The sequence below is a fragment of the Nicotiana tomentosiformis genome, chromosome 11, assembly GCF_000390325.3.
Source record: "Nicotiana tomentosiformis chromosome 11, ASM39032v3, whole genome shotgun sequence".
Taxonomy (NCBI): Eukaryota; Viridiplantae; Streptophyta; class Magnoliopsida; order Solanales; family Solanaceae; genus Nicotiana; species Nicotiana tomentosiformis.
In genome coordinates this window covers 68,500,368-68,572,456 of record NC_090822.1, presented here as the reverse complement: position 1 = coordinate 68,572,456, position 72,089 = coordinate 68,500,368, and the positions used below count along the sequence as shown (strand labels likewise).

The window sequence follows — 72,089 nt, the reverse complement described above, 5'->3', positions numbered from 1 at the left end:
ATGCCTTTAATGTCAGACATCGTCCACCTAGTTACTCGCTTGTGCTCATGTAGCACTCTCAACAGCTTTTCTTCCTGCAATTTAGACAAGTCAAAAGAAACAATAACAGGTAAAGTGTCAGAACTACCCAAATAAGCATATTGAAGGTGAGGGGGTAGGGGTTTAAGCTCCAATTTTGGAGCTTCTTCAATTGACGGCTTTGGAGGAGACCCACTTGGCCTATTCAGGGGCTCAAACGGGTGTATTCCCTGCATGTAAGCATATGATGCATCTAGGATATGCATCATCTCCTCAACCTCATCATCAATCTCCAAGCTATCGAACAACATGAGTGATTTTTCTAGAGAATCGTCTAGATATACACTCGTGTCAAGAGGTTGCTCATTCACCTCCATAACAGATATGATAGAGAGCTCCTCATAGTGGCGGGGAAGTTGGATCGCTTTGTATACATTAAAAACTGCTTCCTCATTGTCTACCCTCATAATGATTTTTCCCTCTCTCACTTTAATTATTGCATCACCAATATCCAAGAGAGGTCGTCCCAATATGATTAGAACTTGTTCATCAGCCTCAAAATCTAGAATAATGAAGTCAGCTGGGAAGATAAATTTCCCAATTTGCAGCAACACATCTTCCATCACTCCTTCAGGGTAAGCTATGGACCTATCAGCTAATTGCAACATCACAGTGGTTGGTCTTGGAGCTCCCAGACCTAATTGCTAAAACAAGGACAAGGGCATTAGATTTATGCTCACCCCCAAATCACAAAGAGCACGACCCACGTCAATATTATCAATTCGCACAGGGATGGTGAAGCTTCCAGGATCCTTAAGCTTTTGAGGAAGCTTGTTTTGGACCCATGAAGTTCACTCCTCAGTAAGTGCAACTATCTCGAACTCAATTAATATCCTTTTGTGGGCAACTATATATTTTATGTACTTAGCATACTTTGGAAAATTTCACGAAGTACATCCACCAATGGAATATTCAATTGAACCTGGCTCAACATAGAGAGAAATTTGTTGAACTTGCGATCATCATTCTTTTTCTGCAATCTCTGGGGAAAGGTGGTGGTGTCCTTGCAGCCTCTACTGGCTTTGAACCTGCATCATTTTTTTTTGACTCGTGTACTGCCTTAGGGATCAGCTCCCCCCAGGTATAGGCTTGTCCTTTCTCTTCTTTGGCACTTCCTCTAGTACCCTCCCGTTTTTTAGTGTAACTGCATTAACTTGAGAGCTCTTCTCTGTATCACTGGGAAAAGCGCCTGCAGGTCTAGTGTTTTGATTTGCTGCTAACTGTCTTATTTTCCTCTCAAGATTTCTGAAATCGGTCCTGAGCTGTTGATTATCAAGTAACAACTTCTTCAGCAAGTCATTCGTACTCTCTTCTGTTTGTAGGGGTGATTTCAGAGGTTGATTGAAATTTGCTTGGGGCCTATACTGATTCTGATTCTATTGATTCCGCCCCCACGAGAAGTTAGGATGATTCCTCCAATTTGGATTGTATGTATTCCCATATTGTACATACTGATTCATTGGACCTATGCTCTATTGCCCCACATAGTATATAGATTCAGGATTCGTGGGGCACATGTCACTCATATGACTGTCACCGCATAGTTTGCAGTAAATAGACATCTGTTGTACATGTTGCATCTGTTATGTTTGTTGCATTGCCATTCTATTCATCTGATTTGCCAATTTTGCTATATCGGCTCTCATGGCTGAGAAGTCATCAAGCTCAATCAATCCGGCTGCCTTCTGTTTAATTGCTCTTCGTGAGTCCCCATCTCCTTGCCAATTATGGTCATTAGTAGTGAAGTTATTTAGCAAGAGTTGTATTTCACTATAAGGCCTCGCCATGCAACTACCCCCACAAGCTGAATCAAGATTCATCTTTGATGCCTCGTCTAGCCCATCAACAAAAGTGTGACCCAATACCTCATCAGCCTGACAATGATATCAGAAATCTCTGAGTAGCTTCTTGTATCTTTCCTAAGCTTGACACAGTGTCTCGTCATCCCGTTTTTGGAACCCAAGAATCTGGCTCCTCAGGGACTTTGTCTTTTTAGTGGGGAAAAACTTGATTAAATATTTCCTTGCTAAATCATCTCAAGTGTGGATTGAGTTCGCGGGTTCCTTTTGCAACCATTCCTTAGCTTTCCCCAGCAGTGAAAAGAGAAATAGTGTCAGTATCACATAGTCCTTAGAAACGTTCGGATAATTATAGGTGTCCATAATTTCTAGGAAATTCCGAATGTGCCTCTACGGGTCTTCATGAGATAGACCCATATATTGCCCTGTGAACTGAATCAGTTGTACCATGTATTGTTTGAGTTCAAAATGCCTTGTGATATCAGGCTTCACAATAGCCTGAGTTATATTAGCAAGATTGGGCCTTGCGGCTTCTATCACCGCACGCTCTTCATTACATGGCATCTCTGTTGGTTGTGGTTGAACTATGATGTCCAACTCTCCTTCTATTCTAGTTCTTACTTCGACTACGCTCCTCACTCTGCGAAGTGTTCGTTCAATTTCAGGATCAAGAGGAAGGAGATTGTTTGCTCTTCTACTCCTCCGCATTCAAGAGAAGAGCCTGCGTTAACACAAATAAGGTAAACTGAAAATTAGAGCTTGAACAAATAACTAATAAAAGCTTAACTCAGTCAAGTAGCTAATTTCTAAGTCTCAGGCAACGGTGCCAAAAACTTGTTGCGACCAAACACACTCACGCAAGTATACATGATCGTCAAGTAATAGAGTAGTGAGTAGAGTATCGTTCCCACGAAAATTTATGATTAACTTTTAACTAATTCAAATTCCAATAACTTATCGATTCAAGCGATTTCTCATAAAATAGATAATTTTCTAATTTACTACCTAAAAACTATCAAGTAATGAAATACTAGAAATCAACCACAATACTTAAACAATTTCAAATAACAAGCAATAGGAGATAATATTCCAGGGTCACGGGTTAACTAACAATCGTGTTGCGTTCTTGGTTTAAAATGACTAATTGATTTATCTAAGTTGTTGATTGACATGGTTGATATTACTCATAAGAATCTGTCGAGTTTTTACTCGCATATTCAAGCTTACATAATGCCTATATGTCTATGGATTTAAGATTAACAAGAATTCATTTACACTTCCTGTATTTCAACCAAGCAAGGCAATTAGGTATATGTCTATCTTAATTGCGAATCTGTTCCCCGATGCCTGGGTTCAAGAACCTGCTCTATTTAATTCTATATGCAATCTAGAATTTTCACTTTCAAGCTCAACTCTAGATTTGTAGATAGTATTTTACTGTTAGTTACTCAGCAAAATAATTAAGAACAGAATTAAATAAATAACCCAATATGATAAAATCAACTTCGTCAAATTAAACTTCAAACATCAACATTCATGTATCACCCATGACCCTAGAACAATAGGGTTTTTAGCCACTCATGTTCATACAATCATCAAAAATAAAGTTTTCAAATATAAAATCAATGAGTACTAGGAAAGGGATGGAAGAATTGATCAAATCCTTGCTCCCGAGTGTTTGGCGCCTCCCTTCTTCTCTCTAAGTCACGTTTTTCTTTCTCAAAAATAGATTTAGGTTGGCTTTTATATGAGTTGGGGGCATCTAGGGGTCGAAATTACCGAGTCCTAGTCGAAAAAGGCTACTTTCCCGTCTTGAGCGTCCAGGGCAGCGTGGGGTGCTGGCTCTGGCGCTCACAAATTTTAGCTGCTGTAAATAGCGCCACAGCCAGTGCCCCACGCTGGTTGTGGCCCTCAAATTTTACTTTTTGGCATTTTTGTCCCGATTTAGCTCCAATTCATGCCCTTTCGTCCCAAATTGCATCCAAATAATCCCTACACATAGAAAAATCAAAATTTAGCACAAATAATCATATTAAAAATCTCAAATCGCCGAGACATGAGCAAAATGTGAAGCTATATATATATATCAAAATATGCATACATTAAGTCGATTATTACGCCACGTGTGCAAGTGACACATTCTGGCCAATTAAATGTGGCCATGTCACACTTCAATTTGATTGGTCGGAAAGAGTTTGTTCTTATCATAATTCTTCTATTCTACAACTATAAATAGGGGTTTTATAACCCAGAAAAGGACCAGAAGTGATAACAAGAAGCAAGAATGAGATCGTGGATCAAATGCTGTAAATTTCTCTACATGTTTCAAGATTCAAGCAATCAAGTCCAAGTTCAAGGAATCAAGTTCAAGCTCAAGAACGAAGAACAAATCAAGTTCAAGCTCAAGAACAAAGAACAAATCAAGATCAAACTCAAAGGCCCTTGAATTTATATTGGAAAAGTAGAATCAGAGGATCCATAGAGATTGTACACTTATATCATTTGAAATCAGATACTACAATTGTTTCAATATTTTCGGTCTTGATTTTATTTTCTCAACGCAATTTATTGTCTACACTTTGATCTAATTATCTTGTTGCATTGTTTAATTGTAGATTTATTATCGACTATTGTCGCATGCATGAAATAGTAGTCATGTTAGAGGTAATTTAATTTTATTAATCACATAAATTCTCCTTAAAGATTAATTCCATGTGTGTGTCTCTATGGAGAAAAAACAACATGCAAGTATGTACAGTATTCTTTGTACAATTTAAATTATTCTTACAATATTAATGTACAAAAAGGTACGTAAGAATCATAATTAAAGAACTTGAATTAGAATGAGTTTGGTGAAATAGAATTTTGTTGAACATAATCACACGCTTTAATTTCTATTTAAAAAGAAAGATTATAATCCATGAACATCTTATTTGCCGGAAATAATTCATGAAATATGGTCAAAGTAGATAATTAGATTTATTACCTAATAGCTTATGGGTGACACCACCTTGATGTTATCAATGAAAAAACATTAACAAAATATACCCAAAATAGAAAGAAATTAAAAAAGATACGACTAATAACATGTTTGTACTTTATGATGACTATACGATAATATGTAGAAACTTCAAAATATAATGAGTGGTTTACATAATCAGATATGTGTCCCCAAGTGCGATTTTCAACCTGATCAGGCATTCTACGTTTCAAGCTGACATTTGTTTGAAGATGCCTTTTCTCGTGACACCTCAATGTACATAAGGACACGATTAATGTCAGGAATCAAAATCCATTAAAGGTCATGATAACGTCGGACATCGTTGTCAGGCAAGCCAAAAATAAATACTTAATTAGGTTCTCATTTTAATATTTTTGAAATCTTATTTTCTTCAATTAAATAGTAAAAGATAGAATTTACAGAATAAATAATAATATTTTTAACAATTTCAATACAGGACAACCCAAATCACCAAACCCGGTGTCACAAGTGCATGAGCCTCAACTAGGAATGTAAAATAAAATACATCATCTGTCAGGAATACAAATTCGGACAGGAGAAATATAAATACTTTGAAGGAGACTCTGCTGGCTGTGGACTCGTAACGTGGAATGTAACTCACCTAAGTCCCCGCAATAACAGCGCCTCTGCGCCCACAAGGCCACTATACATATATGCACCTGCACAAAAATGTGCAACAAGTGTAGTATGAATATGTAAATCAACGCGTACCTAATAAGTATCCCGCCTAACCTCGAAGAAGTAGTGACGAGGGGTCGACTTCGACACTTACTATGGGCTATAAATAAAATATAAATGATATAATTAAGCATGGATTATATAAAATAGTTGCAAGCTCAATATTTTTAAATAAGTAAGCAGTTCTTTTATAATTAAGAAATCTCCAAATTTATTTCTCACTATTTAACATTTTATCTCAAGCCAAGGAGGCAATATCATTTATTGTAAATTCCAAAGCAATTAATTCAATCATGCGCAACCATGTCGATGTCGTATGGACCGCTTCAACATAAATATTTATGCCCTGTGCACTACCGAGGGTCGAACGGCGCGAACCATAGATGCATCTATTAAATATGCCGAGGCGTTCGGCCCGCTCCACAAAAGGATAAACGCATTCAAACAACCAAGTCAAGAATTTATTAAGGGGCAATTATTCAAGAAAATGCCAAATTTTTATTTAACGGTCAAGAGAACGAGTTTTTATCCTTTTAAAATTCCGTCACCAAGTTCAATGAGATCTAAGCAAATCAAATTAACAAGAAGGTTGCAACATCGCAAGTATAGCATGATTTGGATCGTAGACTACCCGGACTTAAGTATAATAGTAGGTACGCACAGATTCTCGTCACCTCGTGCGTACATAGCCCCTACAAATAGGAGCACATATTGAATTATTTTACCTGTGGGGTCAATTCCCTCTTACAAGGTTAGAAAGGAGATTTACCTCGCTATGAAATTCCATAACCAGCTCCCAAGCCCTTCCAACAACTCAAAACATATGCCCAACGCTCCAAAACTAGTCAATAAATGAGCAAACTCATAAATATATACTCTAATACTCATTATAATTCAATTTAAACAAATTTCCAACTCCGCTCGAAATGTTGATAAAATCACCCTCGGGCCCATGTGCCCGGATTCCGAAAATATTCGAAGATAAACTTTACCCATAACCTCACGAACTCAAATATATAATTTATTCTCAATTCAATGTCCAAATTCGTGGTCAAAATCCAAAAATATCAAATTCTAGATTTTCTACCAAAAATCCCACAATTTCGACTAATTTCCATGTTTAAATCCTTATACAAATCATGTATTTAATCTATAATAAGTGGGAATCACTTACCTTGTATTTCTTGATGAAAATTCTCCTTCGAAGCTCTCTAAAAATTGCCCAAACCAAGAGAAATTGAAAGACAATGGGTCAAATCCCGTTCTTAAAGAACCCTTCTGCCCAGCGACTTCTCGCACATGCGGTGACTTGACCGCTTCTGCGGTTCCGCAGGTGCGGAAAATACTCCGCTTCTGCGGAGATACCCCTAGCTACCTGCTTCCGCTTCTGCGCCTTCCCTTCTGCAAGTGCGGTCTCACTTCTACGGCGAGATGACCGCATCTGCGGTCTCAGCACTGCCCAACAAAAATCACATCCGCGCCCTTTTAGCTGCTTCTGCGGCTCGGCACCTGCTACGCAGGTGCGGTTACATCAGGAGGCAGCTGCTCCAGCACTTCTTCCAAGTCCAAACTCGATCTGTCGATTATCTGGAATCTACCCGAGGCCCTCGGGACCTCAATCAAATATACCAACACGTCCCAAAACACATTACAAACTTAGTCGAGGCCTCAAATCATGCCAAACAACATCAAAACTACGAATCACCCTCTAATTCAAACCTAATGAACTTTAGAACTTCAAACTTCTACAATTGATACCGAAACACATCAAATCACATCTCATTGACCTCATATTTTGCACACAAGTCATAATTGACATTACGGACCTACTCCAACTTAAGAAATCGAAATCCGACCCCGATATAAAAAAGTCCACTCTCGGTTAAACTTTTCAAAAACTTTCAAATTTCTAACTTTCCACATATGACCCCAAAATGACCTACGAACCTCCAAATCCACATCCGGATACGGTCCCAATCCCTGAATCGCCTTATGGAGCTATTCCCAGACTCGAAAATCCCAAACGGACATCAATAACATTGAAATGCACTTCAACTCAAATTTAGGAAATTCTTCCAAAAATGCCAAATTCCATAATAGGCGCCGAAACGCTCCCGAGTCATCCAAAACCCGATCCGAATATACGCCCAAGTCTAAAATCATCATACGAACCTGTTGGAACCTTCAAATCCCAATTCCGAGTTAGTTTACCTAAAAATCATACCTTAATAAATGCTTCCAACTTAAGGCTTCCGAAATGAGAGTTTTCTTTCCAAATCAACTCCGAACTTCCCGAAATTCAATTTCGATCACACGTACAAGTCATAATACCTTAAGTGAAGTTGCTCAGGGTCTCAAATCGCTGAACAACATGCTAGGGCTCAAAACGACCGGTCGGGTCGTTACATTCTCTCCCACTTAAATATACGTTCGTCCTCGAACGTGCTAAGAACTGCTTTGGAGTTGTCTGAAATCACTGTTTAACACCCCGTGCACCTACCCGTGCTACCACAACTTAGTTGAGCACATTTGCTCGAGCAAATCTGAAGATTCTCCTATTTATTTAGGCAAATAAGCCCTAGAGCCAAATTCCAACATCCGAAATTCTCTACTAGGCTTGCTTCCAACATACGAACACTGTTTCAAACACTACACGATGTACCAATAGATGATTGCATACTCTCACTAAATTCACGCCATGCGCTGCATTATTCACATGCCCATAATAATATCCACTGACAACAATAGCCGAAATCCCATGAATCTTATGCTCACGACACACCTCATGACAACTATAAGTCTTGTTCCAACCCTTGAAATGCCACGACAGAGAAGATGTGTAGAACTCATAGCCACCTGCCGAATTATAATTTATGGAGTCTCTCCTCCTGACAAGTACCATTACCTCATTCTAGACCGAGTAACAATATCTACTCTTTAATATGCTTCATATAAATCTGATCGCACTGATCCTAGGTCTAATAATCTCTCCTCACCCAGTACAAGCTGCTTAGGCAATAAGCCACCTCAGACATTGCCAAAAATATCATATGATGCCACAATGTGCCCACAAACTACAAACTCAAATGTGATACATAAGGAAACGAACCCTGGAAGGATCTACTCAACCCACGTAACTAATTTAAACAACCGAAAAGATGTTATGAACCTTTCTCAGAAAACGAGAAGAAAAACACCCAATAATATATGTGGGAAACTTTATGCAATAACATACTGTTGCGGCGTGCAACCCGACCCACACATGATACCGTTGCGGCGTGCAACCCGATCCAACCATGATACCCATGGCGGCGTGCCACCCGATCCAACCATGATACCCGTGACGGCGTGCCACCCGATCCAACCATACACCTATGGCGGCGTGCCACCAGATCCACACATGGAAATAAATAGGGAAGTACCCATCAAACCAAAATGCGTATACCTACGAAATACCCAAATGTCAACCATAAGCACTTAATCCTTGGGAGACGGGTAGCGCCATAAGCTACAAAACTCAAGCATGACTAAGGTGCAATAAATGACCTGCATCTCGAGAGCCATCCTGCTCATATAACACCACAAACTACACGGTATCTCAATACGAGTGAGAATAATCAAATCGCCTCACAACCCACATGGCACAATAGAGACTACATGGAAGGGCCGACAACAGAAATAACATCCAAGGCCCGAAGAACCCTTCGAAAACAATGCTATGCTGAAATGAACACACCCGGCTTGATATAGAGTCCACATTCACATTTAGATCCATTCACGAACCTCAAGCCGATTCTGATCGTACCGCACTGGGCTAATAACCTTTCAAGGATCCATAATAACCCATGACATACAAGAACAGCTGTCAAATCCGGAACAAACTTCCACAGTCCACAACCAAATGAACCGAGCGCCTTTCAGGCATAAATTCTCGCATTAGCGATAGTACCACGATCTCCATACTTGGTTTCAATCAAGCAAGTGACTACATGTCACACTTATATAATCTTCCCGTGGGACACGCTCCCACGACCTTTCGCACTAGATAACAAGTCTACACATCCATACCACCGGCCATACTAATGTTGTAAAGCAAATCAAGAATCCACAATCAGTACGCAAAGCCTCCTACACGGGACACCGATCTCAGGTGATGCTAAAGACAATACCAGCTTACTCTAACCATCTGAATTCCTTTTCCTGCTCATTCGAGTTTGTGGCATTCTTGTCAACACCGAACCACAACCTTGATCCTCAACTTCCAATTCCCATGCTACTCACTGCACCTAATCATGTCAATATGCAAGAGTACAAAAATTTCATCATAATTCCTGAACCACTAATAGAATACACACTTCATCATATAGGAACCTCTCACTTGACTCATTTCAGGAGAACCATTGCAACACGTGAATGAATTCTCATAACCGCAGAAAATACAACCCCAAGTAGTGGTCTAATCCACCATGTCCCTTTCGGGATCCATTTTTCACACAACAGGCCATACGAATCGAATACCGCCCAAATCAACCAAGTTGTGGAAGCGCTTAAGCCCAAGTGTACAACCACAAACCACATGTGTAACTTCATGCTGGAGAAACTGGTCATTGCTATAACCGTGTTGATTCAACCATTACCAACCGAGACACTTCTTCTAATTTACTCCGGACTTGCCTTAGGAATAATAATGATTCCATTCAAAACATAACGAACCCAAATCCGCATTTATCCTGAGTGACCTAATTCCACGAGACCACATTATCTCAAAACCTACGAACTATCTCATACCCTCCTTGTGTGCATAGTCACATCTTCAACTGGTACACTCATTCTAATAATCCCTCTATGAATCTGAAGTTACTTTCCCCCATTCCACCAATGCTACACCGTAGACCGAAGAAAATGTAGAACACTCTCGTCCCCTTTCATAATCCACTGCAAAAGTTTGATACTTAACCATATTACGGACTCGAAATCCTGAGGCACCACACTTTAACTTTTGAATCCACTAGGATCATTGTTGAGAGTCACCCACTATGGCTTAGTCCCGAATATAACCAACTCTAAGGCCTTGCTAGCACATGAACACTCTCTAAAATAAGCACCCGGCTAGATCACTTTCCTTGTACTTCACATCTACATGAAGCATAAAGTCTAAGTCTTCCCAAAGTCGGAACATGAATCGATAAGGCCAACTACAGCACACATTCCTCAAATTCTTTGCTCAAATTACCACTGATGTTCTCTTTCTTTAGTCGTAATAACCCACCAATATGCCGATAACCAGAAACCTCTCATGTAGACAACTATGCAATCCAATCATAGGCGGTGGGGCTCTCCCACTTAAGCTTGAAGCTACCATTACATGACCCTGGAACCTACCAACATTCCTTATCCCCCGTTGACATAATTTTGCACAATCAACCCGCCAAATTCCTCGAAATCCTTATGTTAAACATTTCATGAACATTCTGAATCACTGGCCACATTCACATATTCGACCTCTTACTGGATAGGCAGTAAAATCCTTCATAGAGGCTTCGTCAACACCACATGGCTGCTAACTTCCTCACAGGAGATAACCCACTTGTGGAAGTTACATGCCGACATCTTCCAACAGTGTTGCACCTAGTACAATTACTACGAAATCAATAAACCACCCTGAGCATGTGCTTATTCACTAGCTGTACAAGTCCGTTCACTTCTCATGGACATCAATTAAAAGTGCAACAATACATCCCAATCCAAATTCCTGTTGTATCCTTCTTCATATCAAGCAGCTCATTTCTGTTGTATCCAACCTTCCTCCGTATAGCAACCAATATTCCAAATTAAGCCCGTAGACCGAGTCACTGTCCACCATGAATCCCAAATCACTCTAAACTTTCTCAAGGCATGTAGCTATCCTACCACAGAACCCATATGCTACTCTGCCACTCTCCCACTTTGGTCAAACTCTCTCCTTTAAGCAACTACCCGACTTTTGTTTCTCACACTTGGCCTTCTAGAAATTTAACCACCGTAAGACACCTCCCACATGTCCTTCCTCATCCTTCGTTGCCCAGTTGTTGCCTTAAATCAAAATCTATGTCTGTATCACTTGAACCAATAGATCGCTACCAACTTTAAACTTCCCTGAAGATCATCTTCCTTGAGCCCTTAACACCCGGATCACCGATTAAGTCCCGAACCACCACACACTGCGATCTCTGACAGCCGCTTCCCCGACACTATTTGATGAAGACCATAATACCGGCGAACTTAACACATTCAATTCAGGGCGACGATACCACATCATAGATGAAAATTCCACCATGCTCGAAATACCAAGTCTTGTTACTCCGTCAACCCAAACCTGAACATTCATAGTCTGATTGTCTTTCCTTTACTGGAAATAAAATACTGGATCTCTGAATCACGCATTGAGAAAAAACCTCCTTTCAATTCATTCACTTCCCCTACACGTAGACAAGTATCCTACCATTACCTTAATATTGTGCGATAACAACTCATGAACATTATAGCAATTGGTGCATAGCCCAAAATCATCAAAAATACAGCTATTGGGCTGAGATGACAGAACATCCTTCCACAAGGCAACGACATTAGCCCAATCGAATACGCAGGGAGAAACATCCTGCTCTACATCAGTAGTGCTATTAAAATTCCTCGATTCTAAATTATAACAAGCGCTTCACGTCGCACAAGATTGAATAAGAAGGAAATGAAGGCATAAGCCTCAAAGGAATCAAATCGCACGATGAGGAATCAAGAAGGGAAGTGCTCCTAACAGTCCTATAGCCTCTCGAAGATAAGTACAGACGTCTCTGTACCGATCCGCAAGACTCTACTAGACTCGCTCATGACTCATGAGACCTAAGTGAACCTAGTGCTCTGATACCATGTTGTCACGACCCAAAATTCATTAAAGGTCGTGATGGCGTCGGACACCGCTGTCAGGCAAGCCAAAAATAAATACTTAATTAGGTTCTTATTTTTAATATTTTTGAAATCATATTTCCTTCAATTAAATAGTAAAAGATGAAATTTAAATATCATGGAAGATAGAGTGGCCAACGCATCTGCGAACTCATTCTGGATTCTCGGAACATGTTTGAATTCTATTTTTGTGAACCTCTTCATCAACTCTTGTATATAGTATAAATATGGCAATATTTTGGTATTCTTTGTAGCCCATTCTCCTAAAACCTGATGTACCAAAAGGTCTGAATCTCCAATTACCAGCAATTCCTGAACGTTCATGTCAATGGCCAACTTGAGCCCCAAGAGGCAAGCCTCGTATTCTACCATATTATTGTTACACGGAAATCGAAGTTTTGTGGATACCGGATAGTGTTGACCCGTCTTTGATACCAAAACTACTCCAATACCTACTCCTTTGAAGTTTCAGCTCCCGTCATAGGTTTTGGTGATATCTTCTCCTATGAATGATACCTTTTCATCGGGAAAATACGTTTTCAGTGGTTCGTATTCTCCGCCCACAGGATTTTCTGCCAGATGATCCGCCAACGCTTCTCCCTTGACCGCTTTCTGAGTTACATAGATGATGTCGAACTCACTCAGTAGTATCTGCCATTTTGCCACTTTTCCCGTAGGCATGGGTTTCTGGAAGATGTATTTTAACGGATCCATTCTTGATATGAGATATGTGGTGTAGGCACAAAAGTAGTGCCTCAACTTCTGAGCTATCCACGTTAAAGCATAGCAGGTGCGCTCCAGCAAAGAGTATCGTGCTTCGTAGGGCGTGAACTTCTTACTTAGATAGTATGGCTTGTTCCTTTCTTCCCATCTTGTCGTGTTATCCCAAGACACAGCCGAAAACCCCATCCAGTACAGATAAATAGAGTAGCAGAGGTCTCCCAGGTTCTGGTGGGACCAAAACAGGTGGTTTGGATAAATATTCCTTGATCTTGTCAAAGGATTTCTGGCATTCTTCAGTCCAACTTGTTGCAGCGTCTTTCTTTAACATTTTGAAAATCTGTTCACAAATCACAGTTGATTGTGCTATGAAACGGCTGATGTAATTGAGACGCCCCAAGAAACTTATCACATCTTTCTTGTTCTTTGGAGGTGGCAAATCTTGGATAGCCTTGATGTTTGACGGGTCTAGCTCAATTCCTCGACGGCTGACGAAGAACCCTAGCAGCTTTCCGGCGGAGACCCCGAAGGCACATTTGCGGGGTTCAGTTTCAGGTTATACCTTCGAAGTCGATCAAAGAATTTCCTCAAATCTGCTATATGATCTGTGGTTCTTTTGGATTTAATGATGACGTCATCCACGTACACCTCTATCTCCTTGTGTATCATGTGATGGAAAATGGTTGTCATGGCCCTCATATAAGTAGCTCTATCATTCTTTAGGCCAAACGGCATCATTTTGTAGCAATACACTCCCCATGGTGTAATAAAGGCTATCTTTTCGGCATCCTCTTCACCCATCCAGATCTGATAATATCCCGCGAAGCAATCCACAAAGGATTGGAGTTCATGCTTGGCAAAGTTGTCGATCAGTATGTGTATATTGGGCAATGGGAAATCATCTTTGGGATTTGCTCTATTTAAGTCCCGATAGTCGACACACACTCTGACCTTCCCATCTTTCTTTGGAACTGGCACAATGTTAGCCAACCAGGTCGAATATTCAACCACTCTGAGAACCTTGGCTTTGATCTGCTTGGTGACTTCCTCCTTTATTTTTAGACTCATATATGGCTTGAATTTTCTGAGCTTCTGCTTTACAGGCGGACATATAGGGTTGGTAGGTAGTTTATGAGCCACTATGGACGTGCTCAAACCGATCATATCATCATAGGACCATGCAAAGATATCCTCATACTCCTTCAAGAACCGGACATACTCTGCCTTCTCTGATGGTGATAGGTGAATGCTTACACATTTTTCCTTGACTGTTTCGGAGTCTCCCAAATTAACTGTTTCAGTCTCATCCAAATTGGACTTAGGCTTGTTTTCAAAGTTTTCCACTTCTCTGACAATTTTCTCGGGTATTATATCCTCTTCCAGATCCTCTGAATCATTATCCTTATGTTGCGTTATTTTATTACATGTCACAGTCGTAAGTTCATCGGGATAGGTAATAATAATATTGTAGAGAAAAACGTAAAGAATAATAATAAATACTAAAAATAACAATGCATTAGATAAATCTTAAAAACGTCAAACAAGTACGGCTCGATGACCCAAGCAATTATTTCAAATAAAACATGCTTATAACAAAATACTGAAAATGTCTTAAATGCTCATAAAATTGCTTTTAAAATAAATGATGCTAATTCCCAGGCTACCCAGGAACTCGACGGGCCCTTGATGGTGCAGCAGTCCAGTTCTTGAGAATAGCTCCCTTCTCCATGGTCTGAATAATGAGGCCTTCATCCTCCTCCTCATCAACTATTGCATTGCAATCCATGTCTTCATCATCCAGAAACAGATTCCTTATACCAGCTAGAACTTCATCTTCTTCGGACTCCCACATCATGTCAGCTTGATGAAATAGCTGACTCAAATGTGGTACTGGTTGCTCTAGAGGGTAATAAGGACCACGCCATGGTGGCGACCAATTCTGATACTTGTGCCAGGTGTATTCATACCCAAGCCCAAAAGTTGTGCCGTGATGCTTTAGATGTATCGGTTTGGTGATCCCCTGGAGATTCTTACCGAGTCCTTTGCCAGGTTCATACCTTGTCTATGCCAATATGCCTTCTATCTTACTGCTCCACCATTTGTCATTTTCAATTGTGTTGATGTGCTCGATGCGATGGTATGTTTCTCCCCCCCCCCCCCCAACTTCCTGCTATTCTCAATGACCGGAACAGTTTGATTGGTGTAAATAGGATTACTCCCGTCCCCATGGATGATCACTTCCTGATGGTTCCACTCAAACTTCACGACCTGATGTAGAGTTGAAGCTACGGCTCCAGCGGCGTGTATCCAAGGTCATCCCAACAATAGGTTGTAGGTAGCAGATATGTCCAACACTTGAAACTCAACATCAAACTAGGTTAGGCCCATTTATAGGCTGAGGTTGGACTCCCCAATTGTGGCCCTTTGAGACCCATCAAATGCTTTCACATTCATACTTCCTGCTCGTATCTCGTGCAGACGTTTAGACAACCTTTTCAAAGTAGTTAGTGGACAGATGTTGAGATTCGAACCCCCATCTATCAGGACTTTGGCAATGAACTTGTCTTCAAACTGCACTGTGATATACAGTGCCCTGTTGTGACTTAATCCTTCTGGTGGCAGCTCGTCTTCATAAAAAGTGATCTTGTGGCTTTCCAACACTTGCCCTACCATGTTGGCCATCTCTCCATTGGTGATGTTGTTGGGTACATAGGCTTCGTTCAACACCTTCATCAGGGCACTCCTATGTACCTCGGAGTTTTGCAGCAGTGATAAAATGAATATTTGAGCAGGGGTTTTGTTCAGATGATCAACCACAGAATATTCCCTTGCTTGCACCTTTCTCCAAAGGTCATCCGGGCCAGTCTCAATGACAGGTGATTTAGATCCAATTTCTTTTCTCATTCCTCCTAAATGCTCAGGTGTATAAACCCTACCGGTTCTGGTCATGCCTTGCGTTGCACCTGTTTCTTCCATTTTTGCTTTTCCTTTTTTTCTTTCTTCCGCAATATAATCCCATGGTATAGCATTAGACTTATAAGACTATGTTGGTGCTACCATCACGGTGAAGGGCGTTGTTACTTTAACCTCAAACGGAGTTGGTATAGCTACTTCAACTTCAATTGGTGCCTGAGTGTGTACCATGATAGGTGTGAGAGTGATTGGAGATGTTTCATAATTATCCCCTTCCCGAATGAGTCCAATTGACCCCTTTGAGTCCCATTGTTCATCGGTCTTTATCACATTTACTCCTCCACCTCTGTGATCTGGGAGAGGATTGTTACGGACATTGGGTGCAGCCTCTTTTGCCTGTACGACTTTGGTGTCAATTAATGTCTGAATCTTATCCTTCAAAGTACGACACTCATCAATAGCATAACCTTTCATGCTTGAGTGATAGGCACATGTCTTGTTTGGATTAATCCACTGGGAAGCATTTTCCATAGCAACAGCGGGAATGGGAGTGATATAACCGGCAACCTTCAAACTCTCGTACAATTGGTCTATAGGTTCAAAAATTGGGGTGTATTGTCTGGGTGGTCTGCGGTCGAAATTTGGTATAGGTTTTTGGTAGTTTTAGCGGGCTGGTGGTGAGTGGTAGTATGCAGGTTGGGTGTTATAGGTATGGTAAGTGGTGGCAGGTTGTAGGTATCTGGGAGGTGAAGGCTGATATGTGGGTAGAGGTGTTTGGTATATGAGAGGAGACTTCGGAACTTGGGCTACCATTACTGCACTTACTTCTTTCTTCTTGGAGATACCTCCTGACTGCAGGGCCTTATTTGTGGCTTGGAGTGCTTCAAAATTTGTCACCATTCCGCTTTTGATCCCTTCTTCTATTCTCTCTCTCAACTTGATGATATCAGAAAATTTATGGTTTTCAATAACCATCAATCTTTCATAGTATTGCGGATCCTGAGTTCTGATGAAGAACTTATTCATATGTTCTTCTTCCGGTGCTGGCCTTACTTTTGCAGCTTCAGACCTCTACCGAGTAGCATATTCGCAGAAAGTTTCTGTTGGCTTCTTCTTGAGATTTTGAATGTAGAAAACATCTGGTGCATTTTCTGTGTTAAACCTGAACCGATCCATGAAATCTGATGCCATTCTCACCCAATTAACCCATTATAATATTTTTAACAATCTCAATACAGGACAACCCAAATCACTCCAAAATCCGGTGTCACAAGTGCATGAGCCTCAACTAATGTAAAATAAAATACATCATCTGTCCGGAATACAAATTCGGACAGGAGAAATATAAATACTCTGAAGGAGACTCTACTTGTTGCGGACTCGTAACGTGGAATGCAGCTCACCTAAGTCCCCGCAATAACCGCGCCTCTGCGCCCATAAGGCCACTAATACATATATGCACCTGTACAAAAATGTGCAACAAGTGTAGTATGAGTACGTAAATCAACGCGTACCTAGTAAGTATCCTGCCTAACCTCGAAGAAGTAGTGACAAGGGGTCGACTTCAACACTTACTATGGGCTATAAATAAAATATCAATGATATAATTCAGCATGGATTATATAAAACGGTTGCAAGCTCAATATTTTTAAGTAAGTAAGCAGTTCTTCTATAATTAAGAAATCTCCAAATTTATTTCCCATTATTTAACAATTTATCTCAAGCCAAGGAGGCAATATCATTTATTGTAAATTTCAAAGCAATTAATTCAATCATGCGCAATCATGACGAGGTCGTATGGCCCGCTCCAACATAAATATTTAAAATAAGCACTGTCGAGGGTCGAACGACGCGAACCATAGATGCATCTATTAAATCTACCGAGACGTTCGGCCCGCTCCACAAAATGATAAACACATTCAAACAACCAAGTCAAGAATTTATTAAGGGGAAATTATTCAAGGAAATGCCAAATTCTCATTTAACGGTCAAGAAAATGAGTTTTTATCCTTTTAAAATTCCTTTACCAAGTTCAATGTTATCTAAGCAAATCAATTAACAAGAAGGTTGCAACATCGCAAGTATAGCATTATTTGGATCCTAGACTACCCGGACTTAAGTATAATTGTAACTACGCACGGACTCTCGTCACCTCATGCGTACGTAGCCCCCACAAATAGGAGCACATATTGAATCATTTTACCTATGGGGTTAATTCCTTCTTACAAGGTTAGAAAGGAGACTTACCTCGCTCTAAAATTCCATAACCGACTCCTAAGCCCTTCTAACAATTCAAACATATGCCCAACGCTCCAAAACAAAACAATAAATGTACAATCCCATAAATATATACTCTAATACTCATTATAATTCAATTTAAACAAATTTTCAACTACGCTCGAAAAGTTGATAAAATAACCCTCGGGCCCACGTGCTCGGATTCCGAAAATTTTCGAAGATAAAGTTTACTCATAACCTCACGAACTCAAATATATAATTTATTCTCAATTCAATGCCCAAATTCGTGGTCAAAATCCAAAAATACTAAATTCTAGGTTTTCTACCAAAACTCTCACAATTTCTACTAATTTCCATGTTTAAATCCTTATACAAACCATGTATTTAACCTATAATAAGTGGGAATCACTTACCTTGTGTTGCTTGATAAAAATTCCCCTTTGAAACTCTCCAAAAATCGCCCAAACCAAGAGAAATTGAAAGAAAATGGGCCAAATCCCGTTTTTAAAGAACCCTTCTGCCCAGCGACTTCTCGCACCTGCGGTCACTTGACCGCTTCTGCGGTTCCGCAGGTGCAGCAAATATTTCGATTCTGTGGAGATACCCCCAGCTGCGTGCTTCCGCTTCTGCGCCTTCCCATCCGCAGGTGCGGTCTCGCTTCTGCGGCGAGATGATCGCATCTGGGGTCTCAGCACTGCCCCACAAAAATCGCATCTGCGCCCTTTTGCCTGCTTCAGCGGCTCCGCACCTGCGGCCAAAACCTCGCAGGTGCGGTTACACCAGGAGGCAGCTGCTCTAGCACTTCTTCCAAGAGCAAACTCAATCTGTCGATCATCCCGAATCCACCTGAGTCCCTCGGGACCTTAACCAAATATACCAACACGTCCCAAAACACATTACGAACTTAGTCGGGACCTCAAATCACGCCAAACAATATCAAAACTACGAATCACCCTCCAATTCAAACCTAATGAACTTTAGAACTTCAAACTTCTACAATCGATGCTGAAACCCATCAAATCACGTCCGATTGACCTCAAATTTTTGCACACAAGTCATAATTGATATTACGGGCCTACTCCAACTTTCGGAATTAGAATCTTACCCCGATATCAAAAAGTCCACTCCCGATCAAACTTCTCAAAAACCTTCAAATTTCTAACTTTCGCCAAATGACCCCAAAATGACCTACGGACCTCCAAATTCACATCCGGATGCGGTTCCAATACCAGAATCGCCTTACGGAGATATTTCCAAACTCGAAAATCCCAAACGGACATCAATAATATTGAAATGCACTTCAACCCAAATTTAGAAAATTCTTTCAAAAATGCCAACTTCCATAATAGGCGCTGAAAGCTCCCGGGTCATCCAAAACCCGATCCGGACATACGTCCAAGTCCAAATTCATGATACGAACCTGTTGGAACCTTCAAATCCTGATTCCGAGGTCGTTTACTCAAAAATCACATCTTAGTAAATTCTTCCAACTTAAGGCTTCCGAAATGAGAGTTTTCTTTCTAAATCAACTCCGAACTTCCCGAAATTCAATTCCGACCACACGTACAAGTCATAATACCTGAAGTGAAGCTGTTCAGGGCCTCAAACTGCTGAACGACACGCTAGAGCTCAAAACGAATGGTCGGGTCTTTACAATTAAAATGGACTTCATTATTTCAATGATCGATGAAAGACTCACAACCGCAATCATTGACAAATTTATAAAGTGTAACGTGGGTTCATACATGATCCCAATAGGTGAAAGGAACACCTTTCATCTTTTGCTAGGGCTGTTCTCCTCTAGAGATTAAAATATCTAAATCTAGTATATTAAACTATTGAACTATTAAAAGTGCTTGCTTATTCAAGGGAACCCAAAAAAGAACTAGCAAAAGGAAAACAACAACTTAACTTAATAGCTCCACATTTCTTGTCCTTGAGAGGAAGGTACACTGATGCATTGCTAGTTCTTAAACATCCTTACGGCTAGAGATAATGAGTCGATTAGCTGTTAGATACTTAAATCATATATATATATATATTAATGTAAGTGAACTATTTATTTAATGACACACTAAAAACTCGCAGCCATGCCAACTTAGAGTGCTGGCGGTAGGCAATAATGATTGCAAAGTGGTAACTGGAGGAGGTTGCCAATGGTAGTTTGGCAGTAGCAGTTTCTTAGTCGTGGAAGCTACTGACTGTGGGGTGAGAATTGTGTAGGAAAAGATGGTGGTAGAAGTAAATGGTAGTGGCTATCACTGGAGGTGGTGGTGATTGGTGGCGGTGGTTGGCTGTGATGTTTGGGCGATTGAGGTCACTGGAGTTGGTTGTGCTGTGATAATGGATAGAATACTGACCAAAATTCATATTCACATGAATCTTTAAATAAAGATAAAATTACTTTGATTATCAGTTGGGGCAACAATGCTATCAAAACTGGCCTATGCATGTTCTACCTTCTTACCAGTTTGACCCAATTTTTTTTTTCACAGCATTAGAGACCTATTTCTCACTTTTTATTTTCTTTTCCCATTGCTTGTTTTTTCCTTTTTCCCTTCTGCTCGGCTTCTTTTCCTTCTTCTCCTTCGTTCTTTCTTTGTTTATATTCAAAGTGATGGAGATCTTTATAAAGTCTTTATATCCCCTTTCTTTTTATCTAAATGTTTATGGTCTTCATCCATGGTATGTTGAGTTTTAATGTATTGAAAAAAAATTGTGTTTACCCTAAAAAATGGATAACAATTGAATTTATATGTGGTTTTAAGGATATGTGAATTAATTCAATACAAGTGATTAATAATGACGTTAGATTAAGCAAATGAAATACGTAATAAATGGTCAAACCAATGATAAGGGTGATTCCGAACTCGGTTAATGGCTCAATGAGGAAACTGCCCTCGATTCCAAACTTGCACTTATGAAGAACTTAAGAACAAACATAAGGACTTTGAACAACAAAGAGAATTGAAATAAATTTTTTTGGTATGCGTTTTACAATGTCTCTCATGAATAATAAGTTTCTCCCTTTATAAAGTAGGGGAGTTTTACCCTAAGTACAATTCTAAGAAAGGTAAAAATCTTTTATTTCGCTAATCATATTTTCTGCCGATACGGACCGAGATTCATGCCGTGATATCCGGTTGGGCATGGACATCACGGCCCCGAGGGCAGGTGTTTTGCCCGAGCCCCGATACGAGGGGATCCGCGCTCTGACTCCGATCATTACGGTCACGTTCTTGCTCTGATTGCCTCACCGAAAAATTGGGGTGTTCAGTGGGCTCATTTTACCCGTATACAAATAGTTCACTCGTTTCTCAAAGAGTAGGCTTGCCGAAACGATGGAAAATAACAGATGACTCTGGTTCCTTCCTTCGAACGTTACGATGAGGGAGACGAAACGTCCCATCGGTCGTGTCGATCTGACTTCGAACACGTGTCGCTCACCGGCAAGTTGCCCCCCAATGCGAAGCGTCGGCCATTTCCCTATAAAAGCTGCCCCTTTTGTCCTTTTTCAACTTTTCGGCTAAATCACTACCTTCGAACTTTTCAGCCATCATCAAATCTTCTTCAAACCTTCATATCTTCATCCTTGTTCTTCAATCTCCATAATAATCTCCAAATTTTTGCACAACTTTTCTTCAAATACTCTGTTTTTCATCTCCAAAACCCATTTTTCCAAAATATTGCGTTCTTTCCTCAAATTTTCAAACACTCCCCCAGATGACAATGGCCAAAACATCAAAAACCACTCCTCAACAAGTTGCCTCTGAGGTGATTGCCCTCGAAACAGCTTCCCCCGTTGTGGCTGCTAACGAACCGGTCGCCGAGCCTCCCTTTGTCAGCGTTCATTCCCGGGGGATGCTCAATTGCAGATGACTGTAAAGTCGAGAAGTCCTCGTGCAAATAGGATAGGTGTGAAGGATTCTCGAGGTACATATGTTCTGTGACACAAGATGTTCTTCCCATAGTTCGTAAGGACTGCAATTGGGAAGGCAAGAACGTAGTAGTCCCCAGGCCCGAGGACGTCGTTACTACCCACGTGGAGGGGAACTTAAGTGTTTACACTTATCCGATTGTGTAAGCTATTTGCTAGACTTTTGCAAGAGGTATGAGACGTCGTTAGTCCCCAGGCCCGATTGTTCTAGACTTTTGCAAGAGGTATGAGGTGTCCTTCGAGCAAATCCATCCATCGTTGTGGAGGATCGTGACCCTCCTCCGCTACTTCGTGAACAAAACCGAATCTCATCGGTTCACGATCGACCACCTGCTTCGATTATACAGTCCCTGGATATTCTAAGAGGGGCTGATCAAGCTTACTCATCGGGCTAGCAAGGCCCCCATTTCGAGTATCGACGAAGACCAAGATCGGGGCTGGAAAGGACGCTTTGTCTGAGTGAAAACTGAGGATTTGATCCCCCCGGAATACATGTTATTCCCTGAGAAGTGGAATGCGTCTCGTAAGTGCAATTCTCTCTTTAAACATCAAAATTCTTTTTCTTCAATTTCTATCTTCTCATTCATGCGTGTGGTTGTGCAGCTGTCGCCCGAGTTCCGAATGCGGTTCCCCGGTTAAAGGAGTGGATCGAGGGCATATGTACTTAGATGTCGTACTTAGATCTCGAAGGGTCGATAGGAGGCCCATTCTCATGGTAAGGCCTCTTTCTGAGTAGCAAATACTATGTTTCTACCTTTTATTATACTAACTCCTCTTCCCTTTTTGTTATTGCAGGTTTGCCTAAGACCACCGAACTTAGGACTTCGGGAGGAGATGAGTATGTTCCCCAGTCCGTTGATCCCTCTGTTACTTCCACAGAGGGAAAAAAGAAGAGAAAGAGAAAACCCTCGGGCTCGCAGGGCTCCGAGATGAAGAAACCAAAAAAATGGGTGCTCTGCAAGCCCGAGAGGGGGCTCCAGTTCCCGGGTGCCGGACTCCGACTCCCTCCTCTGGCTTAGGGATGAGCTGGAGGATGAATCTATTTTTGTAACCTACGGGACGACCTATCCCGGGGACTGGGATGCATCCGAGGGGGAGACTCATAGGATCGATCCCCCTCAAACTCAAAAGACCGGTGTGGATACCCGGGGTGAATCTTCCCAGGATGTCGGTTCCCCTCCAAAGGAAGCGCCCAGCGTAATTGAGATCTCAGTCATGCCCTCCTACACTGAGTCTATGCTCGAGGAGTCCCAAACGAGAAAGGAGAAATCCAACGAGGGGGGCCAGGGTGCGGAAGATACCCTTCACTCCTTTTTCGATAGTGTGGACTCGTCCGCTTTGGAAGACTTCTCCGAGATGGGCGACCTAGAAGTTCTGAAGAAAGACACTTCCTCGGAAGCTGGCGGACCGAGCTCAAGCCCGAAATTGGTCAATCAGTTCACCACACCGAGTGTGAACCTCTGTCACAAGATATCAATTATATTGACCGTCCCGGAGGATGCCCGAGTTTTGTTCACTCCTGTGGGGATAGCTATCTACCTCCAATGCCCGGTGACCGAGGAGGACCAGGCAAAAATGAATGTAGTGAATGTTCCATGCCTTTTCAAAGAGGTAAGGCAACATTCCCTTCCATCTATCTATTGTTATCTGTGTTTGATGTTTTTCACTTTTTTTGCCTTTTGCAGACCTCGGTACTTCACCACAAGAGTTTTCTTCGGTACCGGGTTGAGGTCAATCAACTCGAGCTCGAGATCAAGGAGCTTGCCCAAAAAAGGGACATGTACAAGCTTCTTAGCGAGCAGCAAGAGGGGGTTGCCAAAAACCTCCAGGCCGAGCTGGATACATCTCAGAAAGAAACATCAGACTTAAGGAAGAAACACGTCGACTTGGTAGAAAAGGTAAAGGTTTTTGAAGTTAGAAAAAAATGTCTGGTCGTAGAGGATAACAACAATACTTCGCAGGTCCAGCAGAAGATGACCAGACCGACCAACTCCGCAAGGAGATGGACGAGATCCAAGTAATGACTAACGGGTGGAAAAACAAGATGGACCTGCTGATCTCAGAAAAGGAGACCGCTCAGGCCAAGTTGTCTTCGGTGAAAGTTCAGCTTCGAGTGGCAAAAGAGAAGGCCGATGCACAGGCTCAACAAAATGAGGACCTCCAAGCACAACTGGGCTCGGCCATCGCTGAACGAGATGCCCTTGGCCAGGATCTCAAAATTACTAGGTCCGGGTTGGAAGTAACTTCGGCTGATGCTGACGAGATAGTGGCCTAATACAAGGCCGATGTTGAAGCAGCCGAGGCCCGTCTAAAGACTACTGTTGTGTACGTGAGGTGGTTATCCCGAAGGGAGACCCTCAAAGAGATCCATGCTCGATGCTTCGACCTATCTACAGAGATCGAGGAGGCAAAAAGACTTGAGGTTAAGGCCAAGAAGCTAGCCGAACCCCAAAGTGAAGAGGGCTCCGAGGGATCTGAAGAATCCGAAGGCCGCTACGGTTCTGGTGACGAGTCGAGTTCTGGTGAAGATCAGGCGTAAATACCTTAGGATTTTTTTTGTTTTTGTATCATGTACATATATTTTATCGAGGCCATTTTTGTTGGGCCTTTGTAAAAGTATTCCGGAATATATAAATATTTTCCCTTTTGGCAATTTTCAAGTCTATTATCTTAGCATCCTTTTACAATTGCAAATATTTTTTATGCCTTAGCACATAATCAAACGTAGTAATAAGTCATTTTTCGGAGGTCCGAACAAAACCTGTCCTCGGTGGAACTTTTGCTTGAAACTTGTGAAAATTCGGAGTGATCGAAATTTCCCCAAGATGCTTGCTTAAATGATTTTAGACTATGCCTTTGCCGAGGGTAACATTTGAATAGTTTTAGAATTTTGTTGAAGGCCTTATGTTTTGATTACGGGCTTCGGACGTCTCCAAACCATTTTTAGTATGGCCGTAGCCTTTTAGGTTTAGGCACTACCTAATAGGTTTTGTGCCTCCTGGTTTCAATAACCCGAGCCACCCGAACTTGTCATGGATGGCAGTCCTCGAGTGGGGGTAGCCCTTTGGGCTCGGATAAGGGTGGACCTTGGGCTCGATAGTCCCCAGGTAGGAATAGCCCTTAGACTCGATACTTTTAAAAAGCAAAAGTATGTATTAGCAAGGCAGAAACTTTCTTTCATTTCTATGTGTAACGCACAAGATTGTAAGCGTGTAAAAACTCGTATTATGGCTAAGGTGGCCTACGCGGGCACGGTTCACTTGACCTATTGCCCCTTATACTAAATCTTATCCACCGAGCCTATACTTTTCAAGCACAAAGTTTCCTTCCTTGCTAAAAATCTTGACCCGAGAGTGATGGCCCCTAGTATTCGAGGTCGATCTAGAGAGGGCTCGGATGCTGCTGATTCGACCATTGACTCCAATTTAAAATCGTTCTTCGATTCTAAGTTAGCATGATTTACTGTTGCCTCATTAAAAACCTTGCCGGAAAAACCATTTGGGACAAAACCGGTTCAAGGGAAAAAGAGTGCAACACGTGCTTTCAGACCTAGCAGCCACATTCTTCTTTGGTTGTTGCCTGTAAGCGTTAGTCTGTTTCGTAATATCAAAAAAAGTGAATGAGATCGTACCTTAGAAGTAGTTCCATTTTAAGTGTTTCACGTTCCAGTTGTCTGGTGGTTGTGCACCATTTCCTGCTTCGAGTTTATATGAACCTTTACCGGTAATCCCGATGACTCGATATGGTCCTTCACAATTCGGTCACATCTTCCCTTTGTTCGGGTTCCGGGTGTTCAGTGTTACTTTTCTTAACACCATGTCCCCAATATTAAAGTGTCAGAGATTGGTTCTTCGATTGTATTATATTTCTATCCGATGTTTCTGGGTTACCAACCGGACTAGGACAACCTCGCGCCTCTCATATAATAGTTCCAGGCTCGTGCTCATGGCCTCACCATTTGATTCTTCGATTGCATATCAGATTCTGAGACTCGGTTCTCCCATCTCAACCTGTATTAGTGCTTGGCACCATAGACCAACAAAAATGGAGTGGCCCCAGTACTAGATTTTGAGGTCGTACGGTATGCCCACAAGACTTCGGGCAGAATTTCCTTCCATTTTCCTTTGGCATCGGTCAACCTTTTCTTACGGTTTTGAAGTATGGTCTTGTTCATAGACTCTGCATGTCTGTTCCCACTAGGGTGATAGGGTGTTGACAAGATTTTTTGATCTTATAGTCCTCGAAAAATTTGCTTACCTTGCTACCGATGAACTGCTTCCCATTATCACACACTATCTCGGCCGGTATACCGAACCGACATATTATGTGGTCCCAAATGAAGTCGATAACTTCTTTTTCCCGAAACTTCTCGAATTCTTGAGCTTCAACCCACTTAGAGAAATAGTCAGTTATAAATAGTATAAATTGAGTCTTACCGGGTGCCCATGGAAGGAGACCGACAATGTCCATTCCCTATTTCATGAACGGCCAAGGCGACAGGACCGAATGTAGTAACTCCCCAGGTTGATGGATCATTGGTTCATGCCTCTAATAACCGTCGCATCTCCGTACAAAGTCCTTCGCATATTTCTTCATGTCGATCCAGTAGTAGCCGGCTCTGATTATCTTATGAACCAAAGATTCTACTCCCGAATGGTCTCCGCAGGTGCCTTCGTGAACTTCCCTCAAAATATATTTGGTGTCTCTCGGGCCCAAGCATATGGCGAATGGTCCATCGAACATTCTTCCAAACAGGGTACCTTCGGATAGGCTAAACCTATCCACCTTCGTGCACAGAGCTCTCGATTCTTTAGGATCCGAGGGTAGCTTCCCGGTCTTCAGGTAATCTATATACTTGTTTCTCCAGTCCCAAGTTAAACTTGTTGAGTTTATTTCAGCACGGCCTTCTTCCACTACCGATTTCATGAGTTGTACGACTGTTCCTGAGCCGAATTCATCGTCATCAACCGATGACCCCAAGTTAGCCAGAGCATCGGCTTCGCTATTTTGATCTCGGGGTACGTGTTGTAGGGTTCATTCCTTGAATCAATGCAGTGTTACCTGTAATTTATCCAAGTATCTTCTCATTCGTTTCTCTTTCACTTCGAATGTCCCATTGACTTGATTTACCACAAGAAAAGAATCGCATTTAGCGTCGACCACTTCGCCCCCCCAGGATTTTAGCCAATTCAAGACATGTAATCATGGCCTCATACTCGGCCTCATAGTTAGTCAATTTCACAATTCTAATAGATTGCCTGATTACGTTACCCGTAGGTAGCTTCAACATAATGCTGAGTCAGAACCCTTTTACATTCGAGGCACCGTCCATAAAGAGGGTTCAGATTCCCGAGAAAGTCCCCGAGGTTAACAACAATTCCCGTTCGACTTCGGGTATTAAGGCTGGCGTGAAGTCGGCCACGAAGTCTGCCAAAATTTGAGACTTGATGGCAGTCCGAGGTCGATATTCGGTATCCTATCCGCTAATTTCGACGGCCCATTTGGCCAATCAGCCCGAGAGCTCGGGTTTGTGCATTATGTTCCTCAGTGGGTAAGACGTTAAGACACATATGGGATGACATTAAAAATATGGCTTTAACTTTCTAGAGGCGCTTAGCAAAGCAAGCACCAATTTCTCTAGGTGAGGGTACCTTGTTTCGGCCTCGCCTAGATTCCTACTAACATAATAGATAGGAAATTACGTACCTTCCTCTTCCCGGACTAAGACTCCACTTACTGCTATCTCAAATACCGCTAAGTACAGGTACAACTGCTCGTCTGCCTTCGGAGTATGAAGCAAGGGTGGACTCAAAAAGTACTGTTTGAGTTCTTCCAAAGCTTGTTGGCACTCTGGGGTCCACAAAGAGTTATTCTTCTTCTTCAATAATGAGAAGAACCGATGGCTCTTATCGGAGGACTTTGATATTAACCGACCTAGGGAGGCTATGTGCCCGGTTAGCCTCTGAACGGCCTTGACATTGTACACTACGGTGATGTCTTCTATAGCTTTGATTTTGTCGGGATTGATCTCGATCCCTCGGTTGGACACCATGAATCCAAGGAACTTCCCGGACCCCACCTTGAATGTGCGTTTCTCCGGATTCAGCTTCATATTATATTTCTTCAGTATGTTGAAGGTTTCCTGTAAATGTTCCAAATGGTCCTCTACTTGCAAGGACTTAACTAACATGTCGTCAATGTAAACCTCCATTGATTTTCCTATTTGTTCTTCAAACATCCGGTTTACTAGGCATTGATAAGTGGCACCAGCATTTTTTAGTCCGAACGGCATTATGTTATAACAATAGGTGCCGAATTTAGTGATGAAGGAAGTTTTTTCTTGATCGCCTGGGTCCATCCGAATTTGGCTGTACCCGGAATAGGCTTCGAGAAAGTTGAGTATCTCATGCCCGGTCGTTGCATCGATCATGCGATCGATATTAGGCAAAGGAAAAGAATCCTTGGGGTATGCCTTGTTCAAGTCTTTGTAATCTATGCACATTCTTAATTTATTTCCTTTTCTAGGCACTACCACTACGTTAGCCAACCAATCCGGGTACTTAACTTCCCGAATGGAACCTATTCTAAGGAGTTTGGATACCTCGTCTTTGATGAACTCATGCTTGAGTTCCGACTAAGGCCTCATTTTCTATTTAATCGGGTGGAACTTCGAGTCCAAGCTTAGCTTATGAGTGGTTACTTCTGGTGGGATCCATGTCATATCTAGATGGGACCAAGCAAAACAATCCACATTAGCTATAAGCAATTTAATGAGTTTTTTCCTGAGCTCGGGAGTCAACCCCGTGACCAGGTATACCTTCCAATCGGGCAAGTGTTCGATCAATATGACTTGATCCAACTCCTCGACCGTCGACTTGGTGGCATCGGAATTATCAGGGGAGATGAACGGCCTAGGAACTCCATAATCATCATCCTCGTCTGCCTCTTGCTTCTCTGGTTCGGTTGGGGCCGGTGTCAGTGATTGCCATTTAGTTTCTTCCTTCCCAACTGACTCTGGGTTCTTTGATGTCGAGAGTGCGAACATTGGGATCACCTCATCGACCGCGAATATTTCTTTTGCGGCCAGCTGTTCTCCGTAAACTATCTTGATCCCTACCGATGTGGGGAACTTCAATGTCTAGTGTAGTGTCAAGGGTATTGCCCTCATGTTGTTAATCCATGGCCTTCCGAATAGAGCATTATACCTCTTATCCCCTTCGATGACGTAGAACTTTGTTTCTTGAATGGTTCCGCCAGTGTTCACTGGCAGAGTTATCTCCCCTTTAGTAGTTTCACATACCATGTTGAATCCTTTTAAGACCCGGACTGCATGCACTATTTGTCCTTGTAGACCCAGCTGCTCTACGACCCTCGATTTGATGATATTGGCTGAGCTACATGGATCAATCAACATAAGGTTAACTCGAGATTTTTTTATGAGTACAGAAATTACTAGTGCATCGTTATGCGGTTGCACGATGCCTTCAGCGTCTTCATAGTTGAAAGAGATGGTCCCCTCCAACGTGTAATCTCGAGTTCACTTTTCCCTTGTAATGGACACCTTAGTGCGCTTCAGCATTGGCCCTAGGGGTATGTCGACTCCACCAATGATCATGTTGATGACGTGTTGAGGTTCCTCTTCCTTGGTCTACTTATTGGAGTCCCTATTCCTGAAGTGATTGTTGGCTCGATCACTCAAAAATTCCCGGAGGTGTTCGTTATTGAATAATCGGACCACTTCTTCTCTTAGTTGTCGGAAATCTCCGATCTTGTGGCCGTGAGTGCCATGATACTTACACATCATCTTGGGGTCTCTTTGGGCAGGATCAAACTGCAATGGCCGAGGCCACTTGGTATCTTTGATGCGTCTGATGGCTGATACGATGCCGGCAGCATAGACGCTGAAGTTGTATTCCGATAACCTCGGTGTCTCCCTGGCCCCGATTGGCCTGTTGAAACCGTTTTTGCTCATGAGTCCCCAGCTATTATGACCTCGATCGCTTTTTTTTTCACTCCTCGCAGGGTTACATCCGGATTCGTTGCCCCTTCGATCTCCGCTATACGGTTGATACTGATCTCTGCTTGGTCTTGGTTCATGATCGACGACTCTTTTAGACATGTCATTAGTTCCGATGGGATACACGGACCCAGAGGGGGCTCCGAGCTGATCATCCTTGACTCTGAATTTTTATTGGTACCTATTATGGACGTTAGCCCAAGTTACCGCCGGGTACTCTATCAAATTCTGTTTCAACTGATGTGAAGCCAAGGAGCTTTGGGGGTTGTGTTCTTGAGTGAATGCTTGAACGGCCCAATCGTCCACAACCGGGGGCAGGTCCATCCTTTCCATTTGAAACATCGATACAAATTCCTTGAGCATTTTGTTATCCCTTTGTTTCACTTTAAAGAGGTCTAATTTTCTGGTCTCGACTTTGATGGCCCCGGCATGAGCTTTTAAGAAGGAATCTATAAGCATAGCAAACGAATCAATGGAATTAGGGGGCAGGTTGTGATACAATATCATTGCTCCTTTAGACAGGGTTTCTCCGAACCTTTTTAGCAGAACCGACTCGATTTCGTCATCTTCTAATTTATTTCCCTTGATGGCACACGTGTAGGAGGTCACGTGTTCATTTGGATCTATGGTCCTGTTATACTTTGGAATTTCGGGCATACAGAACTTCTTTGGGATCGGTTTCGGAGCTACGCATGGAGGGAAAGGTTTTTGGACAAATATTTTGGAATCTAGGCCTTTCAATATCGGGAGTGCTCCTGGGATTTGATCAACCGTAGAGTTATAGGTCTCCATTGTTTTGTCGTTGGCTTCGATTTTCTTTTCTCCTGATTCCACCCGCATTGTCAGTTCCTCAAGCACCTTTATTATCTCAGGGTTGGTCCTGGGTTCAACTTCACCCGACCTTTCTGTGGCTGGTTCATTTCTGCGGGTATTTTCCTGGGATAGTTCGGGCTCAACTCTGTTGGGGGTTAATCACTGATTTTCTGCCGATACAGGCCAAGATTCAAGCTGTGATATCCGGTTGGGTACGGATATCATGGCCCTTTGTTAGTCGTGTGCAATTATTTGATAATGCTCTCCGAAGTCTTGATCCTCGAACCGGACCCGGAGGACATGGTCCCGATACCCCCCGAGGACAGGTGTTTTGCCCTAGCCCTGATACAAGGCGCTCCTCGCTCTGACTCTGATTCATTACGGTCATGTTCCTGCTCCGTTTGCCTCATCGGGAAATTGGAGTATTCAGTAGGCTAGGTTTTACTCGTATACAAATTCATTGTGCACAAGTTTCTTTCACCGCAAACTGGCTATGTCAAAAACTTTTACTTGCATCACGTCTCACAAGAGTGGGACTTTCACATACCACAAATTGATTGAACTGTTAAAAGATGAAAAAAGACATGAAGGGATTTCAATTTCTTGTGATAAAAACATCAACATATGGTTTGAAAAGGTGGGTCATTCGTGTTTATAGATTGAATCGAGACATGGTTGTAGTAATAAAATTGAAGAATAAAAGTCCACCATTGAAGGCCGTTCAAAGCTACGCTTTCGAAAATAGGATTTTTCGAGTTTGTTGGTTGTTTGGATTGGGTGTTGTTCCAATTGATTGTAAACATCAAGAGGAGTTCAAAAATTAAATTTGAAGTGATTTGAGCAAGATTTGAGTTAAATTTCAAAAAGACGCAAGGAAGAAGACGAAGTCAGTTTTTGTATAATAATGTATAATATTATATATGGGTGTATAAACACCTCTTATACACTATTATATAGCTTTATACAAGCATCTGTAGATGAACTTCTTTCATGATTTTTAGTTGCAATTCTTGTTCAAAACCAGTCCAAAACTCTATTAAATGACTTCAAATTTTGTATGCAATCTCCTTATACTATTTCTGACAAGTCTAAAGAACATCCACTCCAAATTTCTCATAAAACCATATTCGAAATTTAAACCCACTTATTTAGCCTTGTTAAACAATAGTGGATTATCTTAAAAATCTAATTTTTACCGCCCAAATAGATTTGGTTTGTTGAACTAATATTTGAGCCACAGTACTAATTCGAAGATTAGATTAAAAGCTTGAGCACTTTTTTTTTTAAAAAAATTTAATAGTAATTTTGTGAACTTATTTGGAGTTGGATGTTGAATCTTAGCCTATTATTTTTGGGCTATAGCTTTGCAAAATTAAATATAGGCCACTTGGTTGCAATGTATGTGTGTGGGTTATATTTATGTGTAATTCCCCCTTAAATAAACGAAAAAGGGCTAGAAATGCCCTTAACGTATTATAAATGGCTCAAAAATGCCTTTCTTCCACCTATGGGCTCAAATTTGCCTTTAATGTAACGTTAAGGGCCAGAAATGCCCTTAACGTATTAGAAATGGCTAAAAAATACCCTTCTTCCACCTATGGGTTCAAATTTGCCCTTAATGTTATTTTTAAGCTTAAAAATATCCCTCTCTTAACGAAAAGATGACATGGCATTGATGAGCATTTTAATTGAACATATGGTATTTATTTAGTGGTCCACATAGATTTTTTCTAACCCAACCCAAAAGATTCGACTCATCTTCTAATAACCCGATGGGTCGGATCAATGTCATATTTTTACTTTCTCCTTTTGCAATAATCCATGAAAATTTTTCACATGCACAATAAAAATATCTTTTCAGGCCGCAACAATGAGTAGATGAACATTCATCTTGTTTTCACCAGCAAAAAATTCGGTATCCCAACCCAGCATCTCTTGTTTCAAATAAGGTTCTTACTTTGCTTTTCTTTCTTCCTTCATTTTCCATCAGCATAATAGAACACAAATTAGTCTATCAATTTTCCATACATTAAACACAAATTAACCAACACAACAACTACTATAATTAAGCAACATTAATATTAGAACTAAAAAAGAAAATTATAAGAATTGAAATCAGAAAATTAACTTAAATCAGAGAATTAAAAGAACTAAGATAAAGAATTAGTATCAAAACATTAGAACTAAAATATATAAAAACTGAACTCAAAAAGCATATGGACAAAAAAGAAAGGGAGAAGAAGAGGAAAAAACTCTACTTGGAACAAAAGAGACAAATGCCAATGAGTTTCCAGAAACTTGAGTTATTTTTAAAAAAAATCGGGTTATTAGAAGATGGATCGAATCTTTTGGGTTGAGTTAGAAAAAATCTATGTGGACCATTAAATAAATGCCACATAATCAATTAAAATGCTCATCAATGCCATGTCATCTTTCCGTTAAGAGGGGGACATTTTAAACCTAAAAATAACATTAAAAATAAATTTGAACCCATAGGTGGAAGGAGGACATTTTTGAACCATTTCTAATACGTTAAGGGCATTTCTGGCCCTTAACGGTACATTAAGGACAAATTTGAACCCATATGTGGAAGGAGAGCATTTTTGAGCCATTTCTAATACGTTAAGGGCATTTCTGGCCCTTTTCCGTTAAATAAATAACACCTTATATAATTTTAGAACTCCCTACAAGATATAAGAAATCAGAGCTTTCATAAATAGCAGTAAAGGAAAAATACAAATGAACTTAATGGGCTAAAATTTGAATGATTGAGATTCAAACCTTCAATTAAACAAAAATAAAAGAAACCTTAGTAAATCATACAGGTTCTGAAATGGAATAGAAGCGTATCCATCAATGAAGATTTTAGAGCCAACAAAAAAAGAGAACAGAAGACGTAAGCAACACAGCTGGAAACAGTCGAATAGAACTGAAAAGTTACTTCGCTTAATATATTCTTGAAACATTTGAAATGGCCAACAAGACATTTCTCAAAATGACTTGCTAGCTAAGAACTATGAAGGAACCCGATTACCATTAGAACAGACAACTACGCCTGCAGATTGAGGTAAGTCTCACGTGCTTACAAATGGATGAAATAAAAGACAACCTGCACTTACTTCATCCTACGTTCAGTTAGTAAATTCATAGTTGAGAGCTGTATGGATACATATCTGAGTCTAGTTAAAAATACACACTAGTTTTTACAAGGGGACACGAATAGGCACAGAACTTTCTTGACAAGAGGTCAAGAATGTGCCAAGACAATCCACAGCTAGATTCCACTCCCTATGATAGATCGAGGGCGCATTGCAAGGGTCAGAACAATAACCTGTAGTCCTCAATGATGCTTCCCCTCAGAGGATTTGCAGTCACCATGATCCACGAGAGAGTGTTACAGAGTCAATATCTGCATTTTCCTTGGCAAATCTGAGCACATCATTGAAGGCAACAAGCTCGGCATCAAGAATGACAGTTCTGGATATGTTCAAATACTCCAGACAAGGCGGTGAATCAACATACCATCATCCAATGGCTTCAAAGGCTAAAAAATGTTAATGTCAAACCACAATCTTTTCCATGTTAAGTTCGCAACCACGGGATGAGTGTTTCAGCTAACACAACGGGAAGCCATGGGTATAGTGGATACAAATGGTATTGATACATTAGTCAATACTGGCAAATTACAACATCCATAGGTTGCGCACCAAGATACTACACAAACTACAAACTTGCATATACCGGACATAAAAATGGACTCAGCCCAATGAATATGAACATAAACCTTACCATTAGTTATTAGTTCGTAATTACATTGGTTACAAAGAATTAAGATATAAGAGAGTTCTTTTAGAAGTACATACTCATTTACATACAGAGAACAATAAAGTACAATTTGATGTATTGACATGCCAAGAGGAAGTGTTTCTGCCGCTTCTTCACCACATTCAACACTTGTAACCTCTGTCGTGACTACTTACAAGTCCCAAATAGAGACTTCAAAGAAAGTAATCAATTGCTATCTCCATTTGAGAATATTTGTTCTCCTACACGAAGCCATGCATCCGACTTGGTTTTCGTATTATTCTCATATCTTAGTAGTATGCCAAACAATATTTTCCCCTGTTTGCAAGGAATACATGGTAAGAAGTAATTAACTCAATTAAATAAACATGCTGCATTTCTTTTGGTTTTTCTTCGTTTTAGGTGGGTTCTAACCTTTGCTCTCCTGTAGCCTGCTAAAGTTGCCAAAGGTTCACTCAACCTCTGCACCTCCCCAGCCTCTGGATTTATATTGATCATCTGACAACGGTTGCAACCACCCAATGACTGCACTTAACAAAATCAGTGGGTGCCAACAATTGCGTATTTACACAAGTATCTACTGATGTATCTAGGCATGTGAACACATGAAAAACTTTTATTTTTTAATAAAACTAAAAGAAGAAAGATAAAGAAAGAGGTGCAAACTGAGAGCTGCATAGCCCTGGAAGTGTTGAGAAAATTATGATCATTGACTACTTAGTGACAAGCTTTCTTTCCTCACCACAGTTTCTTTAGAAGTAGAGGAATTGTCTCTAGACATGTAAGAACATCAACATCAGATGCTGAATGGTTTGTCACAAGATTATTTTGTCACAATGTTAGGACAGAAATGTCTATAGTCACTGCATGTTTTCAAATCTTGATTTTATGAGAGCTAGAACTCACCGTAAAATATTTGCCCCCAATATTTAGATGCCTCCACCGATCTTCTGCATATGGTTCACCACCAGATGCTACAAGATTGGGCCGAAATCTCATTGCACCAACTTGAACTGCTTGTCCACCAGTGCTCTTTCGTCCATCTAAACCCAAAAAACAAAGGTTGAATTAAGTTTTTGATAGACCTATTTGCTTCATACATTCACCTCTCTTAATCTCCATCCTTGTAAAATCACTAACCACCACCAGAGGAATTATGCGACACGAGTGACTTATCTAGAAACAAATTCACGTATTGTGGACTATAAAAGGTACTGAACGGACAGCAAATCCAATTAGAAGCCATGCTACTAGAGGTAAACGTTTCGAATACTAGTCTCCTCTAAAGAGAGAAAACACCACCTCGTCTAACTTAATTTCAAGTAAGGCAAACCAGCAGTATCCAGTGAACAGAAGTTATTCCACTTATCATTGTATAGACATGGTTTAAAAGTTATTATGCATTCAGCTTACAGGAACATCCTCAAATGGACTAATTGTATTGGGTGCAATCTCTAATTTCCATATAGTCCTATTCCAGAAGAGTTTAATACCATACAGAAAGATTGCTCTCTATTAAGAAAGGGAGAAGATGAGAAAGACATACTTGATTTCAGCCTAGAGTTGAGGTCAGCTATGCTTTCTTCAGATACCAGCAGAAACTGGGCTTCATTGACGAAATTCAATCTAGCACCAACATCCCTGCACATGCCAGGACTCCCATTCTTATTTATGCATGAGTAACTTTGGGAACCTGAACTCCTTAACAGAGTGCAAGGTCGACCAATTGCATTGCTGAACCAGATATCAACCTCATTGTTATAACTTTGGACTTCATATCTACTTAAATCAAAAAGACATGAAAAACAATTGAGTGTTACTATAATGCTGCTGATTCAAAAGCACCACTAACGTAATTATAATTCATGAACCACAATCTTCTTGTCGATTTTTATGTGGTGAACACTAAACAGAGAGCAGCGCTTACATAGCTATAATACTGCTAATTCATTTCCACCAGAACTACAATAGCAGTTAGCTATTTTTGGAACATGCCAGACTAAAACAATGGACATCCTTTTCAAAACATTGTTCGCTCTAATTTTAGTTTCTTTTTCTCTTGATATTGTCTTTTGGCGAGTATAATAAAGCAAATGATGGAATCACAATTTAAAGTGATAAGCAATAACGGATACAATCTACTTTGGAACCAATAAATTGAAGTTTGAAGCTCGACAATCAGCAATAGGTTTAAAAACAGTTAGTTCCCATAAACAATATCTTTGCTTAGATAAAGAAATATACCAACTTTGTTTTAATTAGACGCCTATGCCAAAGAACATAACCATAGTCTCCGATTACAAGGAAACAATGAGATAAGCTTTGAAAGGAAAACACACTCAAGGGTGTGGCCTCGTCGTCAATGAAGTGGGTTTCTTGGAGATGAGGATTCAAATCTCAGCAGAGACAAAAAACATAAATTGATTTCTTCTTATCTGCCTACGCCCTATTGGACAGAGTTACCCAATATACCTGTGCTGGTGGGAGATAGCTACTACCCAGTGGAATAGTAGAGGTGCACGCAAGCTGGCCCATACACCACCATTAAAAAATTATTTTTGAAAGGCACAAAATGCAGTTAATATTTATAAGCTTCACATGCTTCACTAAGGCAACTGGACTGGTCTTTCACCAGCAGAACTTACACAAGTATGATGCATATACACAACCATCTTTGGCACCACAAAATCTAAGTGTGTGGGTGACGCTCGCATGCACACCCATCAACAAAGTTTTTCACAAATTTTAGAGCAAAATTAAGGAGCACTACTTTTTCTAACTTTTTCTACTGTACATATACCGTGCTATCTTAATGAAACTTTTCCTTTCTAATTAAAAAACAAGTAAATGTGAAAGAACCAATTACTTATTGCACACCCAAGATGAAACTGCGAGACAGTGTTGTTTAAGTCAGATAAGATAGACAGTCACATAGTTTAACACAAAGAAGATCAACAACTTAAGTTTCGAGCTACAAATTTTAGTGTTGTGGGAACAATTCAAAACTCAAGAAAGAAAGATAATTGGACCTTATACATATGACCTTGTATGATAGTCTGAGAAAACATAGCTGCTCCTACAAGTTAGTAAGATCTAGCTACAATATAAGAGTGTATCTACACCCAAGAGTGTGGCCTAGTGGTCACTGAAGTGGGTTGAGAACCATAAGGCCTCAGGTTCAAATCCCAGCATAGACAAAAACACTAGGTGATTTCTTCCCTTCTATCAACGCCTTGGTGGACAGAGTTACGAGTCCGGAACCAAAATAGGGTCGAAAATTTGCAAAAGAACTGAAATAGAGTGTCAGAAAAAGGAACTGAACTAGGTATAGCGCATGATATGCATGCACTGTTGTGTTTGAGCTAACGTCCTGGGTTAATGGCCATCACCTTTTTTTGGCTGAAGTTATATAGCGCGTTAGGAACATGCGATATACAAATATGCATTACGAGCAATGAACGAGTTGACACTTGAGGATACATTGGCTTCTTGTAAGTGATAGCAATTGACAAATAACATCACTAGCTTGTCGACTCATATGTTGTTTCTTTTCACAATAAAAGCACATTGAAGAGTATGCTGACCACTCCTAATAATATTTTAACTATTTATCTTACAAAATGCATATAAATAAGATGGCTTTAAAATAGTTTTTCAAAAATCTAACAATTTGATGTTAATTCTTTTGGAAATCCATCCAAATCAATATCCATTTGGGAGAACGAGAACAAAAGACCGAGCACGTTTTGATAAAGACCTAAGACAAGTTTTCGATTTCAATTCTTTCCTAGAACTAAAAATATTTATACTTTGTCCTGTATTAACCAACATGCTTTAATTAAATGTTACTTGCACTTAAACTACACCATAGACAACATCAAAGTTTCTTTCGGTGGTGTTAGAGCATATTAAAATACAGGAAATACTTTTTATTTATTTATTCTTGTTGAAATTCACTCCAGTTACATCTTTCAAATGTGACAAAACTGAAGCTTTCTGTATGTGGAACACTAGGATACCAAAAGGGAAAACATTCATCGGTCTATTCTTATTGTAATTCCAATAATTTCACTCAAATATGATGTCTTATGTTCCTTTTATCCAAGTAGATAGGACAAAAAATACTTTTTTTCTTAATTAATTTAATTAAATAAAATCAACATCATGTACAACATATAGAGGGTGTTTGGATTGGCTTTTAAAAAGTAGCTTATAAGCTAAAAGAAAAGCCATAAGTTGGGATAATGTGTTGTAAACTTCATAGACACGGACAGGTGTATGGAAGGTAATGCTTCCAGACACGGATCCCGGGATCTTTCTCTCTCCTACTTTCTAGGACTGTAGAACAACCTTTTCCGGTGGACTCTTTCGCCGGAAATTAACCTTTTCTTCTTAAAATTCTTCCTATATTAGTTTTCACCCACTGTGAAGACTACTACTTCAACACCCTTTATTGTTCTTATAGCAGGAAACAAAACTTGTAATGGGGGAAGGCAGAATCTATTTTAATGCTGGTTTCAAATCCTTTGACATTACCAGATGGTATCCAACAAAGACACATCACAAGGTTTGACTGGGTGGAGAAAAGTTGAAACATGATGAGACGATCAACAATGAGCAAAAAGATTATGGAATGGATCTGTTTTGTACTCAAAGAGGCCTCGAAAGACCAAAAGAATATGTTAAGGAGATGGAAAACAAAAGACAAGATTTCAGAATACTTCTGTACCAGGAAGTACAATGAACACGGAAGGTATATGAGTATCTTGTCACTACAGGGGGTAGCTAGATCAGTTATTACCATACCTGAGTCAGTCATAAATGCAGGATGGAAGGATGTAGCATTCAAGATAGAAAGTTTTATTAAATGCGACTCTCAATTGAATATCCCAGTACCACCCAGAGTTACTGAAGCGAACTACCCATATGCCAAAGCAGTCCAAGAGAGTAAATGGCAATCCAACTCTCCATGTGGAGTAAATGGTAACTCATTAAATGGAGATATAAAGATTGCGGAACTACGGACACTAGACTTTTGAAAAGATGCATCATTGGATATTTTGGGAAGGAAGTAAATCAGGAGATGGGTCTCTGCCTCATGGAGCAAAGTATTTGGGGGTGAATATGTACGACATGACTGGAAATTTGTATCTTTTCGAATTCCCAAACAGGAACATGGCTGAGCAGATCATCCAAGGAGAATGGAGATGGAAGAAACATGGTTTTTACCTGGAATGGTGGAATCCCATTGCTGGATGTATACCCAACTCCGTTTCAGTCAAGACCACCTGGATCAGAGCCATGGCAGTGCCTTTGCATAGAAATTGGAGATTTATGCGGTGGGTGGATAGCTACCGAGGAAGAGACGGAATTTAGGAATCATCTGAAATGGGCTAGGATTGAAATAGCAAGTGATGGACGGAATATACCCTCTGAGTTTACCATTGAGAGAAACGGGGTAAAAACTTTTATCCCAATCTGGGCGGAAAAACAGACTCGTTTTGAATTAGGGACGCCGGAGAAGTCGGAGATGATGAAGACCAACGGAGAATACAATGGGTCGAAGCTTCTGAAAAACCATAGGCAAAGACTCCCTACGTAGTAGGGGAGCAGGACAGTCAGACAGTTGTGGACCACGTGGGGCGTAATGACACTCGTTTTAAAATAAATGAGAAAGCACGTGCTAGGCATGCAGATGGATTGGGGGAAGGGAAATTATTGGGCTCATCTAGTGAACCCAACACTGGCTCTGTAATTCCAATTGGGCCAGATTTTTCGGGGCCTAAGTCATTTTTAATGACTTTCAACTAAGACCCACAAAAGATAAAAGGATCGACTCCTGTTTAGAAGAACCGGGGGAAACTACTTACTCGAACCAGAAGGAATATCTAAGCAGTCAACCACTAAACTTCGAGACAATCGAAAGAATTAGTAGTTACGCTCTGAATTCGATAATCTGCATGCGGGCAGAAGAAGAAATTGGGGCAGGGATGCAGGAAGAAAAGGTAGAAGATGCTATGGCCATAATCAAAGTGGGGGAAGACCAGCCAAGGGACGAACCTGGGCAACAACAACAATTGAGCCAATTCAACACAGAGATTAATGGTGAAGATTGGGGAGTCGAAGATGTTATTCCTATCTCAGTTCAGCATCACAATTCACTCCCAGAAAAAGAGATGAATGCAACACGTAGGGTGCACCAGAATTTACTCAGGTTGAGTAAGATGTTTGGGGTGGATTTTCGAGGGTCACGAAGAAGAAGAAGCTTTGGAGCTTCTTTTGCAAATCGATAGCTGCAGACAAATTAGAATGATGGAACCGGAATCAAAAGTCAAAAAGATTAGATTCAAAGGTAAGAAAGAGTTGAAAGATTTAGTTTCTTTTGATGTCAAGTTCAACAGTAATGGAAAAAGAAGTAGGGGGAACCACCTGCCAGCTATTGAATTATGATGATCAATTGAGTATCATGGAATATTAGGGGTTTGAACGATTTGGCTAAAAGGAGAATTATAAAAAGTTTAGTATTGGAGTGGAAGGCAGATATTATTCGCTTTCAGGAAACAAAATTAGAGGGGGATATAAAGGAGGTTATTAGTCAGATTTGGGGAGGGAGATGGGTGAGGTATGCATGCCTCGAAGCTAGTGGTACCAGAGGGGGTATTGCAATGCTATGGGATTGTAGAGTTTGGAGAGGAGAGGTGCTATAGATTGGAGCCTACACTCTGACATGTAAATTCAAGGCTCTTTTGCAGAATTTCACATGTCATGTCACAGGAGTATATGCTCCTAATTGCAACATTGAAAGGAGAGCTGTTTAGGAGGAAATAGGAGCAGTAAGAGGATTGATGGAAGGGCCTTGGGCTGTGTGTAGTGATTTCAATGTCACTAGATTTCCTTCTGAAAAAAAGGAATTGTAATAAAAGATCTAGAGCTATGGTGGAGTTCTCAGATTTTATAGAAGACATGGAGCTTATTGATCTCCAATTAGAAGGGGGAGCTTATTGATCTCCAATTAGAAGGGGGAACCTTTACTTGGTTCAAAGGAGACAACCAGGTCATTGCATCCAGAATTGATAGAATCCAATTTTCAGAAGATTCGGATGACAGATTCAGGAACATAAAACAGGTTCTCCTCCAAAGACTGATATCAGACCATGTTCCAGTCTCATTACAATGTGGTTCTTGAGAGCAAACCAAATCCTACTTTAAGTTTGATAATTAGTGGCTGAACACCGAAGGGTTTGTAGACAGGATCAGAGAATGGTGGACATCATTTGAATTCTATGGGAGGCCAGACTATATATTAGCATGCAAATTTAAAGCTCTAAAGGGCAAGCTCAAAGAATGGAGCTGATGTAGCCAGGGAAATTTGGGGGTACAAAGATCCAACCTACTAAAACAACTGACAGTCTTTGATTCTATACAAGAAACAAGAGTATTAACAGAGGAGGAATCTGTGAGGAAGGCATCTATCCTCATGGAATATGAGGAACACCTGAAAAATGAAGAAATTGCATGGAGGCAAAGATCCACGGCTCTTCGGCTTAAGTAAGGAAACAAAAACACTAAATTCTTTCACCAAACTGCTAATGCACATAAGAGATGCAACAACATTGATCAACTAGTGGTGAATGATGAAACAATTAAGGAACCAGGGAAAATCAAGTCTGAGATCATTGAATTCTACAAGAATCTTTATACAGAGGCTATGGAATGAAGACCTGAACTTAACTTTGATAACTGTCCCACAATATCAGAAGAAGAAAAGGAGCTTTTACAAAGCAACTTTGAGGAACAAGAAGTTTTGACATGTCTGAAGCTATGTGCAGTAGATAAGGCTCCAGGGCCTGATGGCTACACAATGGGTTTCTTTATCAAATGTTGGTATGTTCTAAAGCAAGATATTATGGAGGCTTTTCATAATTTCCACTCTCAATAATTGGTTGAAAGGAGTTTCAATGCAACATACATTGCCTTGATTCCTAAGAAGACTGGAGCCAAGGAATTAAGGGATTTTAGGCCTATAAGTTTAATAGACAGCTTTTATACGCTGCTTTCAAAGGCTCTAACAGAGAGACTCAAAAGGGTGATAGATAAACTGGTGGATGCATAACAGATGGCTTTTATCAAAGGAAGACAAATGATGGATGTTGTTCTAATAGCTAATAAAGCAGTAGATTCAAGAACCAAACAAAAAAAGCCAAGAATTATGTGTAAATTAGACGAGAAAGCATACGATCATGTCAATTGGAGATTCTTGCCGAAAATGTTGGAACTAATGGGTTTTGGGAAGAAATGGATCAACTTGGCGAGTGCTTGTATTTCTTCAGAAAAATTCTCTATTCTTATTAATGGGTCCCCTGAAGGCTTCTTCCCTTCGCACAGAGGTTTAAGACAAGGAGATCCCCTATCTCTTTTTCTTTTCATAATAATTATGGAGGGTCTGAACAATATGGTCAAAACTGCAAAAATCAATGGATGAATGGCTTTGAGGTAGAAGGATTGGAAACAACAACCTGGAGATTACACATCTTCATGACACCCTAATTTTTTGTGATGCAAAAGAGGAGCAATTGAGGTATTTGAGAATTATCCTGGTTTTGTTTGAAGGTATCTCGGGACCCCACATCAATTGGAAAAAGAGCCACCTTTCCCCAATTAATGTAGTACCTGAGATGGAGCAACTGTCACTAATTCTGGGAGGTGCAGTAGGATCTCTTCCTGCTATCTATCTTGGCATGCCTTTAGGTGCTAAGTCTATGGAACACAGTTATTGAAAAATGTGAGAAGAAGTTATCCAGATGGAAAGCACAGTATCTATCTATGGGAGAAAGACTGATTCTGATCACTTCAGTACTTGACTCACTTCCTACTTATATGATGTCACTCTTTCCCATCCCTAAAGTGTCATTCAGAGATTGGATAGGCTCAGAAGATCTTTCTTTTGGCAAGGAAACAAAGAAAAAAGGGGGTTTCACTTAGTGAAATAGAAATCTCTCATTATTGGCAAAGACAAAGGTGGGCTAGGCATCAGAAATTTGAAGAATCAAAGCAAGGCCCTTAAGATGAAGTGGTTATGGAGATTCTCTCAAGAACCTCAAACCTTATGGAGTAATGTCATTAAAGCTGAGTATGGAGAAGAAAACAACTGGGTTTCAAAGGAAGTCAACACTACATATGGGGTTAGCTTATGGAGATATATCATAACACTTTGGCCTACAGTGAAGAGCCAATCATACATCAAAGTGGAAAATGGCACCAAAACTTCCTTCTGGAAGGATAATTGGTTGGGATCTGGAAGTTTGTTGGAACTCTTCCCTGATATGTATGGCTTAGCTCAACACCAACAAAAGACAATAGCTAAAATGTGGACTCCTCAAGGTTGGGATCTGATACTTAGAAGAATGCTGAATGATTGGGAACTGACTAGATTGACTGAGTTGTACAAGCAACTGGAAGTCTTCAAAGGCCTTCAGAATGGAAGGGATTCACTATGGCGGAAGGGCCACAACAGAGGCAAGGGATTCACTATGGTGGAAGGGCCACAACAGAGGCATCTATAAGGTGAATGCTGCAAACAAGATGCTTAATCACAAACAAGATGCTTAATCACACTAACCTACAGATTACTAATTGGCCATGGAAGCATATCTGGAAAGTAAAGATACCTTACAAGGTATCTTGTTTCACTTGGTTACTAGCAAAGGAGGCAGTTCTGACCCAGGATAATCTCATAAAGAGAGGGATCCCACTGTGCTCTAGGTGCTTTCTATGTGGGGAAACAGCTGAGACAGTTAGCCATCTATTTTTACACTACAGGATTACAATCAACTATGGAAGATATTCATTAATCTCAGAGGTATCTAATGGACAATGCCCTCTAAGATTACTGAAGTGCTTACTAATTGGGATAAAGCTGGAACTGGAGCTGGAAGCACAGATAGATGGAGGACTGTTCCTACATGTATATGGTGGACAATCTGGAAGGAGAGGAACTCTAGATGTTTTTAGGACAGTAACAATTCAGTGCAGAAGATCAAAATGAATTGAGTTCTTTTTTATTTTTGGTGTAAACAGAAGTGGCCAGAAGATACTGTATCAATCCTAGAAGTTTTAGAATACTGCTAGGACTGTAGTTCAGTAGTCTTTCCTTTTGTTCTCTTGTAAATATAGTTTCAGTACAACCTATGTACTGTTATATATTAATACACACAAATGTTACCTTCTCAAAAAAAAAAAGCCATAAGTTGGTAATACCCAACTTTTGGCTTTTGGCTTTTGGCTTTTGGCTTATTTTTGTACTTTTCATGTCTAAAAGTAAGTACTTTTAAACATTTTTTATCATTGTCAAATACCACAAAAACTATAAAAAAAAAATAAGTCAATCCAAACACCCTCATAGTCTGCATAGCCACCTTGGTGACCGTAAAAGAAAAAAATTATATATTACAGAGATTATCGGAATAAAAATGATTAAATTAACTGCTGACAATTGATTAATTTGTGGAAATAATGGGTCCCTTCTCCATGGGGAATGTTATATTAGATATTGGTTTATATTTTTTTTTCTTTAATGATTTTATTCTGATTACTCTCTTTTAAAGATCTAGACAATGAAGACAAAGTTTGTTCCCTTAGAATCACTTTGTACAGAATTATAAGCATTATACCTATTGCTTATAATTAATACACACAGATGTTACCTTTTCAAAAAAAAAAGCCATAAGTTGGTAATACCCAACTTTTGGCTTTTGGTTTATTTTTGTACTTTTCAAGTCTAAAAGTAAATACTATTAAGCATTTTTTATCATTGTCAAATACCACAAAAACTAAAAAAAAAAAATAAGTCAATCCAAACACCCTCATAGTCTGCATAGCCACCTTGGTGACCGTAAAAGAAAAAAATTTATATATTACAGAGATTATCGGAATAAGAATGATTAAATTAACTGCTGACAATTGATTAATTTGTGGAAATAATGGGTCCCTTCTCCATGGGGAATGTTATATTAAATATTGGTTTATTTTTGTTTTTCTTTAATGATTTTATTCTGATTACTCTCTTTTAAAGATCTAGACAATGAAGACAAAGTTTGTTCCCTTAGATTCACTTTGTACAGAATTATAAGCATTATACCTATTGTGAGATGCTCTTTTAATTCTTTTGTAGAGGTTCTATTCAATACCTTACTAGCCATTATCATTTATAAGCCAATGTATCCTCCAGATATCAACCTGGCCACTGCCCGTAATGCATATTTGTATAGCGCATGTTCCTAATGCGCTATATAATAATTTTTTAAAAACAATCGGGCCGCGGCCACCATTAACTCGGGACATTAGCACAAACACATATAGCGCATGCATACCATGCGCTATACCTAATTTGGTTCCTTTTTATTTTTTACACTCTATTTCGGTTCTTTTGCAAATTTTCGATGACCTTATTTTGGTCCAGACTTTCAGAGTTACCCAATACCTATGCGGGTAGGAAGCACTTGTGCTAGTGGGAGGTAGCAGGTACCCGTAGAATTAGTCGAGGTACGCGCAAGCTGGCTCGAACACCACGATTATTTAAAAAAAACATAAGATTGTATCTATGTCGTTGTATACCTACGTACATAAGGCTTGTTGAAATTTCTTTGACTGCTATATAGGAATCTCTCTGTTGAGTTATAAAGCTCTAAAAACTGATTCATGTGATTTCTGTCTTAACTACTTAAATGATACCAAGAGGTAGCAAGCTTGTTTATCAAGCCTTAAATAACATAAGGCAAAAGTGAAGATGGAGCTCAAACCTATGACTCTGGATATCCATTTCATCTCTTCCAGTGGCAAGTGAGTTGGATTTGAGTTCAATCTGCAATTTCTCCTTGCAACGAGGTGACTCTACAAACAGTTTTCCCAAATTGAGATCAATCAGCGTGGTAATATAGCACATTTCTGGAACCTAGAATGCAAATACACCTGTCTTAGATGTTGATGCAGAAGAAATCAACCCTGTATCAGGGATAATAGTTAAGATGCAATAGCCAGTAAACATTGACTAATCGTTCATTATCTTTGATTCTAGTATACAAGCTTACAGTAGTTACTTGCTTCTCTTACAAAATAAAGTGTCTAAATATTAAAGTAGAGATCATAGCACAATCGAGAGCATGGACACTTGCAAATTATTCAAGTTGAATACAGATTGCTAAAAAGTAAAGATAAATTATATTTTGAAATGTTTTTAAGAAAAATAAAACAAGATAACAAATTAGAGATGACTGGCTAAAAAATGGATGAAGGAGAGCCCCGGAGCAATGGTAAAGTTGTCTCCATATGACCTATAGGTTCACGGGTTCGAGCCGTGGAATCGGACATTGATGCTTGCATCAGGGTAGGCTGCCTACATCACCCTTGGGGCGCGGCACTTTTCCCGACCCTGCGTGAACGCGGGATGCTTCGTGCACCGGGCTGCCTTTTTTTTGGCTAAAAGATGGAGTGGAGAAATCAAGACGGATAAAAGTTAGTAGTGAAACATGGGAGCAAATAGGATTTTGACATTCAGAGAGAACAAGCAGTTATTCAAGGGAGTTGACACTTTATGAACTGTGAATAAATCAAATTAGAAGAAAATAGACAAAATAAACAAATTCAATAGGGAGGTTCGGAAAAAACCGACAGGCCATCCACACCCTGTCAATTCTAATGCACGCAACCCAAGTTAAGAAGTTACATAGTACTTTGTGAAAAAGAGTCATTATTTGTCAGGCTTGTCTAGAGGATTAACAAGGTTAAGACCACGACATTTCGAAGGATGGGTAAATCAAATGATAGGCAACAATTCCACTTTCCTAAATCCAGTTATAATAGGTGGAAGAGGGTATTTTCACCATGGTTTTGCACATGGATAACAGGCATCAATACACATGCTGTGACTTATAAAGTATTCTACCTTCTTTTGGGTAAGAATTTCACCAGTTGTGCTCTTGAGAATCCATTCACGGTCATACAATAACCCTGCATTTCATAGTGAAAGAAACAAGGATAACTATGTAATAATGACACCATGAAATTCAAAATTACTTATATTCTAAAGAAAATGTGGAGGAGCACATTTCCTATGTGCAATTAATACGGACAATATCTAACTTTGACAAATCCATATGTAATGGCATGATTATTAACCAACTCAATTATCCAATGAGATACAGTAGAATAGCTACCAGTAGATGTTAGAGGCCACTGATTCACACTAAATCCCGCGCAGGACTTTATTGGATAGACAGTAATAGATGTGAGGAAATGCCGTGCAGCGGCTTTTCCAATTCCTGCAATTGGTCAATGACATGGATAGGTTCACAAAACAAGTCCAAACACTATCTTTTATGATATTAAAATGACAAACTATCACACTTAAATCAACTTCTGGTCTACAAAAAGCCAAATCAACATGTATATTTAATGCATGCCGAATAGTAGAAGGGTGAAAAAAATTAACCTTCAACTGGTGGAGAGATGGAGCTTGGATGAAACGCAGACCAATTAGATGATAATATTACAAAATTATTTTCCACGAAGTTGACAAACTTCTGCAAAGACAAGTGCAAGAAAATGAGGGAGGGGAAAGGACTAACTTCCAAAGGAACATCCAGAGCAGAGAGTAGTTCCTCAATCAACCATTGAGGCAATAACCAGAAACTTCATAGAAATTGAAACTTCTACCTAGCAATATCTAGAACAAAACAACAGAACAGGGAATTGTAAATTAAAAAAAAACACAACCATTTTCCGTTTTTCAACAATTTAGCTTTTTCTTGACCATACTTCGTGGTGATGGGAACCATGGGTTTGGAGTACAACAATATAGTCAAGCTATCCGAATGATTGCTCTAGTTCTTGACCAGAAGTTGCTCTTTCAGACAGAAACTTGAAGAACAAAAAAGTTCATCTTGTTGTAGTCCTTTATTCCTTTCGATTTTCTGCTTGCCCGTCTAATAGCTTAATGAAAATAAAAATCCGGAAGTTGTCCCTTGTTCTTTGTGACCATTAAGCTATTTCTTAGCCTTACTCTCTCTCTCTTGAGGAAACGGATGTTGGGCCTAACTCAATTAGCTTACGAAGTAAGGATTGCCCACAACCATACAAGAAGACGAGCACATTTCCTCAACTAATGTGGGACCTTTTTTTTTTGGGTTAAGTAACCAATGTAGGACATCCCAACACCCTTGCCCTCCCCTTACCTGCATGCCCAGGACGGACAGTTGGAGCATGTAGAATATAACAGTGGGTTGGGCAAACCAAGAATAGGGATTGTCGGGCTTTGATGTCATGTTCAAATAGGAAAAACTTCTCATTGACTTGACTAAGTGATGTTTGGCTAAAAATCCATGTTTTTGCATGTAATTTGCCTTGCAATATGTCTCGATACTGTTAACTTTAGTGTGAATATTTGCGACTAGAGCTTAATAATGATGTTTATATGTGTAGGGGTCAACCAAGAGTAGGGATTGTCTGGCTTTGATGTCATGTTCAAATAGGAAAAACTTCTCATTGACTTGACTAAGCAACAATATACAAGATATGCTCCTTATATAGGAGATCTTACATTACGTACAATTAGATAGGTACACTGTTTTAAAAGGCGTGGGCGTAAGGCGAGGCGTTTTACATATGCCTCAGCGAAGCGTAAGCCCCGAGGCACAGGGCGTAAGCCCTATGGGTATTCAATTTTTAATATTTCATAAAATAATATAATTACAGTAAATATTGATAAATAGGTAAAATTGCATAAAAATTGAAGAAAACTATAAATATGTGAAAAATAATATATAGGTGTGTTTCATCCCCACAAAAAATTAGTCAAAACAATCCATTATACGCTACTTACAGGCACAAGTAACTTGAGTTGAAAGAATAAAGTTTTCTACATGGAGGAACAAAAAGATGACTAACCTGCAATTTGAACTTTGAACTTGCTAATATGAAGGAGAATGGGGTTTTCTTTGTATTTGTAAAAAAAATAAAAGTTGAGCATTCGTTGCTTTTGGGAGATAGTAGCAGACTAGCGAACAAGATAAAGAATTGGGAAAGACCATAAATTAGGGGTTCTATTAATAAAAAAACTTTTAAATTTAATATTTCAGTTCCTTTTTAAAACTTTTGAGTAATTATAAGCTGACTTTTGAGAATTTGGGTAATATATGAAGGACTTATTCAGCCAATTTTATTTTAATTTTTCTCTGGGGCTTACGCCTCACTACAAAAACGCGCCTCAAAGCCCGAGTGTACGCCCCGAATTGCTGGGCGTACGCCTCTCGAGATTTTCGCCCCACACAATCGTCTCGGGGCATTTTTGGTGCGCCTCGCCCCAGGGCTCGCCACGGGGTTCGCCCCGAAAACGCCTTTTAAAACACTGGATAGGTAATCTATTTTTATGCTAATAAGGTAAGAAACTATTTCATAACTAAATATATTATATTTCAAAGTATCCTATAAGAATATTTTACAAGATTTTTCTTATTCAAATCTTCTAAGTACAATAAGTCTGACATGTATGTATCTAGACACATCTAAGAAAGCACCTTCAACTCAAAGTAGTAAAACCAACTTGAGTTTACTTATGTTGTAACATAAAAGTTGACGTCGAAATCTCGCTGGAATAGTGCACAATCAATAAAAGGAAAAGCGGTATTTGAAATCTTCCCCACAAAACGTCGTGAATAACTGCACAGGAAAAGAAGGTGTTTCTTGCACTACACGGATAAAAATCTATTCTCAATCACCGAAAAGAGATGCGGTATTGCATATCTCTAAGACACTATCAGCGTAACCTGAATTGGTAGAACAATGACAAGAAATTCATAAAAGAGGGCACCACTAGATGTAGAAAATAGCAGCGCTGGTTGCAGGAGAGATAGTGGCACCAGAACAGCCAAAGAGAGAAGTGGCACAGACACCGAAAGGAAGAAGAAAAAAGCTGGCACTACTCTCCAGTGGAGGAAGCTATTTGAGTCTACCAAAATCTTAGAGGCTTCGATACCATGTTCAGAAAATAGATCTTAGGCCTAACTCAACCTTCAAATCTAGCTCGTGAAGTGAGCACTACCCAAGACCATACAAGGAGACAACATCGTACTGCAAAAAAATAAAAAATAAAAATAAAAATAATAATAATAATAATAATAATAATAAATAAATAAATATATAGAACCACCTTTCATTTTGAGGTGAGTTGGGAGTGGTGGGGCCCCTTACCATAACATCTTCAAATGTTGACATGTACCCAAAAGATACTCTGATAGCTCCAGTTGGTTTTCCATGTAAAATATCACGATCATCCCAGCACACATGCCCAGCCTAAATGAAATCATAATTGAACTTGTTACCTATGGTGGTCACTTTCTGCATGCAACAGAAGCCATACAACAAATAAAATAGGGGAAAGGAAACACGTACCTCAATGTTTGAAAGAAGATCCAAGTGTGACAAACCAAGATATTTAGCACAAGCACCAGGATTGCAGAAACATCCTGTCTACAAAATACAAGCAAAAAGAAGCAAGAGTTTACTCATATCATATAACAGGGTTAAATATCTGAGATATACAATTACAATTTCACCAGTTGTGATGTATAATCCTCCATCCCTTTAAGATAGACAATTCTTTATGGGCATTCTCAAATAATTTACCCATTTCTTTGACAATTCCAGCTAAGAAGATTTGTTATTACTTTCTATTATTTCAAACTTGAGCTTACATTTTTCACCGACCTACTCCATTTTTTCACATTCAACCTCTTGTTTTAGATACTTCTCGACCAAAGTCATGTCATATAAACTTTACTCTTAAACATTTCTCAGGCCAAAGCTGGGTAACCTTAATTGGGATGAGGAGTAACATCAAAAAGCTTAGAGAAGATTACCAAATGTACAAAAGAAATCTGAAATTATTGGTTCATTAACCGCAAATAACACAGTATTTCTGTGACGAGAGCTTAACGTAACAAAGACACAGCAACCTCATCATGTTAGTATGGATGCAAGTCATCCCTTATTTGGTCTTCCATAGTCAAAAGTTACCACTACATGTTGAGATTATCTGCTCATTCCAAAAAGTACAAAAGATTGCAGGTATTGTGGAGGGCAATAACTGAGCACTGAAAAACAACCCTAAATGTAGCAGTTCACACATCTAACAGTGGTGAAGGCGATTAAAAGAGTAAGTGACGCATACATCTGAAGGACCAAACTAGCAAATAACAAACTAACAGAAGTTTAACTAGAAAACTTCACAAAGCAAAAGCATAAGAATTCAGATACACGTGAAGACGAATGATAAATCATAAAAAGCACCTCTTGGATGTAATGTCGTCCTCCTTGACATGGACAAAAGGTAACAAACGAAAGTAGGACATTGTACCAGAAACAGCAGTATCAAGCTGCTCTGAGGATATGTTTCAAGAGTATAAAGTAGCAACCATATCATACCCAAGTGTAACAGAATAAAAGTCATACTTCATAGACAATATGGCCTTTGAACTCTTACCCGCAGTTGAATTCCTGCCAAGGTTGCCAATTTTTCCACCTCACGATATCCATACCATGTTCCATCTGGTCTTTTCATGTTGAATGAAACCGTAGGACCCATTTCACTAGATAGTAACTGAGATAAAAATCATATTATCATAGTCACCTTCTGAATGATAGCACAATATTACAACAAAAAATCAGAGACAATTCAGAGACTACGAAAGAATACCAAAGAAGAAGTAAAAAAAATGAAAATCAACAAACAAAAGCAACCCAACATGATTCAGTTGTACACGAATCGCCTTTGGACAGGAATTGTGGAAGCCAACAATTCTATATTACCTACCAAATTTGCAACATCTATAGGATCAATCAAATGCATAAGAATGTGTTGGTGTTTGATCTAATGGAAACTTCCCTTCACCTCTGATTCTGTTAATTAGCATGATTTCATGAGATTTGATAATATTTAGGAGATTGTTAATTAGCTTGGCTTCAGGAAATTTGATTATATTTAGGAGATTTGATTTTATTTGATAGTTGGACTAATTGTATAGATTTATTTTATTTCCTTAATTAACATTAGGAGCTTTGTATAAATTTCCTTGCTCATGGGATGTAAACACACACAGAAATATAAGAAACCTTTTCTTCTTCTTAAAATCTACATGGTATAAGAGTCATTGCTGCCTTTTTTAGGTAAGTTATCTCCCTCGCAGCACTAGGGTTCCGTTTTTATCAAAGAGATCGAGTTTTCTCTCTTGGTGGATGTCCGCAACACAAACCCCTTCTGGTCAGTTTTTTCTTTTTTGGAATTTTCTTTTCTTATTGGAGTCGCTGGAACATTCCAAGCCTATCCCTACCAGTTTTGATTTATTCGTTCACCGGAGATAAGGTTCCTTCGAGACAGATTTGGTTTCCAGCGAGGCAGATTATTTTTCTACAATTTTCTGAAGGGGAGCCTTAGCGTAACCGGTAAAGTTGCTGCCATGTGACCAGGAGGTCACGGGTTCAAGCTGTGAAAACAGCCTCTTGCAGAAATGCAGAAGTGGATCGGCCTGCCCTATCTTCAGATTTTTTCCTAATTGGGCAGAAATACGGAGACATTCAAGGACACGAATTCGGGAGAAATTTTGTCTTCGGATGAAATTTAGTTTTTCTGTCACCTCCTAGCCAAACTTCACTCTGTTAATGTTGTCACATCCAATTATGTGCAATCAAGTGCTGCCTTTGCTGCTCATCTTAATTCTTGTATTGTTGATTCTGGTGCAAATAGACACATAACAGGCTCTTCTAAAGGCATTCAAAACTATTCTCCGTGTCTCAAAAGAGATAATATCAAATAGCCCATGGTTCTTTAACACCTATCTCTGGAACAGCTTTTGTCGTTTGTACTCCTAATATTAAACTATCATTCGTGCTCTCCATGTCCCTGAGTTCCCTGTCAATCGTTTATCTGTCAGTGCCATCACCAAAACTCTAAACTATAAAATCGAGTTCTTTCCCGATCATTATATTTTTCAGGATCTTCAAACAGGGAAAAGGATTGGCAGTGGTAGATTGAGCGATGACTTGTATATTATAGATGGAATTTAAAACTCTAGTCAAGCCTTTTTTGGGAAAAGTAAGGATGTCAACCAAGAAATAATACAGCAGCATAGACGGTTAGGACACCCATCATTCTTTGTTTTGAAGAAGTTATATCCCGATTTGTTTTCAAGGACTCAATTTGAATCTTTGTTCTGTGATGCGTATGAATATGCCAAGCATACTAGAAATTCTTACCCTGTGAGTGATAATAGAAGCACAACTCCATTTATGACTATTCATTCTGATGTATGGGGTCCTACCCAGATTGTTTTTTTTCTTCTGGTAGCCGATGGTTTATTACTTTTATTGATTGTTGCACTAGGATGACTTGGGTATATTTGTTAAAGGCAAAAGTGAAGTTTTCTCTTATTTTCAGTCATTTCATAGGATGATTTATACTCAATTTGATGCCAAATAAAAATCTTAAGAACTGACAATGGCAACGAATACATGGATAAAAGATATGGTGCTTATTTGGAGTCCAATGGGATAATCCATCAGACTAGTAGTCCTTACACTAGTGCACAAAATGGAATCGCTGAAAGAAAAAATAGGCATTTGTTAGAACTAGCAAGATCTTTTATGTTCACCATGATCTACCAAAACCTTACTAGGGCGATGCTATTCCAGTAGTTGCCTATCTTATCAATATAATGCCACTTAAAACCCTCAATTTTCAAGTCCTCTGGAAGCTTTAAAGAGTAAGAATGAATATATTGTTCCTCCGAAGGTGTTTGGATGTGTTTGCTTTGTCCACACTAGGAATCCTGGGAAACTTGATCCTAGAGTTATAAAGTGTGTTTTCACCTGGTATTCTTCGACACAGAAATGTTACAAATGTTACCATCCTCCCTCTAAGAGATCTTTTGTTAGCATGGATGTTACCTTTTGAGAATTTGAGCCTATTTCAGTATTACCTTATCACCTCTTCGGGGGAGAGCAGTAGGGAGGAAAAGGTGATTCTACCTATTTCCATTACTGAACCTCTTGATGACTACCTTTTGAGAATTTGAACCTATTTCAGTATTACCTTATCACCTCTTCGGGGGAGAGCAGTAAGGAGGAAAAGGTGATTCTACCTATTTCCATTACTGAACCTCTTGATGACATTGTCATAGGGAAAAGTTAAATTGGAGAAAGAATTCAAGAGGAGAAAATTGGGCGTTTGGATAGGCTTGATTTGAAAACGTACTCGAGGAAAAATATAGCAGAAGAAGCTATCATGCAATCTACTGAAGCTGATCACAGTTATCCAGGAGTTTAACATGACATCACTTTGTGTTTTGTCGGCATTCTGCTTCAAATATATGTATTTATCTAGTAGTTTATGTTGACAATATTGTTATTACCGCCAGTGATAAGGATGATATTACTAAATTGAAGCAGCATCTCTTTCGGCATTCTCAGACAAAGGATCTGGACATATTAAAGTATTTTTTGGGTATTGAGGTCGCTCAGTCTAGCTCAGGCATTGTGATCTCACAACGGAAGTACGCCTTAGACATTCTTGAGCAGACGGGAATTAACAGGCTGTAGACCTGTTGACACTCCGATGGATCCGAATTCTAATCTTCTGCCAGGACAGGGGGAGCCGCTTAGCGATCCTGCAAGATATAGGCGGCTGGTTGGTAAATTAACCTCACAGTGACTAGACTTGACATTTCCTTTCTTGTGAGTGTTGTAAGTCAGTTTATGGATTTTCCCTGTGATAGTCATTGGGATGCAGTTGTCCGCATTCTTCGATATGTAAAGTCAGCTCCAGGCAAAGGGCTATTGTTTGAGGATCGAGGTCATGAGCAAATCGTTGGATACTCTGATGTTGATGGAGTAGGATTACCTTCTAATAGATATTCTACATCTGGATATTGTGTTTTAGTAGGAGGTAATTTGGTGTCTTGGAAGAGTAAGAAACAGAATGTGGTTGCTCGATTTAGTGCAGAAGCAGAATATCGAGCAATGACTATGACAGCATGTGAGCTAGATTGGATCAAACAGTTGCTCAAGGAGTTGAAATTTGGTGAAATCAGCCAGATGGAACTTGTGTGATAATCAAGTTGCCCTTCATATTGCATCAAATCCGATGTTCCATGAGAGAACTAAACACATTGAAATTGACTGTCACAGATACTCTTTAGGAGATATTGCTACAAAGTTTGTGAAATCGAATGATCAGCATGCAGATATTTTTACTAGGTCTCTCACTGGTCCTCGTATTAGTAAATATGTAACAAACTCGGTACATATGATCTATATGCACCGGCTTGAGGGAGAGTGTAACATAGTTAATATAATTGTAAATAAGTATAGTCCCACATAGAATAGGATTAGTGTATGTATTGTGTATTGTTATAAATAGGGGTCCTTGTATTATATTTAAACACATCAATAATATTTTTTTTCCCCGTGCTTTCTCACAAAAACGGTTATAAAAAACTATTTACTTCTATATGGGGTTCTCTCCTTCATTAATAAAATTATTACTTTATCAAAAAAAAAAAAAAGTATAGTGCAGAACTCAAGTGACCCTATTCTTGACACTGTTTGGCTGCAAATTTCAAACCTTTTGGAATCTTTTAAACCAAAATTAATTGCAAAAGCACTTACTCAGATCCAATCTCGGCAACTATAGATTTTCAAAAACCAGAAAGCCCTAGATTAGAGACATGATTGTGGCAATACTTGCTTATATGCTCAACCGCATGGTCGATTAGAAGAAAACTAACGAGCTTTTATAAGCCCTCTAAACTATTTAATCTTGTTATAGCATATCAAATGCATAGTTCCAACACATTTAAGGGGACTAAAAATCAAGAAATGTTAATTTGATGGTTGCCCTGAAACTATATCTATAGTAGGTTCCCCAAGATTAAACAAAGCTAAAGATTTTCCTTGGGTCACTTTAAAATGCCAGACCCTTTGTTAACTCAAGCAAGTTTTTAACTAGTTTCCTCAAATTTAGCAGGCCATTAATTAGTTTCTATTCACATGTTCATATTTCTAATGAGGAGCCATTAAACATTCTCTCTATCTATTTCTAGTACTAAAAGCAAAATTATTGCATCATTGTGCAGCAACCAAATTTGCCTAGGACATAAAAACACCAGATCAAAGAAATATTTTCATGTGAATTCAGGAGGACTTTCTGAAACATCATTACATATTGCACTTGATAAGTAGAATGAGATCAAAATTCCAACCACATTATAAAAACATATGAACCTAGTCACGAGAATGCTATGCTCAATATATTTACCCCATAAAGAGTGCAAACAAATTCTCCATTTTCATGCTTCAGCGCCAAAAGCTTATTCCTCACATATGCTGCAAGTGATGCTGTATGCCTTGCAGGATAGAATAGCACATTTCAGAACCTTTTTTTATTTTCATTCTGCTCAAACTTCAAAGAGAGGGAGAGAGAAAGAAATGAGGCAACAGTTTCCATAAATAATAGAGAAAGAGATAGTTACAAGAATTAAGCAGAACTATTTCTAACAGCATATCGGTAAAATTCTTTGTAAGTTTTCTGTTGGCAGTGAATTAGATGATTCAGAAAGGAACAACTAGTTTCTCTGCCAACAGAAACTAATACTGAGAACTGTGCCTATATATCCTCTAAACAAAGAACAACTTATCAGACAAGTCAAACAGAGACAAACTAAAAACTGGATATTTGAGGTCCTCAAATTGAGTAAGCATTTAACAAAGTTTTCTTAGTCACGCAAGAGTTAATTAGCCTAACAGCTAAAGCAAAAATTGACTTGTTTCAATATTTGTAGTAACACTTAGATATAAAGCTTAACAATATCTATGTAATCAAAATATAAAAGGTTAACAATATCCAAAAAGTAGATGAACAGGATTAATCAAATAAGATTAGCAGGATTCACTCACCAGGATGAATCATAGAAAGATCAACTATAAACAAGAAAGCTTGCAATAAATCTAGTCAAGAGTGCGCAACAATATAGTGTCTCTGTTCAGGCGTAATGACAGCAAAAATGTCCAATCTCAATATAATCTGATCATTATTCAATTTCAGAATCTATTCACCACAAAAGAAGTAAGCTCTCACCTTATCCGGAGAAAAGAAAGAAGTAAGCTCTCACTTACCGGGAAATTGAAGATGTTGTTAACATATTCATTATTCTGAAGCCATGTTGAATTGCTGCTATGCTCAAGAACGAGATGGTTCCATCCTCAAAAAATTCCTCTACACCTTCTCTTCTTTTGACAAAGTCAATGTCAGCAATAGCTGCAGCCACCGTGCCTACAAGAATCCAAGCTAACTTAAAAGTGCTGGAGGAATCAACTATAATAATCATAATAAGACAAGGCACTAAGAACAAACCTCCACTAAAGTAGGTCTTCTTCATCAGCTTAGCAGCATCTGATCAATAGAGGGAGATCAGGAAATTTTGCTAATTTTCACAATGAAGAAACGGTGGTGTGGGGGGGGAGGGGGAGAACTAGGGGTGGGGATATGATAGATCTTGTTTCATAAATTAAAAAAAAGAAGGAAATTTTAGATTTTCCACAAGAAAACCTAGGCATCTCTGCCATCCTTTCCACCCAAGATTCTCTCCATAGACAGAGAAGCAAAAGGATAGAGGCAGAGAGGGAGACAAGAGAGAACTAAATTACAAGAAGAAGAAAATTGGTAAACAAGAATAAGTGAGGAAACACACAAGAAATATTGGCCTTCTTATTTAGCTGCTTACCATTTCGAACAATGAGTGCTCCAAGGCCAGTCGGGTAGCCGAATAACTAAACAAGAAACATAAAAAATCTTTTCAAGCTCCGGGATATATTGTGTATGTTCATGTAATCTTTAAACAGCAGGTATCAAATATAAGTACCTTGTAGAACGAGAAGACAACAAAGTCCGCTTTAAACTTTGATAAATCTGGCGGATCGGTAGCACATCCTTTAGCAGCATCTATCAGAACCAACCAGCAACCTCTGTATTCAGAAAAGAGAATTAACGTCTGCGCATATGTATACAACCAACTCAATGATGGAGAAATAAAATCTTATTGAAGACATAAGAACAAGCTTGTCAGCTAATGAGAACAATATAGCACATACAGTGGACAGAAGGTCGATGATTAGATATTTAAGTCAAACTAGTCAAAGCCCTGACTGAATGCCCAGTTATACCTAAGAATGACAGACTAGTTAGTAGTTACTGGCCCATGTTTTAACTTTTTGGAAGACAAACATATCAACATCATTTGAAATACCCATAGTTAAGCCAATAAAGAAGTGAAGAGTGTTTTGAACCAACATGAAAAATAGATATTGTTTTTAGTAAATGTTTGAGGCATTAAAAATTCTATTCTCAACCACGCTTGAAAGTGAAGTAAGGTCTATTTTCTAAAGACATCCCTGACCCTCATATGGAAGTAAAAACCTACAAGCAGAGGGGAAAAAGAATATCTTATACTATTAAGATAAATGTAAGAACTTTAGCAGCGAGGCTTTTAATACTTTTACCTGCCATACTGGGAGCTTCCTAAGATTCTTTCAGACTCTTCCTTGATAATCTTAACCAGGTAAGGGTCGAATTTTCGACCTGAAAAATTGCATTCTGAGGGGAATGCAAACAAGTTGTATGCATTACCTGTAACAAGAAGAAGACAATTTCAAATACAACAAGTCGAAACTGATGAAGACATTGGAAATATGTGCCTCAATATTGAAGCATCTTCTAGTTCACTTCCAGTGCATCTGATAAAATATCACAAAAAGAAATAGATACTCCACCTAACTGGTATAAGGACATATAGGCTCTCTTGATTGATGGGATCTCATGAACTCTGACTATATCAAATTTGAGTTGAAGGTGCTAACTACCTTTATAGACTTGGTGGATGGAGGGGCTTGGAAAGTAGAAGTTGATGCAACTATCATACAACCTAGTTTCCAAGGGAAGTTGGCTGAATCTCGGATTAAGAAGCTACCTGTCATCCCTTCTTTCAGTTCTCCACCTTCACTTCTTCTCTGAACGTGATGCAGTGTTAGTTTTAAGTTAGACTTGGGGCTTTCTGATTCACCAAGATGTGTGCTCTCTTCAATGTCAACTGCAAAAGCAGCAGCTCCTTTACTGAGAGCATATCTAGTAACTCTTAAGGAAAAGGATACTTGAGAAACACAAACTGTAAGATGAACCAAATTAAAAGTCATGAAAAATCTTCAACAACACAACTGTTTCTGCCAACTCTTCACGCTGTGTAATACCTTTCTCCTTTCTCCCTTTCATTTTTCTGGCTTAATAAGTTATCTGTATGAACTGAATTATTAACACATAGATAAAAGTACATAAAATTAGAGAGATGAATTGGGTCCTCTGAGTTTTGGGCTTATTTTAAGAACAAGCCTAGAATTTTTGTGGCTGGTTAGATAGAAATGGGATCGGTCAAGTATAAGAGTTTTCCTTGGAAGTACAGCCAGAAACATGTATAACAATATCCATTAGATGAACAGTATAAATTCTACACCTTACTTCAGCAGCAAGAGGTGGGACTAGAAAATGCTGAATTTTTATGAAATCTTCAAGAGCCTTTGATACAGTGGATCAGTACGTTCAGTGAAAAAGAGTAGCATTTGAAGAAGGAATGAGTACTGCAGATTAAGCAACTGAATATACAACCAAAGAAGAAAGCTTTCTGAGAAAATTAATACATCAGAACTCTGCATGATAAAATTTGATGAAAAGGTTTATTCCATTTAGGATACTCCCTAATCCCCAGGACGCTGTTATGATTCTCCATTGAGTACATAAAACTGCTTTGACTGCTCCAGGGGAAGGTCTCCCCAACAAGCTTTAATGCAGACGTTGCCCCAGAAGTGAATATACAGCTATATTCTCTTGGTGATGCATTGAAGAAATTAAGAACCTGAGCAGAGCCGTGATGCAATGGTAAAAGAAAGTAAAACAACAGCAACGTATCACATGTGAAACACTGAATATGAGAGAACATATGGGAAAAAAGAATTTAGTGGCTCTCGTTAAACTGACTTGACATTGAAAAACATGTGATTTTTTTAAGAATTAACACATCTCCACAACATTGTGGTGCTTATGATATGATTGCTTAACATTCTGATCATATCAATTACTTATATAGCAAACATCAAGGCATATGTGCAAAGTATTGTGGACTGATTTTGGAAGCAGAGATAGTAGGATTTATCAGCAAAAATAAATTGTGCAAGAGAAGCTGTTTACCTGTTGGCGTGCTTTCGCAACAATGTCCTCGCTAGCCAAACTGCAACTGCTCTGGCTATCTATTGTTTTTCACAGAATTAAGGAATTAAAGGAACAGTTAAATAAACGGTCAAATTTTTATTGGAGTAAATAAATGCGGAATCCAACGCTATATTAGGGAACCTCCAGTAGAAAGTTGGAAAAAAAGCTTACGAGGATTTCCATAAACAGTATAGTTGAGGTCCTTAAAAATAGCTTCCATTTGAGACTCAGAATAAAGAGTGGCTCCAGCATGATCCAAGTATACCGTACCTACAAAAGAATGTAAATAGTCAACGTCAATATATAGAACAAAGTGGAAACTTTAAAATTCGAAATAATTATGATAATCATCTTCTTGTTATTATCCAAATTCGCAAAGGAAGGTGAAAAAGGGAAATCTTACTGTTTAAGCGCTTAAATTCGGTAGCTCTAATTTCATCAATGTTCTTGGGGGCATTCGGATAGCCATAATCACTTCCAAACTCCTTCAGGAATTGGTCTTTCTCTGATTCGGTGTTCATTTTGCAGAGCTTACGAGAGTCTTTGAATTTCTTATTCAAGCACGGAACATTATAGTAAGGAAAAAGAAATTGAGCTACTAGTCTAAGCAATTACTTCCCAAATAGCGACCGCCAACGTCTTTTTTGTAAATGGGCTTTTCTTTAACACAATACAGCCCGACTCAGTTGGATCATGAGTTTGCAGGTGGGCTTTGGAGACGTCCTTTCTCCTAGATTGACGATCAGGAGTTCAGTGAATAGCCCATTTTGGAAAATTAACATTGTTGACTTTGTTACGTACTTGGGTTGCTCTAGCCCAAGTTTACACAACAAGAAAGGGAGTTTTTCTTATATTATATTATAATAGAAATTTATTTACCTATTTTCTTTAGGTTTTGTAGTTTTTAATAAATATCTAGATTTTTCTTACAAATTGTATATATTCCCCCTTAAAAGGCTCTCACCTCATTATTAGGGCCTTCAATTAAGAGATTCAATTAAATCCTTTCCTTTTTTTTCCTCTCCTCTCTCATTTTTTTTCCCCGTTTCTTAATTATTTTCAATTTGTTTGCCTAACACACTCATCCACAAATTGGTCTATTCGAAGACCAAAAATACATATAATTCTCGAGCAATATACATACAATTTCGGGTTTTAAGATTTTGTGATTTGTGTGGATTGGATGTTCTTGCAAGTGAGTAAGAATGTCCTTTGGAGTTTATCTCAATTTTGAGGGTGTAACGACACGGCCGATCGTTTTGAGTATTATAGCCCCATTCCCTCATTTATTGCTTATTCCATGCTCTTTTGTTGTTATGTGACTTGCCGAGATAGTTGGTTTGGTTCCGGGGATGTTTCAAAATGAGTTGGAATACTTAGTCCCAAGGTTGGAAGCCTAAGTTGAAAGAGTTGACCGAATGTTGACTATTGAGTAAATGGCTCCGAAATAAAATTTTGATGGTTCTGATAACTCCGTAATGTGATTTTGGACTTAGGAGTGTGTCAGGATATTGATTTAGAGGTCCCTAGATGATTTTTACTTGGATTGGCAAAAGTTGGAAAAATAGAGGTTTGAAGAGTTGAGAAGTTTAACCGAGAGTTGACTTTGTGATTATCGGACTCGGATTTTGGTTCCGGAAGTTGGAATAGGTATGTTGTGTCATTTATGACTTGTGTCCAAAATTTGAGATCAATCGGAGTTGATTTGATAGGTTTCGGCATCGATTGTAAATTTATTAGTTTTCATTAGGCTTGAATTGGGGTGTGATTCGTGTTTCTGATGTTGTTTGATGTGATTTGAGACCTCGACTAAGTTCGTATCGTGTTTTAGGACTTGTTGGTATGTTTCTTTGAGGTCCTGGGGGCCTCTGGTGGATTTCGGATGGTTAACGAACTAGAATTTGGACTTAGGAAGTTGCTGATGAGTTCTGGTCTAGTGCGATCGCACTTGTGAAGGATTTGGTCGCAGGTGCAAGACCGCAGAAGCGTAAAGGGCATCGCAGAAGTGGATTTTGGTTGGGCTGAGAGAATGCGCAGGTGCGAGGTATATATCTGCACATGCGAGATCGCAGATGCGGAAGAGAGGCGCAGGTGCGATGAAAGCGTGTGGCAGCAGTCTCCGCAGAAGCGGATAGGATGTCACTGGTGCGGCTCCGCATGTCCACAGAAGAGGGGGCAGGAGGTCTTCACGGGAACCGCAAAAGCGTAAAAATGGTTGCTCATGCAGGACCGCAGGTGCGGTTAAGTGGCGTCGCAGGTGCGAAATACCTGGGGCAGTGTATATATTCGAAAGGTTCCGAGATTTTATTCATTTTTGGACTTTAGGAGCTCGGATTAAGGCGATTGTTGAAAGGTAATTTACTAGATTCAAGAGGTAAGTCACTTTTGATCATTTTTATTCATTAATATTGAATACCCATTGAATTTCTCACCTAGTTTATATGGTTTTAAGGTGGAATTTTGGATTAAGGATTGGAGAGTAAGATTTGGGAATTTGTGTCACGGTTTGGTGTCGGAATTTGGTAAATTTTGTATGGCTGGACTCGTGGTTGAATGGGTGCTCGGATTTTGTAACTTTTGTTGGATTCCGAGACGTCGGCCCTGGGTTGACCTTTTTAGTTGCCTTTTTGACTTTTGCTTAAAAACTTAGATTTATCATATGGAATTGATTCCTATAGCTTGTGTTGATTGTATCGAGTTGTTTGTTGCTAGATTCGAGGTGTTCGTAGGTCGATTCGCGAGGCAGGGGCTTATTGGAGTAGAGATTGCATGATTTGAGGTAAGTAACACTTCTAAACGTGGTTCTGAGGGTATGAATCCCTGACTTTCTTGTTATGTGATTGGTGTTGAGGTGACACACATGCTAGGTGACGGGCGTGTGGGCGTGCACCGTGGTAATTGTGACCCGATCGATTTTGTGGTACTGTGTAGTCATCAAACCTTGTTGATATTCATGTGATCCCTATGTGTTAGAGTAATTGAGCTGCAATCCACGTTAGAAATCATGTTAGGTTTTATGCTTATCTGGTTGAGACCCACTGGGGTCATTTCTGTTGTTGAATTATTTGCTTAGATGACAATTTTGTACTCAGTCACATCTATCATTTGCATATCATATCTCAGTCTCTGTTACTATTTATTGTTGTATCATATATCATTGTTTGGGCTGATTGGCATGAGATTTGTAAGCCCGAGAGACTGGAGAGTTTGTTGACTGAGTTGGGGACTAAGAGCCGTGTTGTGAGTGAGATTTGTGGATTGGGATGCACGCCGTAGCATGCTTATGGCTTTATATATATATATATATATATATATATATATATATATATATATATATATATATATATATATATCGGACTGCACGCCGCAACAGGCCTTTTAGGCTTTATTATTATGGGATCGGGTTGCACACCGCAGCAGGCCAGATTGGCTTTATATTAGCGCTTGGGCAGGATCTGCCCCTCCGGAGTCTGACATACCAACAGTGAGCGCAGGTACCGTACAGTGCTGAGTGACTAAGTGTAATGAGCGAGAATTGAGACAGTCAGATTAAGTAATTTGAGAGTGTGAGTATGTAAGGCTTTCATTGTGTTGCATCACATATTATATGCACATTGACATGTAGATATAGAGATATAATATTTCTCATATCAGCCATACTTGGCATATTTTATTTGTGTTGAGCTTTATTGTTAAACTTGAAAGCATGTCTACATTCATGTACTGTGTACCACTAGATTTTGAGGTTCTCTAAGATATTATTGTCATATTTCCTGTCATATCTGCACTGTTTAAAAATATGTACTTGGATTATATCGGTTGATCTCGTCACTGCTTTCAGCCCAAGGTTAGTCTTATTACTTATTGAGTACATTGGGTCAGTTGTACTCATACTCACTTCGTGTGCAGATCCTAGTACTTCTGAGCATGACGATTTCTAGCTTTTGAGCTTTATTTATTGGAGACTTTTGAGGTAGTTGCCTTGGCGTCCACAAACCTTGGTTCTCCTTCTTTTCAGTTATTTGTACTATTCTATCTTTCTAGACAATGTTTAGTAGGCAGACTATGTTATCAGTTAGATGCTCATGTACTTAGTGACACCCGAATTTTGGGGGTTATTGTATTGAGTCGCGGTATTTTCTTATCAGTTATTCATAAGATTTATTTTATTATGTTTTCAAATTTAAAGATACGTGGTTTATTGTGATTGTCGGCTTGCCTAGTAGTGTGATAGGCGTCATCACGCATGTGAGATTTGAGTCATGACAAGTTGGTATTAGAGCCTAGGTTACATAGGTCTCACGAGTCATGAGCAGGTTTAGTAGAGTCTTGCGGATCAGTACGGAGATGTATGTACTTATCTTTGAGAGGCTGTCGAACCATTAGGAAAACTTCACTTTCTTGTATTCTTGTCGTGCGAATTTGTTGATTCCGAAAACTAAACTTCTGTTATTTTATTCTCTCATAGATGGTAAGGAAGCGTGCTACCAGATCGGGCGGACGACCACCAGTACCACTAGCTAGGGCCACGAGAGGTCGGGGTCACGGTAGAGGCCGAGGTGCAGCTCGTACATCAGCTAGAGCAACATATGTAGACGCACTAGTTTCTCCAACTCAGAAGCAGATTCCAAATGTGGTTGAGCCGGTAGAACCAGCTCAGGAACCAATTGTGCCCATTGTGAATCCAGGCCTTCAGGAGGATCTGGCCCAGATATTGACTGTTTACACTAGCCTGGCTCAGGCGGTTTCAGTCCCGTGTGCACCAGCCATTTCTCAAGCTGGGGAAGGTGCTCAGACTCCCGTTGCCCGTACTCCAGAGTAGGTGATGCAGGTACTTCAGACACCAGGGGTACTACTAGCCCAGCTGGTTGCAGTTGCTCAGGTCTAGGTTGGGTCCCGTTATGAGTGATGAGGAGCAGAAGAGACTAGAGAGGTTCGGGAGGCTCAAGCCTCCATCATTCAGTGGGGCTGAGTCGGAGGATGCTCATGACTTCTTGGATAGGTACCAGTAGATTCTTCGTACGGCGGGTATTCTGGAGACTAGTGGGATCTCATTTACTACTTTTCAGCTGTCGGGGGCAGCCTTTAGATGGTGGGAGGCCTATGAGTGGAGCAGGCCAGCCGATGATGCACCACTTTCATGGCACGAGTTCTCCGTTCTCTTCTTGGAGAAGTTTGTGCCACCGACCCGCGGAGAAGAGTTGCGTAGGCAGTTTGAGAAGCTACGCTATGAGGGTATGTCTGTGACCCAGTATGATATAAGATTTGCAGAGTTGGCTCATCATGCGGTCTGGTTGGTTCCCACAGAGAGGGAGGGGATTAGGAGGTTCATTGATGGCCTCAACTATGGACTGCGTTTTTTATGACTTGAGAGAATGTATCAGGTGCTAGGTTCGACGAGGTTGTTGATATTGCTAGGCGGCTAGAGCTGGTCCGTAGTCAGGAGCATGAGGAGAGGAAGGCCAATAGGCCTCGTGGTTCGGGTGGTTTCAACGGTGTTTCTTCTGGGAGTCAGTCCCACCACAACAGGGGTCGTCCTTATAGGCCTACTCATATGGCTCGCCCGGTTCATCGTGGTGCATCGGCTAGCCATGGTTCATACAGTGCCTGTCCGAGTCAGTCATCTCTTAGTGCCCTCCCAGCTCAGAGTTCATCTTATGCTCTATCAATTCAAGGTTCATATATACCAGGTCCTTCTATTAGTTATTCTGGTTCTCGGGGTCTGATTTAGTCCCCATCACCATTGATGGATCGGAGTTGATTTGAGTGTGGGGAGTTTGGACATTTGAGGAGGTATTGTCCCCGTCTCTTGGGAGGTCCAGTTCAGTAGAGGGGTCAGGCTTTGACTTCTGCACCAGTTACTTCACTACCCGCTCAGCCAGCTCGGGGTGGGGCTCAGGCAGCTAGGGGTGGCCCTAGAGGGGGAGGCCGGTCAGGTGGTAGTCAAGCTCGATTCTATGTTATCCCTGTCAGGCCAGAGGCTATTGCTTCAGACACAATGATCACAAATATTGTCTCAGTATGCCATAGGGATGCTTTATGTTATTTGACTCTGGTTCCACTAATGCATATGTATCATCATATTTTACTCGTTATTTGGATATTCCCCGTGAGTCCTTAGTTTCACTTGTTCATATATCTATGCCGGTGGACGGTACTATTGTTATTGACCATGTGTATCGGTCATGTGTGGTGACTATTGGGGGATTGGAGACTAGAGTTGATCTCTTATTGCTTAGTATGGTTGATTTCGACGTGATTTTGGGTATGTATTGGTTGTTCCCATATCATGCTATTCTGGATTATCACGCTAAGACCGTGACGTTGGCAATACCGGGATTGCCGAGGATCGAGCGGAGAGGTTCTCTAGAATATATTCCCAGCAGGGGTGATTTCTTATCTAAAGGCCCAACGGATGGTTGGGAAAGGGTTTCTGTCATATTTGGCCTTTGTGGGGAATGTTGGTGTTGATGCTCCTACTATTCATTCTGTTCCAGTAGTGCGAGACTTTTCGAATGTGTTTCCTACATACCTGTCGGGCATGCTACCCGACAGAGATATTGATTTTGGTATTAACTTGGTGTCGGACACTCAGCCCATTTCTATTCCTCTGTATCATATAGCACCAGCAGAGTTGAAGAAATTGAATGAGCAACTTTAGGAGCTTCTTGATAAGGGGTTTATTAGGCCTAATGTGTCGCCTTGGGGTGCACTGGTTCTATTTGTGAAGAAGAAGGATGATACTATGCGGATGTGCATTGATTATAGGCAGTTGAACAAAGTTACAATTAAGAACAAGTATCCTTCCCGTGCATTGATGATTTATTTGACCAGCTTCAGGGAGCTAGAGTGTTATCTAAGATTGATTTGAGGTCTAGGTATCACCATTTGAAGATTTGGGACTCGGATATTCTAAAGACGGCATTCAGGACTCGTTATGGTCACTATGAGTTCCTTGTGATGTCTTTTATGCTGACCAACGCCCCAACAAAATTCATGCATCTGATGAACAGTGTATTCCGGACATATCTTGATTCGTTCATCATAATATTTATTGATGATATCTTTGTGTACTCACGTAGCTAGGAGAAGCATGCCCATCATTTGAGGATTGTACTACAGAGATTGAGGGAGGAGAAGATTTGTGCCAAGTTCTCCAAGTGTGAGTTTTGGCTCAGCTCGGTGGCGTTCTTGGGGCAAGAGGTGTCCAGTGAGGGGATTAAGGTGGATCCAAAGAAGATAGAGGTTGTTCAGAGTTGGCCTAGACCATCTTCAGCTACTGAGATTCAGAGTTTTCTCGGCTTTGCTAGATATTATCGTCGCTTCGTGAAGGGTTTTTCGTCCATTGCAGTACCTTTGACCTGGATGACCCAGAAGGGTGCTCCAGTCAAGTGGTCGGATGAGTGTGAGGAGAGCTTTCAGAAGCTCAAGACTTCCTTGACCACAACTCCAGTTCTAGTTTTGCCTTCAGCGTCAGGCTCTTATATAGTGTATTGTGATGTTTCTCGGTTTGGTATTGGGTGTGTCTTGATGCAGAAGGGTAGAGTGATTGCTTATGCTTCACGCCAGTTGAAGCCTCATGAGAAGAACTACCCTGATCATGATTTGGAGGCATTATCTCCACGGTATGTCTTGTGAGGTATTTACGGATCATTAGAGTCTCCAGCACTTGTTCAAGCAAAATGATCTAAATTTGAGGCAGCAGAGATGGTTGGAGCTACTAAAGGACTATAATATTACCATTTTGTATCATCTTGGAAAGGACAATATGGTGGCCCATGCCTTGAGTAGAAAGGCGCTGAGTATGGGTAGTCTTGCATTTATTCATGTTGGTGAGAGACCTCTTGCATCAGATGTTCAAGCCTTGGCCAATAAGTTTGTGAGGTTAGATGTTTCGGAGCCCAGACGGGTAGCTTGTGTGGTTTCTCAGTCTTCCTTGTATAATCGCATCAGAGAGGGTCAGTATGATGAACCCCATTTGCTTGTCCTTAAGGACACAGTTCAGCACGATGATGCCAAGGAGGTTATTATTGGGGATGATGGGGTGTTGCGGATGCATGGTTGGATTTGTGTGCCCAATGTGGATGGGCTACGTGAGTTAATTCTTGAGGAGGCCCACAGTTTGCGGTATTCCATTCATCTGGGTGCCGCAAAGATGTATCGGGACTTAATGCAGCACTATTACTGGAGGAGATGAAAAAGGATATAGTGGGGTTTGTAGCTCGGTGCCTAAATTGTCAACAGGTGAAGTGTGAGCATCAGATACCAAGCGAATTGCTTTAGAGGTTTGAGATTCCAGTGTGAAACTGGAGTGTATCACCATGAACTTTGTAGTTGGGCTCCCGCAGACTTAGAGGAATTTTGATGCTATTTGGGTGATTGTGGCTCGGTTGACCAAGTTCTCATATTTTATTCTTGTTGGGACTACATACGCAATTCACGTCGCAATTTTGGAGAGCAGTGCAGTGAGAGTTAGGCACTCGGGTTGAGTTGAGTACAAAATTCCACCCATAGACGGACGGACAGTCCGAGCACACTATTCAGGTATTAGAGGATATGTTTTGCACTTGTGTCATGGATTTTGGGGGTTCTTGGGATCAGTTTCTTCCGCTTGTAGAGTTTGCCTACAACAACAACTACCAATCGAGCATTCATATGGCTCTGTATGAGGCTTTGTATGGTAGACGATGTCGGTCTGCTGTGGATGGGTTTGAGGCCAGTGAGGCTAGGCTATTGGGTACTGACTTGGTTCAGGATGCTTTGGAAAAGTTTAAGTTGATTCAGGATCGGCTTCGCACTGCGCAGTCTAGATAGAAGAGCTACGCTGATCAGAAGGTTCGTGATGTTGCTTACATGGTGAGAGAGAAGGTATTACTCAGAGTTTCACCCATGAAGGGTGTTATGTGGTTCGAAAAGAAGGGCAAGCTGAGCCCTCGGTATATTGGGCCTTTTGAGGTGCTTGAGAGGATTGGAGAGGTGGCTTACAAGCTCACATTACTGCCTAGTATGTCGAGTGTTCATCTAGTGTTTCATGTTTCCATGCTCCAGGAGTATTTCAATGATTCGTCTCATGTTTTGGACTTCAACACAGTTCAGTTGGATGGTGATTTGACTTATGATGTGCAGCCGTTGGCTATTTTGGATTGGAATGTTCAAAAGTTGAAGTCAAAGAACATAACTTCATTGATGGTGCAGTGGAGAGGTCAGCCAGTCGACGAGGCTATTTGGGAGATCGAGCGGGAGATTCAGAGCAGATATCCACACCTATTTAAGACTCCAGGTATGATTCTAGACCCGTTCGATGATGAACGTTTGTTTAAGAGGGGGAGGATGTAATGACCCGGCTAGTCGTTTTGAGTATTACAGCCTCGTTCCCCTATTTATTGCTTATTCCATGCTCTTTTGTTATTATCTGACTTGTCAGGGTAGTTAGTTTGGTTCCAGGGATGTTTTGGAATGAGTTGGGACACTTAGTCCCAAGGTTGGAATCCTAAGTTAAAAAGGTTAACCGGATGTTGACTATCCTAAGTTGAAATGGTATTTTGATGGTTCTGATAGCCCTGTATGGTGATTTTGGATTTAGGAGTGTGTCCGGATATTGATTTGGAGGTCCGTAAATGATTTTGTCTTGAATTGGCGAAAGTTAAAAAAATAGAGATTTGGAGAGTTGAGAAGTTTGATCGAGAGTTGACTTTGTGCTTACCGAACTCAGATTTTAGTTCTGGAAGTTGAAATAGGTCCGTTGTGTCATTTATGACTTGTGTGCAAATTTTGAGATCAATCGGAGTTGATTTGGTAGGTTTCGGCATCGAATGTAGAAGTTGGAATTCATTTGTTTTTATTAGACTTGAATTCGGGTGTGATTCGTGTTTTTGATGTTGTTGATGTAATTTGAGGCCTCGACTTAGTTCGTATCATGTTTTAGGACTTGTTGGTATGTTTGGTTGAAGTCCCGGGGGCCTCGGGTGGATTTCGCATGGTTAACGAATTGGAATTTGGGCTTAGGAAGTTGCTGGTGAGTTCTGGTCTGGTGCCATCGCACCTGCGAAGGATTTGGTCGTAGGTGCGAGACCACATAAGCGTAAAGGGCATCATATAAGCATATTTTAGTTAGGCTTAGAGAATGCGCATGTGCAAGGTTTTTGGCCGCACCTGCAAGACCGCAGATGCGAAAGAGAGGCACAAGTGCGATGAAGGCGTGTGGCAGCAGTCTCTGCATAAGCGTATAGGATGTCAGTGGTGCCGATCCGCATAGTCTCTCTAGAAGCGTATCGGATGTGGCTGGTGCGGCTCCGCATCTTGTCCGCAGAAGCGGGGGCAGGAGGTCTTCAGGGTACCGCAGAAATGGAAGAACGGTCGCTCCTGCGGGACCGCAGATGCGGTTAAGTGGCGTCGCAGGTACGAAATACCTGGCAGTGTATATATTCGAAGGGTTTCGCGATTTTATTCATTGTTGGACTTTTGAAGCTTGGATTAAGGCTATTTTTGAAGGGTATTTCACTAGATTTCAAGAGGTAAGTCATCTTTGATCATTTTTATTCATTAATATTGAATACTCATTGAATTTCCCACCTATTTTATGTGTTTTTAAGGTGGAATTTTGGGATTTTGGACTAGGGATTGGAGAGTAAAATTTGGGGATTTTGAGTGACGATTTGGTGTCGGAATTTGATAAATTTTATATGGTTGGACTCGTGGTTGAATGGGTGGTCGGATTTTGTAACCTTTGTTCGATTCCGAGACATGGGCCCAGGGTTGACGTTTTGAGTTGACTT

General features: G+C 40.0%; 1 protein-coding gene across 3 annotated transcripts; it reads right to left on the bottom strand.

Annotated features, from left to right (window-relative positions):
• Nucleotides 1–34,247: 34,247 nt before the first annotated feature.
• On the bottom strand, nt 34,248–61,921 carry LOC104115990 (molybdenum cofactor sulfurase). 3 transcript variants are annotated; one of them, XR_001973202.3, is made up of 23 exons: nt 61,718–61,920; nt 61,486–61,584; nt 61,294–61,352; nt 60,801–60,961; nt 60,026–60,180; nt 59,559–59,685; nt 58,922–59,024; nt 58,784–58,829; nt 58,414–58,452; nt 58,176–58,332; nt 57,319–57,406; nt 52,492–52,608; nt 51,402–51,479; nt 51,201–51,302; nt 48,445–48,535; nt 48,170–48,274; nt 47,899–47,963; nt 46,757–46,908; nt 36,505–36,737; nt 35,865–36,001; nt 35,373–35,483; nt 35,063–35,276; nt 34,248–34,583 (listed from the first exon to the last, which is right to left on the bottom strand). XR_001973202.3 is itself a non-coding variant. In XM_009626744.4 (22 exons), the coding sequence occupies exons 1-22, from the start codon at nt 61,833–61,835 to the stop codon at nt 35,166–35,168; spliced, it is 2,316 nt and encodes a 771-aa protein (XP_009625039.1). In that variant the 5' UTR covers nt 61,836–61,921; the 3' UTR covers nt 34,922–35,165. The 3 variants fall into 3 exon arrangements, 2 of the variants coding, with proteins under 2 accessions (XP_009625039.1, XP_009625036.1); XM_009626744.4 differs by lacking the exon at nt 34,248–34,583 and having other exon boundaries at nt 34,922–35,276; nt 36,505–36,599; nt 61,718–61,921; XM_009626741.4 differs by lacking the exon at nt 34,248–34,583 and having other exon boundaries at nt 34,922–35,276.
• Nucleotides 61,922–72,089: the final 10,168 nt, after the last annotated feature.

Excerpts from the sequence above, each read along its gene's own strand:
- LOC104115990 (XM_009626741.4), bottom strand. The coding sequence starts at position 61,835 with ATGAACACCGAATCAGAGAAAGACCAATTCCTGAAGGAGTTTGGAAGT. Across the intron at positions 60,181-60,800 it reads AGCGTCCTGGGGATTAGGGA|ATATGCTCTCAGTAAAGGAG; the intron begins GTATCCTAAATG and ends AAGAGTTACTAG. Across the intron at positions 47,964-48,169 it reads GTGGCCTCTAACATCTACTG|GGTTATTGTATGACCGTGAA; the intron begins GTAGCTATTCTA and ends TATGAAATGCAG.